General features: G+C 46.3%; 1 protein-coding gene across 1 annotated transcript; it reads left to right on the top strand.

Moving 5' to 3' along the window:
* Positions 1–18,847: 18,847 nt before the first annotated feature.
* On the top strand, positions 18,848–55,268 carry LOC311150201 (3-hydroxyacyl-CoA dehydrogenase type-2-like). The gene is made up of 7 exons (XM_084187543.1): positions 18,848–18,912; positions 26,481–26,645; positions 43,907–44,071; positions 47,560–47,688; positions 48,626–48,734; positions 54,445–54,485; positions 54,768–55,268. The coding sequence occupies exons 1-7, from the start codon at positions 18,889–18,891 to the stop codon at positions 54,915–54,917; spliced, it is 783 nt and encodes a 260-aa protein (XP_084043669.1). The 5' UTR covers positions 18,848–18,888; the 3' UTR covers positions 54,918–55,268.
* The last annotated feature ends 16,821 nt before the right edge of the window (positions 55,269–72,089 follow it).

Here is a 72,089-nt window from a genome sequence, read left to right as displayed (position 1 = left end):
CCTTGTTTCATTCCGCCCTGTTGTGTCTGTGTCTCCCCCCCCCAGGACTTCTGGACCACCCACCACCGGCTTCATAGGACGCATCGCTGCCACTGGGGGGGGCACAGACCCAGCACATTGGACGGGATCCCTGTTACCCCTGGAGCCTTCATTCACTCCCTACTTCCCTTTTCCCTTAAGTTTTAATAAACTTTCTGGTGTGACGCAATTGTGGTCCTCTGGTCGTCTGTCTGAACCGTGACAGGAAGACATACAAGACCACTGATAATCTCCCTCGATCTGGGGCTCCACGCAAGATCTCACCCCGTGGGGTCAAAATGATCACAAGAACAGTGAGCAAAATTCCCAGAACCACACGGGGGGACCTAGTGAATGACCTGCAGAGAGCTGGGACCAAAGTAACAAAGCCTACCATCAGTAACACACTACGCCGCCAGGGACTCAAATCCTGCAGTGCCAGACGTGTCCCCCTGCTTAAGCCAGTACATGTCCAGGCCCGTCTGAAGTTTGCTAGAGTGCATTTCGATGATCCAGAAGAGGATTGGGAGAATGTCATATGGTCAGATGAAACCAAAATATAACTTTTTGGTAAAAACTCAACTCGTCGTGTTTGGAGGACAAAGAATGCTGAGTTGCATCCAAAGAACACCATACCTACTGTGAAGCATGGGGGTGGAAACATCATGCTTTGGGGCTGTTTTTTTGCAAAGGGACCAGGACGACTGATCCGTGTAAAGGAAAGAATGAATGGGGCCATGTATCGTGAGATTTTGAGTGAAAACCTCCTTCCATCAGCAAGGGCATTGAAGATGAAACGTGGCTGGGTCTTTCAGCATGACAATGATCCCAAACACACCGCCCGGGCAACGAAGGAGTGGCTTCGTAAGAAGCATTTCAAGGTCCTGGAGTGGCCTAGCCAGTCTCCAGATCTCAACCCCATAGAAAATCTTTGGAGGGAGTTGAAAGTCCGTGTTGCCCAGCGACAGCCCCAAAACATCACTGCTCTAGAGGAGATCTGCATGGAGGAATGGGCCAAAATACCAGCAACAGTGTGTGAAAACCTTGTGAAGACTTACAGAAAATGTTTGACCTGTGTCATTGCCAACAAAGGGTATATAACAAAGTATTGAGAAACTTTTGTTATTGACCAAATACTTATTTTCCACCATAATTTGCAAATAAATTCATAAAAAATCCTACAATGTGATTTTCTGGATTTTTTTTTTCTCATTTTGTCTGTCATAGTTGACGTGTACCTATGATGAAAATTACAGGCCTCTCTCATCTTTTTAAGTGGGAGAACTTGCACAATTGGTGGCTGACTAAATACTTTTTATCCCCACTGTAAGTATTTGATACATCAGAAAAGCAGAACTTAATATTTGGTAGAGAAACTTTTGTTTGCAATTACAGAGATCATACGTTTCCTGTAGGTCTTGACCAGGTTTGCACACACTGCAGCAGGGATTTTGTTCCACTCCTCCATACAGACCTTCTCCAGATCCTTCAGGTTTCGGGGCTGTCGCTGGGCAATACGGACTTTCAGCTCCCTCCAAAGATTTTCTGTTGGGTTCAGGTCTGGAGACTGGCTTGGCCACTCCAGGACCATGAGATGCTTCTTACGGAGCCACTCCTTAGTTGCCCTGGCTGTGTGTTTCGGGTCGTTGTCATGCTGGAAGACCCAGCCATGACCCATCTTCAATGCTCTTACTGAGAGAAGGAGGTTGTTTGCCAAGATCTCGCGATACATGGCCCCATCCATCCTCCCCTCAATACGGTGCAGTCGTCCTGTCCCCTTTGCAGAAAAGCATCCCCAAAGAATGATGTTTCCACCTCCATGCTTCACGGTTGGGATGGTGTTCTTGGGGTTGTACTCATCCTTCTTCTTCCTCCAAACATGGCGAGTGGAGTTTAGACCAAAAAGCTCTATTTTTGTCTCATCAGACCACATGACCATCTCCCATTCCTCCTCTGGATCATCCAGATGGTCATTGGCAAACTTCAGACGGGCCTGGACATGCGCTGGCTAATTCCGTCTCTCACAGTTGAAGTGTACCTATGATAAAAATTACAGACCTCTACATGCTTTGTAAGTAGGAAAACCTGCAAAATCGGCAGTGTATCAAATACTTGTTCTCCCCACTGTAGTAAGCCGGTGATGTCGAACGCCGACACCTGAGGGGAGGCAGCCTCGGTGGAAGTCGTGACAGTCTCCAATAACACCAGAAAAAGTCGCTAGATTTGTTGCTAATCGCTTTTTTGAAAATGTGTTGCTAGAGGGGTCTGAAAACTCGCTAAATATAACGACAAAGTCGCTAAATTGGCAACACTGACAGTCAGCAGCAGGTCACAGTGAAATATATAAATGATATTTTTAACAGAAATGCCATGGCGTCCGCGGTGCAACTTAGAAATAGCCCAAAAACCCGCAAACAATACATTTTCACCCGCGACATCGTTTTCAAAGTAGCCCAATTTGGCGAGAAAATCGTGAACATGGCAACGCTGTATGACACTTACGTTGACAGACGAGGATTTTCCTTCTTTGCCTATAACCCCAATCAAACCTCCAGCTTCCAAGAAAGGCATGTTTGAACTGGGCCCTGATGCCAATAACGACGTTATTGCCACTCTTTCCAGGCTGATCAATATAAGGTCTGTTGCCATAGAGAAAATGGTCGGCGACAACGCAATGAAAATCGAGGGCTTAAAAAAAAAACGGTTGACTTTGCGTGCATGGAAATCAAGGATGTCAAGTGTTGATAACGGGATATGAGAAGGGAGTGTCGGTCAAGGATCGACTCAGACTAGGTGGTAAATTGTATGACAAACGGCAGTTTATTCAGAGTAAAAATATCTGGTACAAAACGTGCACGGTCTCGTTCTTTCAGCTCATAGGGAACCTCCAGAAAAAGCGCCAAAAAACAGTACACGCATGTTTTATACTATTTGTAAAGTGGGTTGAGTCTGGCAGATCTGGTCTTCTGGTTGGTCCATGCTGCTCGGGCGTCGTCCTCTGTGATTGGGTCTAGGAGATTTACACACTGTAGCTCAGGGCCTTTGTTCCGAATGTTTCAGCAAAGTAGGAGATTTGGTGTGTGCGTTTAGTCATCTCTTATCTTGTCTTGAGTGTGTCTGTGTGTGTGAGTGCATTTTGTGGCAAGAGTGTGTGTGTGGTCAAAACTTGTCTTGGAAAAAGGAATTAGTTATAGCAATTTAATAGCAATAAGCTGTTTATAAAAATAGCATTTATTACACAAGAAGGTCGCCCACTTCGAAAAGCGTGTCGAAAAAGAGGAGGGAAAGATGAACTTGTTGCCGAAGAAGAATGGCGGAACTCGAAAGCTACTCCAGACGGTGGAATCAGTGACTGTATGGAGTTCCCGAGGCAGATGGGGAGGATGTGTGGCAGTCTGCTGTCCTACCTGAGGAGAAGGCTAAGCTAGCAAATGGGGAGGACGTGTGGCAGTCTGCTGTCCTACCTGAGGAGAAGGCTAAGCTAGCAGATGTTGTCGACACCATACATCACCTAGGCACGAGAAGGCAGAATGTTTCCATCGGGGCGGAAGGATACCATATTGGAGTGATCCAATAGAGTGCTACATAACTTTTTCGAGGGGGTAGGACCAAAGAAGAAGAAGAAGTATAGACCGGAAGTGGGGTTACAGGTACAGGTCTGAGGGTGGATGTAGGGGTTACAGGTCTGAGGGTGGATGTAGGGGTTACAGGTCTGAGGGTGGATGTGGGGGTTACAGGTCTGAGGGTGGATGTGGGGGTTACAGGTCTAAGGGTGGATATGGGGGTTACAGGTCTAAGGGTGGATGTGGGGGTTACAGGTCTGAGGGTGGATGTGGGGTTACAGGTCTAAGGGTGGATATGGGGGTTACAGGTCTAAGGGTGGATGTGGGGGTTACAGGTCTAAGGGTGGATGTGGGGGTTACAGGTCTAAGGGTGGATATGGGGGTTACAGGTCTAAGGGTGGATATGGGGTTACAGGTCTAAGGGTGGATGTGGTTGGATGAGTGAGCTTGTTTGAAATGGAAAAGGGTGGAGGTAGCTATTGATAAAAAAGAACATCAAGACGAAGCAGCTTGCATTGTTGAGCGCTACATCCCCAGGGGTTTGTGCTGATTGTACGGAAATTGTGACAGCCAGATAAATGGCGTCCCTTGAGAGGGCAAGAACAAGATGTATGTCAGGAGAAGTGCAGTATTATCTTAAGGATACGTATAATTGGAATACGGAGGAGGAATGGAGGGAAAAAGAGAGGCAGAGGAGGTCTAAGAGAGAGAGGGAGGAAGAGGGTGAGCTTGAGTCGGTTAAAAATGGCGGGAAAAAGGGAGAGGGTTTGTTAGAGAAGAATGGTAGGAAATGTAAGCAGAGTGAGCTGAAGACAGGAGGAGAAATGGAAGAGAATGAGGGCGAAGTATCGGAGGTGGTAGGTGTGGTGAAGTACTCGGAGCCCGAGGCTTGCACCGAGGTTCAAGATAAAGATGAGTCTGTGACAGTAGGAGTGAAGTTTTTGGAAAGAGTGGACCCTTGCCTTTTGGCTGATCCCTTTGTGGTTTCAGGATGGGTGAAAACAGAGTTGGGTGCTGTGGAATTGGTGAGGGTAACCAGAAGGGGTCTGGTGATAATTGTTTGTGTTTCTGCTGGTCAGAGGGACCAGGCGCTCTGTGTTAAACGAATGGAGACAAGAGAGGTGAATTGTTTTGCTCTCAAGAAAAGGGTGCCATTGAAAGGCGTGATTACTGGGGTAGCGGTAAATGTCAAAGTTGACCAACTGAAGGGGAAGATTCCCGGTGTTTGGTGCGACTCAGACAGGGTGGTGTGAATGGTGAAACAGAAGAGTCGTTGTCTGTTCTTTTGAGTTTTGATGTTGAGTCTTTGCCCGACAAAGTGATGTTAGGATATATACATTTGTCCCGTACAAGCTTTTGTGCCGGTGTCATGCTTATGGGCATGTGGCAGCAGTGTGTAGGAGGGAGGTTCCTAGGTGTGAGAAGTGTGCAGAAGGGCATGAGACAAAGGAATGTGTAGCATTGGAGAAAGTAGTGGAATGTGTTAATTGTATGGGGTGCCCATGGGGCTGGGGATGTCCAGCAGGTTGAGGTTTCCAGGGTTGGAGTAGTGCAGAAATTGTCATATGCTGAGCCAGTGAAGAAAGTAGAGGACGATGGGTCAAGGGGGGGGATCCTGAGAGGAGTGGTGTGAGTTGCATGATGGGTGGCTCCTGGAGTGAGTAGTCATGCTGTACTAGCTAGCCAACACTACCAGCTAGCAGTACTGTAGCAACTAAATACAATATCATTTTAGCCAGCTACATTCGTTCACAGCGACGCCGTTTTTCAAACAAAGTCAACACCGCAGCCATTGCTAGCTAGCCAACACTACCAGCTAGCTGTCAGATGGTGATGTGTACGCGGCGAGTGAAGTCAGACACAGGACACAGAGATTCAGGTAGACTACTTTACTAAATGTAAAGTGCAAAACAAATGCCTCCAACACTGGAGGGGAAAACACCATATACGTAATATGGAAAAATAGAAATGCCGAACATCGACTTAGACATACAACAATAACACACAAATAGCAAACGTGAGACAAGGGAAATTATAGGCTAAACAATCAAACATAATAGACAACAGGTGTACTACTCCAGACAAAACAAGACAAACACCGGAACATCGATCGGCGGTAGCTAGTACTCCGGGGACGACGAACGCCGAAGCCTGCCCGAGCAAGGAGGAGGAGCAGCCTCGGCAGAATCCGTGACAGTACCCCCTCTTGACGCGCGGCTCCAGCCGTGCGCCGACCCTGGCCTCGGGGACGGCCAGGAGGACGCGGAGCAGGGCGAGTTGGATGACTCCGGTGGAACTCCGTCAAGAGGGAGGGTTCTAAGATGTCCCTCCTAGGCACCCAGCACCGTTCCTCCGGACCGTACCCCTCCCACTCCACGAGATACTGCAGACCCCCCATCCGACGTCTCGAATCCACGATGGACCGGACTGAGTACGCCGGAGCCCCCTCGATGTCCAGTGGGGGCGGAGGAGCCTCTCGTATCTCATTCTCCTGGAGTGGACCAGCTACCACCGGCCTGAGGAGAGACACATGGAACGAGGGGTTAATGCGGTAATCATTGGGCAGTTGTAACCTGTAACATACCTCGTTCAATCTCCTCAGGACTTTAAATGGCCCCACAAACCGCCGACCCAGCTTCCGGCAGGGCAGGCGAAGGGGCAGGTTTCGAGTCGAGAGCCAGACTCGATCTCCAGGTGCATAAACTGGACCCTCACTGCGGTGGCGATCGGCGCTCGCCTTATGCCTACGGATAGCCCGCTGCAGATGGACATGCGCAGCGTTCCATGTTTCCTCCAAGCACCGAAACCATTCATCCACCGCAGGAGCCTCGATCTGGCTCTGATGCCAGGGTGCCAGAACCGGCTGATACCCCAACACACACTGAAAAGGAGTCAGATTAGTGGAGGAGTGGCGAAGTGAGTTCTGGGCAATCTCTGCCCAGGGGATATACCCCGACCACTCCTCCTGCCGGTCCTGGCAATAGGACCTCAGAAACCTACCCACATCCTGGTTTACTCTCTCCACCTGCCCATTACTCTCAGGGTGGAAACCCGAGGTAAGGCTAATCGAGACCCCCAAGCGTTCCATAAACGCCCTCCAGACTCTAGAGGTGAACTGGGGACCCCGATCAGACACAATATCCTCAGGTACCCCGTAGTGCCGGAAGACGTCTGTAAACAGGGCCTCAGCAGTTTGTAGGGCAGTAGGGAGACCTGGCATGGGAATGAGACGGCAGGCCTTAGAAAACCGATCCACAACGACCAAAATTGTGGTATTCCCCTGGGAGGGGGGAAGGTCCGTGACAAAGTCCACCGATAGATGAGACCACGCTGTTGTGGAACGGGCAGGGGTTGTAACTTCCCCCTGGGCAGGTGTCTAGGCGCCTTACACTGGGCGCACACCGAGCAGGAGGAGACATAAACCCTCACGTCCTTAGCCAAGGTTGGCCACCAGTACTTCTCACTAAGGCAGTGCACTGTCCGGCCAATACCAGGATGACCAGAGGAGGGTGACGTGTGAGCCCAATAAATCAGTCAATCACGGATCTCGAGCGGCACGTACTTCCGCCCCTCCGGACACTCTGGAGGAGTAGGGTCGGTACGTAACGCCCGCTCGATCTCCGCATCGACCTCCCACACCACCGGTGCCACCAGACAAGACTCCGGAAGTATGGGAGTGGGCTCAATGGGCCTCTCCTCTGTGTCATATCGCCGGGACAGGGCATCTGCCTTAACGTTCTGGGACCCTGGTATGTACGTGAGCTTAAAGACAAACCGAGCCAGAAACATGGCCCACCTAGCCTGACGAGGGTTCAGTCTCCTAGCTGCCCAGATGTACTCCAGGTTACGATGGTCAGTCAGAATGAGAAAAGGGTGTTTAGCCCCCTCAAGCCAATGCCTCCACACCTTTAGGGCCTGAACCACCGCTAGCAGCTCCCTGTCCCCCACGTCATAATTACGTTCCGCCGGGCTGAGCTTCTTAGAATAAAAGGCACAGGGACGGAGTTTAGGAGGCGTGCCCCGAGTGTTGAGACAGTACAGCCCCAATCCCCGCCTCTGACGCGTCCACCTCCACTTGGAACGCCAAAGAGGAGTCCGGATGTGTCAGCACCGGAACCGAGGTGAACAGGTCCTTCAGATGTCTAAACGCCCTGTCCGCCTCAGCCGACCACTGCAAACGCACCGGTTCCCCCTTTAGCAGGGAGGTGATGGGAGCTGCTACCTGTCCAAAACCCTGGATAAACCTCCGGTAGTAATTGGCAAAACCCCAAAACCGCTGCACCTCCTTAACCGTGGTAGGAGTCTGCCAATTACGCACGGCTGAAACGCGGTCAATCTCCATCTCCACCCCTGACGCGGACAACCGATGTCCCAGGAAGGAAATGGACTCCTGGAAAAACAGGCATTTCTCCGCCTTCACATACAAGTCATGCTCCAACAGCCTACCCAACACCCGACGTACCAGGGCCACATGCTCGGCTCGTGTAGCAGAGTATATTAGAATGTCGTCAATATACACCACTACACCCTGTCCATGCAAATCCCGGAAAATCTCGTCCACAAATGATTGGAAGACTGAAGGAGCATTTATTAACCCGTATGGCATGACGAGATACTCATAGTGACCCGAGGTGGTACTAAATGCTGTTTTCCATTCATCTCCTTCCCTAATGCGCACCAGGTTGTAAGCGCTCCTGAGATCCAATTTTGTGAAGAAGCGCGCTCCGTGTAATGACTCCGTCATACTCGCAATCAGAGGGAGATGGTAACTGTATTTAATGGTAATCTGATTGAGACTACGGTAATCAATACACGGGCGCAGACCTCCATCTTTCTTCTTCACAAAAAAGAAACTCGAGGACGCAGGAGAAGTGGAGGGCCGTATGTATCCCTGTCCCAGAGATTCGGCGATGTATGTCTCCATAGCTGCCGTCTCCTCTTGAGACAGAGGATACACATGACTACGCGGAAGTGCAGCGCCTGCCTGGAGGTCTATCGCACAATCCCCCTGTCTATGAGGTGGTAATTGAGTTGCCCTCTTCTTACTGAAGACGAGTGCCAAATCATTATACTCAGGAGGAATGTGCAGTGCGGGCATTTGGTTCGGACTTTTCTACCGTTGTCGCCCCTACGGAAACACCTATACACCGCCCTACACACTGATCAGTCCCTGTTGCCACGAAATGTTGGGGTCATGAGAAGTTAACCAAGGAAGCCCCAACACCACGGGAAACGCAGGAGAGTCGATCAAATACAATTGTATAATTTCCTCATGACCCCCCTGCGTCTTCATCTTAAGTGGCGCCGTGACCTCCCTAATCAATCCCGACCCCAAAGGGCGGCTATCTAGGGCATGGATAGGGAAGGGCACATCAACTGGTATGAGGGGAATCCCTAATCTATAACAGAAACTATGATCAATAAAATTCCCAGCTGCGCCTGAATCGACTAGCGCCTTATGCTGGGAGTGAGAAGACACCTGGGGAAACACAACTTGGATACACAAGTGGACAACAGAGAGCTCTGGGTGAGTTGGGCGCGTACTCACCTGGAATGACTCATCAGTGCGTGACCTGCTGCCTCGATTCTCAGGAGACCCTCCCCAGCACCGAACCGCAGTGTGTCCTCTACGGCCACAGTTGGTGCAGGGGACGGCCTCTCTCCGGGTCTCTCTCCTCCTCTCTCTAGCACCAGCACCTCCGAGCTCCATAGGGCTTGGCTCGGAGGTGCTGGGGGATGGAATGGACGGCCCCAGCTCCGGACGTCCGCGGGTAGCCAGCAGGGTATCCAGATGGATCGACATGTCCACCAACTGGTCGAAGCTTAAGTTGGTGTCCCTGCAGGCCAACTCTTGGCGAACGTCCTCCCGTAGGCTGCACCTATAGTGGTCGATGAGGGCCCTCTCATTCCATCCCGCATTGGCCGCCAGAGTCCGGAAATCCAGTGCGAATTCCTGCGCGCTCCTCTTCCCCTGTCTGAGGTGGAACAGACGCTCCCCCGCCGCTTTCCCCTCTGGGGGATGATCAAAAACCGCCCTGAAGCGGCGGGAGAACTCCGCATAACTGACGGTGGCGGCGTCTATTCCCCTCCATTCGGCATTGGCCCACTCCAAGGCCTTGCCGGACAGACAGGAGATGAGGGCGGAAACGCTCTCGTATCCCGAGGGCGCCGGGTGAATGGTTGCCAGGTAGAGCTCTACTTGGAGCAGGAACCCCTGACACCCGGCCGCGGTGCCATCATAAGCCCTCGGGAGCGAGAGCCGAATCCCACTGGACTCCGGAGATGGAACGATGGGTCTGGCCGATGGTGGTGGTATTGTTGGAGGAGGTGTGGGCAAACCTCCTCTTTCCCATCGGCTCAAAGTGTCCATTACATCCTGCATGGCGGTGCCGAGTCTCTGGATCATGGCGTCTTGGCTGCTTACGCGCTCCTCCAATGACCCCGTCGGTACCGCTGATCCTGCTGACTCCATGGTGGTGTGTTATTCTGTCAGATGGTGATGTGTACCCGGCGAGTGAAGTCAGACGCAGGACACTGAGATTCAGGTAGACTACTTTACTAAATGTACAAGGGAAATTATAGGCTAAACAATCAAACATAATAGACAACAGGTGTACTACTCCAGACAAAACAAGACAAACACCGAAACATCGATCGGCGGTAGCTAGTACTCCGGGGACGACGAACGCCGAAGCCTGCCCGAGCAAGGAGGAGGAGCAGCCTCGGCAGAATCCGTGACACTAGCAGTACTGTAGCAACTAAATACAATATCATTTTAGCCAGCTACATTCGTTCGCAGCGACGCCGTTTTTTCAAACAAAGTCAACACCGCAGTCATTGCTATTTAGCCAACACTACCAGCTAGCAGTACTGTGGCAACTAAATACAATATCATTTTAGTCAATGAGAATTTTGCAACGCAAAGCTTCACTTTCTGAACATTCGAGATGGGTAGTCCACTTGTGTAGCTAGCATGACTGATTTGGTGCTAGCTAGCCAACGTTTAATTATTTCTGCATTATGAAAGGAACTAGACACGGACACGAATGATCTGTTTAGTGTGTTAACACACTATTGGTAGTTTGTTGTAACCGAGTATTGGTGCTAAACCGTGTGTTATTGGATGCTAGCATGCTAGTTAGCTATGGCGTCATAGGATACGGTTCCCTGGGCGGTTTTCATGGAAGAATACTGTACCAAGTTAGCTAGCTGAATAAAGTAAGTTAGAGTCTATTCCTAGAAACATTGAACCGCTGTAGTTTACAACAATTATAATTTCTAAAGTAGAAGTTGGGAGAGTTATATTTGAGTGTTTCAGTGAAAGGTAAGTGAGGGAGGCCCCGCTCTCTCACTTCCCCAGATGTTTAGTTAATTTTATTGTAGCCTTTTCTGTAGCCTGTCAACTATGTGTCTGTCTATCCCTGTTCTCTCCTCTCCGCACAGAACATTCAAACGCTTCACACCGCGTGGCTGCTGCCTCTCTAACCTGGTGGTCCCTGCATGCACGACCCACGTGTAGTTCCAGGTCTCCGGCAGCCTCTGGAACTGCCGTTCTGTGGCCAACAAGGCAGAGTTCATCTCAGCCTATGCTACCCTCCAGTCCCCCGACTTCTTGGCGTTGACGGAAACATGGATTACCACAGAAAACACTGCTACTCCTACTGCTCTTTCCTCGTCTGATCATGTGTTCTCGCATACCCCGAGAGCATCTGGTCAGTGCGGCGGTGGCACAGGAATCCTCATCTCTCCCAAGTGGACATTCTCTCTTTTCCCCCTGACCCATCTGTCTATCTCCTCATTTGAATTCCATGCTGTCACAGTCACTAGCCCATTCAAGCTTAACATTCTTATCATTTATCGTGCTCCAGGTTCCCTTGGAGAGTTCATCAATGAGCTTGACGCCTTGATAAGTTCATTTCCTGAGGATGGCTCACCCCTCACAGTTCTGGGTGACTTTAACCTCCCTACATCTGCCTTTGACTAATTTCTCTCTGCCTCCTTCTTTCCACTCCTTTCCTCTTTTGACCTCACCCTCTCACCGTCCCCCCCTACTCACAAGGCAGGCAATACGCTTGACCTCATCTTTACTAGATGCTGCTCTTCTACTAATCTCACTGCAACTCCCCTCCAAGTCTCCGACCACTACTTTGTATCCTTTTCTCTCTCGCTCTCCTCCAACACTACTCACTCTGCCCCTACTCAGATGGTAATGTGCCATTGCAACCTTCGCTCTCTCTCCCGCTACTCTCTCCTCTTCCATCCTATCATCTCTTCCCTCTGCTAAATCCTTCTCCCTCCGATCTTCTGATTCTGCCTCCTCAACCCTCCTCTCCTCCCTTTCTGCATCTTTTGACTCTCTATGTCCCCTATCCTCCCGGCCGGCTCGGTCCTCCCCTCCTGCTCCGTGGCTTACATTTACATTTTACATTTTAGTCATTTAGCAGACGCTCTTATCCAGAGCGACTTACAGTTAGTGAATACATATTTTTTTATATCGAACCCACAACCCTGGCGTTGCAAACGCCATGCTCTATCAACTGAGCTACATCCCTGCCGGCCATTCCCTCCCCTACCCTGGACGACGCTGGGCCAATTGTGCGCCGCCCATGAGTCTCCCGGTCGCGGCCGGCTGCGACAGAGCCTGGATTCAAACCAGGATCTCTAGTGGCACAGTTAGCACTGTGATGCAGTGCCTTAGACCACTGCGCCACTCAGGAGTACTTGACGACTCATTGCGAGCTCACAGAATAGGGCTCTGGGCAGCCAAGCGGAAATGGAGGAAAACTAGACTCTTCCTCTGTTTCTGCTGCTAAGGCCACTTTCTACCACTCTAAATTTCAAGCCTCTGCCTCTAACCCTAGGAAGCTCTTTGCCACCTTCTCCTCCCTGCTGAATCCTCCTCCCCCTCCCTCCTCCCTCTCTGTGGATGTCTTCGTTAACCATTTTGAAAAGAAGGTTAACGACATCCGATCCTCACTTATTAAGTCAAATGACACCGCTGGTCCTGCTCACACTGCCCTACCCTAAGCTTTGACTTCTTTCTCCCCTCTCTTTCCAGATGAAATCTTGCAACTTGTGACGGCCAGCCACCCAACAACCTGCCCGCTTGACCCTAACCCCTCCTCTCTTATCCAGACCATTTACGGAGACCTTCTCCCTTACCTCACCTCGCTCATCAACTCATCCTTGACCGCTGGCTATGTCCCTTCTGTCTTCAAGAGAGCGAGAGTTGCACCCCTCCTCAAAAAACCTACACTCGATCCCTCCGATGTCAACAACTACAGACCAGTATCCCTTCTTTCTTTTCTCTCCAAAACTCTTGAGCGTGCCGTCTCTAGCCAACTCCTTCTTGATCCAAACCAGTCAGGTTTCAAGACTGGTCATTCAACTGAGACTGCTCTTCTCTGTGTCACGGAGGCTCTCCGCACTGCTAAAGCTAACTCTCTCTCCTCTGCTCTTATCCTTCTAGACCTATCTTCTGCCTTTGATACTGTGAACCATCACATCCTCCTCTCCACCCTCTCCGAGTTGGGCATCTCCGGCGCTGCTCACTCTTGGATTGCATCCTACCTGACAGGTCGCTCCTACCAGGTGGCGTGGCGAGAATCTGTCTCCGCACCACGTGCTCTCACCACTGGTGTCCCCCAGGGCTCAGTTCTAGGCCCTCTCCTATTCTCCCTCTACACCAAGTCACTTGGCTCTGTCATATCCTCACATGGTCTCTCCTATCATTGCTATGCAGACGACACACAATTCATTTTCTCCTTTCCCCCTTCTGATAACCAGGTGGCGAATCGCATCTCTGCTTGTCTGGCAGACATATCAGTGTGGATGTCAGATCACCACCTCAAGCTGAACCTCGGCAAGACGGAGCTGCTCTTCCTCCCGGGGAAGGACTGCCCGCTCCATGATCTCGCCATCACGGTTGACAACTCCATTGTGTCCTCCTCCCAGAGTGCAAAGAACCTTGGCGTGACCCTGGACAACACCCTGTCGTTCTCCACTAACATCAAAGTGATGACCCGATCCTGCAAGTTCATGCTCTACAACATTCCCAGAGTACGACCCTACTTTACACAGAAAGCAGCACAGGTCCTAATCCAGGCACTTGTCATCTCCCGTATGGATTACTGCAATTCGCTGTTGGCTGATCTCCCTGCCTGTGCCATTAAACCCCTACAACTTATCCAGAATGCTGCAGCCCGTCTGGTGTTCAACCTTCCCAAGTTCTCTCACGTCACCCCGCTCCTCCGCACACTCCACTGGCTTCCAGTTGAAGCTTGCATCTACTACAAGACCATGGTGCTTGCCTACGGAGCTGTGAGGGAAACGGCACCTCCGTACCTTCAGGCTCTGATCAGACCCTACACCCAAACGAGGGCACAACGTTCATCCACCTCTGGCCTGCTAGCTCCCCTACCTCTACGGAAGCACAGTTCCCGCTCAGCCCAGTCAAAGCTATTCGCTGCTCTGGCACCCCAATCGTGGAACAAGCTCCCCCATGACGCCAGGACAGCGGAGTCACTGACCACCTTCCGGAGACACTTGAAACCCCACCTCTTTAAGGAATACCTGGAATAGTATAACAGTAATCCTTCTACACCCCCCCCCCCCCCCCCCCCCCCCCCCTCCCCCAGTGGTGGTTGTCCCACTGGCTATCCTAAGTTGAATGCACCAATTTGTAAGTCGCTCTGGATAAGAGCGTCTGCTAAATGACTTAAATGTGTATGTAAATGTAGTAGATCTGTACCAGTACAAAGGGATAAGCCAACAAGTGACACCAGTCAAACGTTTGGACACGCCTACTCATTCAAGGGTTTTTCTTTATTTGAACTATTTTCTACATTGTAGAATAATAGTGAAGACATCAAAACTATGAAATAACACATATGGAATCATGTAGTAACCAAAAAAGTGTTAAACAAATCAAAATATATTTTTACATTTGAGATTCATCAAAGTAGCCACCCTTTGCATTGATGACAGCTTTGCACACTGTTGGCATTCTGTCAACCAGCATCACCTGGAATGCTTTTCCAACGGTCTTGAAGAAGTTCCCACATATGCTGAGCACTTGTTGGCTTCTTTTCCTTCACTCTGCGGTCCAACTCATCCCAAACCATCTCAATTGGGTTGAGGTCGGGGGATTGTGGAGGCCAGGTCATCTGATGCAGCACTCCATCACTCTCCTTCTTGGTCAAATAGCCCTTACACAGTCTGGAGGTGTGTTGGGTCATTGTCCTGTTGAAAAACAAATGATAGTCCCACTAATCCAGGCCCTGTCGTAGCCGGCCGCGACCGGGAGACCCATGGGGCAGCGCACAATTGGCCCAGCGTCGTCCAGGGTAGGGGAGGGAATGGCCGGCAGGGATGTAGCTCAGTTGGTAGAGCATGGCGTTTGCAACGCCAGGGTTGTGGGTTCGATTCCCACAGGGGGCCAGTATGAAAAAGAAAAATGTATGCACTCACTAACTGTAAGTCGCTATGGATAAGAGCGTCTGCTAAATGACAAAAATGTAAAATGTAAACGCAAACCAGATGGGATGGCGTATCGCTGCAGAATGCTGTGGTAGCCATGCAGGTTTAGTGTGCCTTGAATTCTAAATAAATCACTGACAGTGATATAAAATATATTTTGATTTGTTTAACACTTTTTTGGTTACTACATGATTTCCATATGTGTTATTTCATAGTTTTGATGTCTTCAAGATTATTCTACAATGTGGAAAATAGATAAAATATAGAAAAATCCTGGAATGAATAGGTGTGTTCAAACTGTATATCATTAATAAACAGGCTATTGAAATGTTTGTACTATTACTTTTTATTTAGAAAATAGCCGATATTCCGTGTAATTTTTTAGTGTTGCTGACGAGACATTGATAAAAGTCGAAGCTCTAGAAAGATGCCCTTGTTTCCGACCTGGAATTCCGAGTTGGATGACCTTTCAAGACGATTTTTCCCAGTCGGAGCGCCATTTTTTCCCTTGAGTTGTCATGAACGCTCGAGATTTTTCGAGTTACCAGTTGTTTTGAACGCGGCAAAAGAACATAATGGCGGCACGTCAGTGGACGTGTGTGTCGTGAACAACATTAGCGTGAGCAGCAATAGGAATCGGCGGTTCGCCTTCAAAATAAAAGTTACCTATTGAAACTGATGCAAACGGATACAAATGTTAAAAACATGCCACAGTTGGAGTTGATAATGAATAGAACTACAGTATGTAGAGTTTACACAAATATGAGCGTCTTAGCTCTCATTGCAGGACTGACTGTGGGAAATCACCTTTCCAGTCAGTCTATTGTATGTACAGTTTCAAAGGGTGACTTTTATTTTGAAGGTGAACCACCGATCACACTATCTTTGCTCACGCTTATGTTGTTCACGACACAGTGATTACGGCGGTCTGTTCTCAATCATGATCAATGATGTTTAACTCACAGGTACAGCCAGATATAGGGAGGTCGTTATTTGCAGATGATGGTGCCTTATGGAAGAGGGGAAGAAATGTGCCATACATAGTCAGGAAGGTACAGGAAGCAATTGATGAGGTAGAGCGGTGGGCATTAATGTGGGGATTCAGGTTCTCTGTAGAGAAAACGCAAACAGTGTTCTTTACCAGGAGGAAGGTGGGAGATGAGGTATGCTTGAGGTTATATGGGAGAAACTTGGAGAGGGTGGGGACCTTCAGGTTCCTTGGGGTATACTTTGACACTAGACTGACCTGGGCAGAACACATTGAGAGAGTGGTGGGAAAGTGGAAGAAGGTGCTAAATGTGATGCGCTGTCTGTCTGGCGGGGAAGGAGTGGGGGGCTGGGCGTTCCTCATTGAAGACCATGTATGTTGCATTGATCCGATCTGTAATAGACTATGGCAGTATAGCATATGGTTCGGCAGACCGGGCCTCACTGGAAAGGCTAGATGTCATACAGGGGCGGGTAGGTAATACCCAGGCGAAGGAGATGGGACTGTATGGAAGGGAGTTTAGTCCAACGGTAGTTATTCCTGTAAATCCACCATGGCTACTCCTGCCTCCAGTAGTTTATCTAGAAGTGTTGGAGAGACTACAGAAAGATAGGGAGGGGGTTGATCCATCTGATTTCTTTAAGAGACGTCTGGAAACTGTGTATCAGGATTTTGTGGCCATTTACACAGATGGTTCAAAAGATCCAAGGACAGGACGTACTGGGTCATCATTTGTAGTGCAGGAGTGTGGGGTGGAAGTCAGGAAACGTATTACAGATCATCTGGCTGTATATACGGCAGAGCTGATGGCCATACTGTTGGCCTTGCAGTGGGTGGAGCTGATGGCCATACTGTTGGCCTTGCAGTGGGTGGAGCTGATGGCCATACTGTTGGCCTTGCAGTGGGTGGAGCTGATGGCCATACTGTTGGCCTTGCAGTGGGTGGAGCTGATGGCCATACTGTTGGCCTTGCAGTGGGCGGAGCTGATGGCCATACTGTTGGCCTTGCAGTGGGCGGAGCTGGTGGCCATACTGTTGGCCTTGCAGTGGGCGGAGCTGATGGCCATACTGTTGGCCTTGCAGTGGGTGGAGCTGATGGCCATACTGTTGGCCTTGCAGTGGGTGGAGCTGATGGCCATACTGTTGGCCTTGCAGTGGGCGGAGCTGATGGCCATACTGTTGGCCTTGCAGTGGGTGGAGCTGATGGCCATACTGTTGGCCTTGCAGTGGGCGGAGCTGATGGCCATACTGTTGGCCTTGCAGTGGGTGGAGCTGATGGCCATACTGTTGGCCTTGCAGTGGGCGGAGCTGATGGCCATACTGTTGGCCTTGCAGTGGGTGGAGCTGATGGCCATACTGTTGGCCTTGCAGTGGGTGGAGCTGATGGCCATACTGTTGGCCTTGCAGTGGCTGGAGCTGATGGCCATACTGTTGGCCTTGCAGTGGGTGGAGCTGATGGCCATACTGTTGGCCTTGCAGTGGGTGGAGCTGATGGCCATACTGTTGGCCTTGCAGTGGGTGGAGCTGATGGCCATACTGTTGGCCTTGCAGTGGGTGGAGCTGATGGCCATACTGTTGGCCTTGCAGTGGGTGGAGCTGATGGCCGTACTGTTGGCCTTGCAGTGGGTGGAGCTGATGGCCGTACTGTTGGCCTTGCAGTGGGTGGAGCTGATGGCCATACTGTTGGCCTTGCAGTGGGTGGAGCTGATGGCCATACTGTTGGCCTTGCAGTGGGCGGAGCTGATGGCCATACTGTTGGCCTTGCAGTGGGTGGAGCTGGTGGCCATACTGTTGGCCTTGCAGTGGGTGGAGCTGGTGGCCATACTGTTGGCCTTGCAGTGGGTGGAGCTGGTGGCCATACTGTTGGCCTTGCAGTGGGTGGAGCTGGTGGCCATACTGTTGGCCTTGCAGTGGGTGGAGCTGATGGCCATACTGTTGGCCTTGCAGTGGGTGGAGCTGATGGACATACTGTTGGCCTTGCAGTGGGTGGAGGAAGTCAAGCCAGACAGAGTAGTTATTTGCTGTGATTCATGTGCAGTGTTAATGAGTCTCCAGTCCTTTAGCTCACGTAGCAGACAAGACCTGCTTTATGAGGTGCTACAAACCCATGGCAGGATTAGACAGATGGGTATTCAGATAAGATTTACTTGGGTCCCAGCCCATGTGGGGGGGAGGAGAACGAGGCGGTAGATTAACAGGCTAAACAAGCACTTAGTAGTGGGGATGTTGATGTTGAAGTGTCAATGAGCAAGGCAGAGGCAAAAAGATTGATATATACAGTGATGGTGCAGAGATGGCAGGAGCAGTGGAATAGAGATAATAAGGGAAGGCATTTATTTCAGGTACAGAGGAAAGTCGGGGAGGGGAGGACGGCAGGAAGGGACAGAAGAGAGGAGGCTATTTTTACAAGATTAAGGGTGGGACACAGCCAGTTGAATAAGACATTAAACGTGATAGGAAAGCATCCATCAGGAAAGTGTGATTATTGTCAGGAAACAGAGACCGTGGAGCATGTATTGCTACAGTGTGGGCAGTATCAGAGGGAAAGAGAGAGGATGAGATGTAGTATGAGGTAGAAGGGGATACAGGAAATTAGTTTAAAGAGTATATTGAGCAGAACGTCATTAGATATAGTCTCAAATATTTTGTTATCTTTTTTAAGAGAAACGGGGTTGGCAGGTCGAATTTAGTTTATCCCCGTCTCTAGCCCACATTCCAGTACGGTAGGTGGCGGTAATGCACCATAATGTTGGATGCCAACCGCCGATAAACCCCACTGAAGAAGAAGAAGAAGAAGGTAACGGCGGCCGGGTTGCCCAGTTTCAGTGCAGAGCTCGCAGACATGGCGAACATTCGAAGTATCAAGGTTAGTAGCTAGCGATGGCAGAAAGCTTGTTAACTACGATGATTTGGTGTTTTCAACTTCTGTCACATCAGGCGGTACATGTTAGCGGGGGTTTAGTTCTAGAATTGAGGAGGATACTGTAAGTTTGTCAGTTGGACTAATTGTCCTTCCATTGACAAGTTTATTTTGTGTTGCTAGTTAACGCCAGCGTGCACAACACCTTCCCTCAGTCGCTGCCCTTGCCGCCTTGGCTGACACATTGACGTACAGTCCTACTCTGTATAAAGGTTATTTATTGCAAGTTAGGTTTGCATGTTGTGAGCTAGTGAGCTGCAAAGCAAGTTACCCAGTTATGGAAGGCTATAGTTAGGTTTCCATCCAATTGGCTACAGATTTTTATGCGAATATTCTAGAATCCGTATAAAGAAAATGTGGGCATTTTAACACCAGTGGAATGTTTTCACTAAATGGACTTCAGTGCGTGATGACGTAGTGCGCACAAAGTACATTTTCGCTTAAGTTTTTATGTACGGAATGGTCTTGGCACTTGCGCTCTAGACAACAGTTCGCAGATAGGCTACAGGCTAGTCTACATGAGATTATTATGGATAAAGATGTCTACAGGCTAGTCTACATGAGATTATTATGGATAAAGATGTCTACAGGCTACAGGCTAGTCTACATGAGATTATTATGGATAAAGATGTCTACAGGCTAGTCTACATGAGATTATTATGGATAAAGATGTCCACAGGCTACAGGCTAGTCTACATGAGATTATTATGGATAAAGATGTCTACAGGCTAGTCTACATGAGATTATTATGGATAAAGATGTCCACAGGCTACAGGCTAGTCTACATGAGATTATTATGGATAAAGATGTCCACATGCTTCCCAGCCGAAACAGTTTGGAAGAGTTCCTGCATATATTATGATGATGTTTGTTCGTTTTGGACTTTGGTTAGGGGTTTTTCGGCTGTTCGGTGCACTTTTTTTGTTTTGTGTGACTGCATATTTTAAAGCGGCCTTTTATTGTCCCCAGCACAAGGTGCACCTGTGTAGTGATCATTCTGTTTAATCCGATTATTGATATGCCACACCTGTCCGGTGGATGGATGATCTTGGCAAAGGAGAAATGCTCGCTAACAGGGATGAAAACACATTTGTGCACAACATTGAGAGAAATAAGCATTTTGTGCGTATGGAAAATGTATGGGATTTTTATTTTTATTTCAGCTCATGAAACATGGGACCAACACTTTACATGTTGCATTTTTATATTTTTGTTCAGTGTAGTTACCTGTCCAAAATTGTAATCAGTAACATAACTTTTGGATGACCCAAACTCAGTAACATATTCTGATTACTTTCAGTTACTTTTAGATGACTTTCCCCTTAAGAGGAATTAGAAGAAGACACAAATGAATATTTCCAATTGAACAACACCTATTGCAGGATAAATCAATGTTAGAGTTTACATAGCTGGCCATAAATGGATGTTGCATTTTACTTCATGGGTTGGTTATGTAGGCTTCTTCTAACCAACCCATTGCTTGCTACTACAGATAATAATCACATTTTATTGATAACATGCGCCGAATACAACAGGTGTAGACTATACAGTGAAATGCTGACTTACGAGCCCATTCCCAACAGTGCAGAGTTAAAAAGTAAGACAAATATTTGCTAAATAAAAAAGAAAATAGTAACACAATAAAAACGATGAGGCTATATACAAGGAATACCTGTACTGAGTCAATGTGCAGGGGTATGAGGTAGAGGTAATATAGTATGTACATGTGTGTAGGGGTAAAAGTGACTAGGCAATCAGGATAGATAATAAAGAGTAGCAGCAACGTGTGTGTTGGAGTGTCAGTGTAGTGTGTGTGTGGGTAGAGTCTAGTGGGTGTGCATAGAGTCAGTGCAAAACAATTAAGATAAATAAATACAGTCGTGGTCAAAAGTTGAGAATGACACAAATATTAATTTTCACAAAGTCTGCTGCCTCATTTTTTATGATGGCAATTTGCATATACTCCAGAATGTTATGAAGAGTGATCAGATGAATTGCAATTAATTGCAAAGTCCCTCTTTGCCATGAATATGAACTTAATCCCCCCCAAAACATTTCCACTGCATTTCAGCCCTGCCACAAAAGGACCAGCTGCCATCATGTCAGTGATTCTCTCATTAACACAGGTGAGAGTGTTGACGAGGACAAGGCTGGAGATCACTCTGTCATGCTGATTGAGTTAGAATAACAGACTGGAAGCTTTAAAAGGAGGGTGGTGCTTGAAATCATTGTTCTTCCTCTGTTAACCATGGTTACCTGCAAGGAAACACGTGCCGTCATCATTGCTTTGCACAAAAAGGGCTTCACAAGCAAGGATATTGCTGCTAGTAAGATTGCACCTAAATCAACCATTTATCGGATCATCAAGAACTTCAAGGAGAGAGGTTCAATTGTTGTGAAGAAGGCTTCAGGGCACCCAAGAAAGTCCAGCAATCGCCAGGACCGTCTCCTAAAGTTGATTCAGCTGCGGGATCGGGGCACCACCAGTGCAGAGCTTGCTCAGGAATGGCAGCAGGCAGGTGTGAGTGCATCTGCACACACAGTGAAGCGAAGACTTTTGGATGATGGCCTGGTGTCAAGAAGGGCAGCAAAGAAGCCACTTCTCTCCAGGAAAAACATCAGGGACAGACTGATATTCTGCAAAAGGTACAGGGATTGGACTGCTGAGGACTGGGGTAAAGTCATTTTCTCTGATGAATCCCCTTTCCGATTGTTTGGGGCATCCAGAAAAAAGCTTGTCAGGAGAAGACAAGGTGAGCGCTACCATCAGTCCTGTGTCATGCCAACAGTAAAGCATCCTGAGACCATTCCTGTGTGGGGTTGCTTCTCAGCCAAGGGAGTGGGCTCACTCACAATTTTGCCTAAGAACACAGCCATGAATAAAGAATGGTACCAACACATCCTCAGAGAGCAACTTCTCCCAACCATCCAAGAACAGTTTGGTGATGAACAATGCCTCTTCCAGCATGATGGAGCACCTTGCCATAAGACAAAAGTGATAACTAAGTGGCTCGGGGAACAAAACATCGAAATTATGGGTCCATTGCCAGGAAACTCCCCATACCTTAATCTCATTGAGAACTTGTGGTCAATCCTCAAGAGGCGGGTGGACAAACACAACCCCACAAATTCTGACAAACTCCAAGCATTGGTTATGCAAGAATGGGCTGCCATCAGTCAGGATGTGGGCCAGAAGTTAATTGACAGCATGCCAGGGCGGATTGCAGAGGTCTTGAAAAAGAAGGGTCAACACTGCTAATATTGACTCTTTGCATAAACTTAATGTAATTGTCAATAAAAGCCTTTGACACTTATGGAATGCTTGTAATTATACTTCAGTATACCATAGTAACATCTGACAAAAAATATCTAAAAACACTGAGGCAGCAAACTTTGTGAAGACCAATACTTGTGTCATTCTCTAAACTTTTGACCATGACCGTACATTATAAAGGGTTAGGGTTAGGGTAACTGATTAGGGTTAGGGTAACTGATTAACTGTTCAGCACTCTTATGGCTTTGGGGTAGAAGCTGTTCATGTGCATTCTGGTCACAGACTTGGCGCTCCGGTACCGCTTGCCGTGCGGTAGCAGAGAGTCTGTGACTTGGGTGGCAGGAGTCTTTTGACTATTTTTAGGGCCTTCCACTCACACCGCCTGGTATAGAGGTCGAGGATAGCAGGTAGTTTGATCCCAGTGATGTATTGGGCCGTACACACTACCCTCTGTAGTGCCTTGCGATCGGATGCCGAGCAGTTGCCATACCAAGCGGTGATCCAGTCAAGAAGCGCTCTATGGTGCAGCTGTAGAACCTTTTGAGGATCTGAGGGCCCATGCCAAATCTTTTCAGTCTCCTGAGGGGGAATAGGCTTTGTCGTGCCCTCTTCACGACTGTGTTGGTGTGTTTGGACCATGATAAGTCCTTAGTGATGTGGACACCAAGGAACTTGAAGCTCTCAACCCGCTCTACTACGGCCCCGTCGATGTGAATGGGGGCGTGTTCGGCCCTCCATTTCCTGTAGTCTACGATCAGCTCCTTTGTCTTGTCCACTTTGAGTGAGAGGTTGTTGTCCTGGCACCCCCACGCAGTCATGGGTGAACAGGGAGGACAGGAGGGGACTGAGTACGCAGTCATGGGTGAACAGGGAGGACAGGAGGGGACTGAGCACGCAGTCATGGGTGAACAGGGAGGACAGGAGGGGACTGAGCACGCAGTCATGGGTGAACAGGGAGGACAGGAGGGGACTGAGCACGCAGTCATGGGTGAACAGGGAGGACAGGAGGGGACTGAGTACGCAGTCATGGGTGAACAGGGAGGACAGGAGGGGACTGAGTACGCAGTCATGGGTGAACAGGAGGGGACTGTGTACGCAGTCATGGGTGGACAGGGAGGACAGGAGGGGACTGAGCACGCAGTCATGGGTGAACAGGGAGGACAGGAGGGGACTGAGTACGCAGTCATGGGTGAACAGGAGGGGACTGAGTACGCAGTCATGGGTGAACAGGGAGGACAGGAGGGGACTGAGTACGCAGTCATGGGTGAACAGGAGGGGACTGAGTACGCAGTCATGGGTGAACAGGGAGGACAGGAGGGGACTGAGTACGCAGTCATGGGTGAACAGGGAGGACAGGAGGGGACTGAGCACGCAGTCATGGGTGAACAGGGAGGACAGGAGGGGACTGAGCACGCACCCCTGAGGGGCCCAGGGGGTGGGGGTAGGCAACAACGCATCAAATCAAGCTTTATTTATACAGCACACTTCAGACATGGAATGCAACACAATGTGCTACACAGGAAACAAACAAATAAAAATAAATAAAAACTACAATATTAATTTCACAACAAACACAAAAGAAAAAGAATAAAAACTGAAGGACTAAAAAGCCTCCTGAGGAGAAGCAAAACTAAGAAGGTGTTTTAAGATCTCTTTTAAATATGTCCCCAGTTTCAGCCCCCCTCAGGTTCTCTGGCAGGCTATTCCAGAGTCTGGGGGCATAGAAATTAATGGAGATATCAATAATAACATCTAAATGATAGACCAGCGGTGGGATTCACATCAATGTGCTATGTCAATAGTAAGTGATATCCGTATCGCCTGTAAGCTATGTCCTTAACCTCCTAGCGTTTATTGAAGTTGGATAATCTTTGTATCCCGACAGCAGCCGCACCATTGGAAGACAGGTTGGACTGTAGGCTGCAAAAGCCTATTACTGCTCTTTTCCCACGATCCATCAAACGCATTTGGTGTGTCATCATAGTGGTCTCTGACTGGTGGCCATCATTTGGTGTGTCATCATAGTGGTCTCTGACTGGTGGCCATCATTTGGTGTGTCATCATAGTGGTCTCTGATTGGTGGTCATCATTTGGTGCGTCATCATAGTGGTCTCTGACTGGTGGCCATCATTTGGTGCGTCATCATAGTGGTCTCTGACTGGTGGCCATCATTTGGTGAGTCATCATAGTGGTCTCTGATTGGTGGTCATCATTTGGTGTGTCATCATAGTGGTCTCTGACTGGTGGCCATCATTTGGTGAGTCATCATAGTGGTCTCTGACTGGTGGTCATCATTTGGTGAGTCATCATAGTGGTCTCTGACTGGTGGTCATCATTTGGTGAGTCATCATAGTGGTCTCTGATTGGTGGTCATCATTTGGTGAGTCATCATAGTGGTCTCTGACTGGTGGTCATCATTTGGTGTGTCATCATAGTGGTCTCTGACTGGTGGTCATCATTTGGTGTGTCATCATAGTGGTCTCTGATTGGTGGCCATCATTTGGTGCGTCATCATAGTGGTCTCTGATTGGTGGCCATCATTTGGTGTGTCATCATAGTGGTCTCTGGCTGGTGGCCATCATTTGGTGTGTCATCATAGTGGTCTCTGGCTGGTGGCCATCATTTGGTGAGTCATCATAGTGGTCTCTGACTGGTGGCCATCATTTGGTGTGTCATCATAGTGGTCTCTGATTGGTGGCCATCATTTGTTGAGTCATCATAGTGGTCTCTGACTGGTGGCCATCATTTGGTGAGTCATCATATTGGTCTCTGATTGGTGGTCATCATTTGGTGAGTCATCATAGCGGTCTCTGACTGGTGGTCATCATTTGGTGTGTCATCATAGTGGTCTCTGATTGGTGGTCATCATTTGGTGAGTCATCATAGTGGTCTCTGATTGGTGGTCATTTGGTGAGTCATCATAGCGGTCTCTGACTGGTGGTCATCATTTGGTGAGTCATCATAGTGGTCTCTGATTGGTGGTCATCATTTGGTGAGTCATCATAGTGGTCTCTGATTGGTGGTCATCATTTGGTGAGTCATCATAGTGGTCTCTGATTGGTGGTCATCATTTGGTGAGTCATCATAGTGGTCTCTGATTGGTGGTCATCATTTGGTGAGTCATCATAGTGGTCTCTGATTGGTGGTCAGACTCCCTCAGGTGGAACAAATGTAAATAGCCCATTTTTTCAGCTCTGATTTGAATGTCATTAAGAACAAAGGAACATCTGAATCTAAAGTCTTCCTGGATTGGATCATATCGTTTTTCTAAAGTATCTGTAATCTGATTACAATATTTTAGCTGGTAACGAATGAGTTCGTTTTTTTTGTAATCTGTTATTCCCGATCTCAGTCATAAACTAGGTTTCCATCCAATTGGCTACAGATTTTCATGTGACTATTCTAAAATCTTCATAAAATAATTTTCCCGCCAGAGATGTTTCCATCAAATTGACTTGTGGATAAAAGGCTGTGTCTGATGACTTGGTGCACATAAAAATAACTTTTACGGTTATAAAAAAATACAAGTGAACTGGGTTTCCATCACATTTTCCTGTGGATTGGAGAAGAAAGATGACTAGTTCATCGGGAAAGTGAGCCGGTCCGTTAGCCAGTAGCCCAGCCCAGCTGACGTGGTGCTATTTTCCAGATTTCTTACCACTTTCTTTCCCTCTGGCCTCCATTGATCTAGTCACTATAATGCTTGCCATCCTACAAGGGTAGAACCTCCAATCCCTTTTGAACAGATGATGAAAGAGACATGAGGTTTTAACCATTGGTTTTCCTAGAGGATTATCTACACAACATAACATTTTACCCATTGGTCAAAATATGTGTTTTTGATTGGACGCCCTACCCTGTGTGTTTTGATTGGACGCCCTACCCTGTGTGTTTTGATTGGACGCCCTACCCTGTGTGTTTTGATTGGACGCCCTACCCTGTGTGTTTTGATTGGACGCCCTACCCTGTGTGTTTTGATTGGACGCCCTACCCTGTGTGTTTTGATTGGACGCCCTACCCTGTGTGTTTTGATTGGACGCCCTACCCTGTGTGTTTTGATTGGACGCCCTACCCTGTGTGTTTTGATTGGACGCCCTACCCTGTGTGTTTTGATTGGACGCCCTACCCTGTGTGTTTTGATTGGACGCCCTACCCTGTGTGTTTTGATTGGACGCCCTACCCTGTGTGTTTGTGTCTGTCTACGTCTCTGTCCCCCTGACCTAAACCATGTCACCCCCAGGGTATGGTCGGCCTGGTGACAGGCGGTGCGTCAGGGCTGGGCCGGGCCACCGTGGAGCGGTTGGTGCAGCAGGGGGCGTGTGCTGTGATTCTGGATCTTCCCTCTTCAGACGGACACAACCTTGCAGCCAGCCTCGGAGAACGCTGCGCCTTCGCCCCCGCTGACGTGAGTCTGACCTTTCACCCCTAACCAATGTTCACTCTTAAGTTGCGCACCTCCTCCAGGAATCAACATTATATCAGCCCCTTTTCAATGCAACAAACCAAAACAAATCTAACTTTACAAGATTGAGTCTGGTATTGTGTTGTAGGCAGAGCCAGAGCGCAACAGAGTAGAATTCTATTGACGGGGGGGGGTAGTAGTCCACGAGCGGTCTTTCAATCACTCATGAGTGAATGCGCTTTTCAGATCAGTTCGGAGCCGCGCGTGTGCACATTCGTTGATAGTCTTTACTAGTTAGTGAGTTATTAGCCCAATTATACTGTAGATAAGTATAGGTCAGCAATGGGGAGTTACTGTTTCCTACAAGAGAACAAAACGTGGAGGCTACATTTCAAGCTGTCTTTGAAAAGCCAGTCAGGTAAAATGCTTATGTCTTAATTAAAGGGGCAGTGTTGTGTTTTGATTAAGGCTTGAATATGCAAATAAGACAATAGGCAGAGGGTTAGCCTACATGGTCTAATTCTCTGTATGGTAATAATTAACTTTATTTTGTAAAGTTGTTTCTTGCATCATACAGTCAGCTATTTGGCCCCTGCTGTTACAGACCAAGTAAAAAGCGTTAATTAATGTCAAGCCCTTCATCATTTTAAGAAGTCTCATGCAATATAGGCCTGCACTGAACACCACATATAGGCTACTGTCGGCTAGATCATAGAAATCAAAAGCTATTTCCATGTGAAAATGTAATGGGATTTGCTCCATTGGTTTGGTTGGTAGGTGTACATTATGCTCAGATAGCCACAATAACCTGTTGGCTACTGTCTAAAACTGTCAGGATACAGCCTGTTGGCTACTGTCTAAAACTGTCAGGGTACAGCCTGTTGGCTACTGTCTAAAACTGTCAGGATACAGCCTGTTGGCTACTGTCTAAAACTGTCAGGATACAGCCTGTTGGCTACTGTCTAAAACTGTCAGGATACAGCCTGTTGGCTACTGTCTAAAACTGTCAGGAAACAGCCTGTTGGCTACTGTCTAAAACTGTCAGGATACAGCCTGTTGGCTACTGTCTAAAACTGTCAGGATACAGCCTGTTGGCTACTGTCTAAAACTGTCAGGATACAGCCTGTTGGCTACTGTCTAAAACTGTCAGGATACAGCCTGTTGGCTACTGTCTAAAACTGTCAGGATACAGCCTGTTGGCTACTGTCAGGATACAGCCTGTTGGCTACTGTCTAAAACTGTCAGGATACAGCCTGTTGGCTACTGTCAGGATACAGCCTGTTGGCTACTGTCAGGATACAGCCTGTTGGCTACTGTCAGGATACAGCCTGTTGGCTACTGTCTAAAACTGTCAGGGTACAGCCTGTTGGCTACTGTCTAAAACTGTCAGGATACAGCCTGTTGGCTACTGTCAGGATACAGCCTGTTGGCTACTGTCTAAAACTGTCAGGGTACAGCCTGTTGGCTACTGTCTAAAACTGTCAGGATACAGCCTGTTGGCTACTGTCTAAAACTGTCAGGATACAGCCTGTTGGCTACTGTCTAAAACTGTCAGGATACAGCCTGTTGGCTACTGTCTAAAACTGTCAGGATACAGCCTGTTGGCTACTGTCTAAAACTGTCAGGATACAGCCTGTTGGCTACTGTCTAAAACTGTCAGGATACAGCCTGTTGGCTACTGTCAGGATACAGCCTGTTGGCTACTGTCTAAAACTGTCAGGATACAGCCTGTTGGCTACTGTCTAAAACTGTCAGGGTACAGCCTGTTGGCTACTGTCTAAAACTGTCAGGATACAGTCTGTTGGCTACTGTCAGGATACAGCCTGTTGGCTACTGTCTAAAACTGTCAGGATACAGCCTGTTGGCTACTGTCTAAAACTGTCAGGGTACAGCCTGTTGGCTACTGTCAGGATACAGCCTGTTGGCTACTGTCTAAAACTGTCAGGGTACAGCCTGTTGGCTACTGTCTAAAACTGTCAGGGTACAGCCTGTTGGCTACTGTCTAAAACTGTCTGGATACAGCCTGTTGGCTACTGTCTAAAACTGTCAGGGTACAGCCTGTTGGCTACTGTCTAAAACTGTCAGGGTACAGCCTGTTGGCTACTGTCTAAAACTGTCAGGATACAGCCTGTTGGCTACTGTCTAAAACTGTCAGGGTACAGCCTGTTGGCTACTGTCTAAAACTGTCAGGATACAGCCTGTTGGCTACTGTCTAAAACTGTCTGGATACAGCCTGTTGGCTACTGTCTAAAACTGTCAGGATACAGCCTGTTGGCTACTGTCTAAAACTGTCAGGGTACAGCCTGTTGGCTACTGTCTAAAACTGTCAGGGTACAGCCTGTTGACTACTGTCTAAAACTGTCAGGGTACAGCCTGTTGGCTACTGTCTAAAACTGTCAGGATACAGCCTGTTGGCTACTGTCTAAAACTGTCAGGATACAGCCTGTTGGCTACTGTCTAAAACTGTCAGGGTACAGCCTGTTGGCTACTGTCTAAAACTGTCAGGATACAGCCTGTTGGCTACTGTCTAAAACTGTCAGGGTACAGCCTGTTGGCTACTGTCTAAAACTGGCAGGATACAGCCTGTTGGCTACTGTCTAAAACTGTCAGGATACAGCCTGTTGGCTACTGTCTAAAACTGTCAGGATACAGCCTGTTGGCTACTGTCTAAAACTGTCAGGATACAGCCTGTTGGCTACTGTCTAAAACTGTCAGGGTACAGCCTGTTGGCTACTGTCTAAAACTGTCAGGATACAGCCTGTTGGCTACTGTCTAAAACTGTCAGGATACAGCCTGTTGGCTACTGTCTAAAACTGTCAGGGTACAGCCTGTTGGCTACTGTCTAAAACTGTCAGGATACAGCCTGTTGGCTACTGTCTAAAACTGTCAGGATACAGCCTGTTGGCTACTGTCTAAAACTGTCAGGATACAGCCTGTTGGCTACTGTCTAAAACTGTCAGGATACAGCCTGTTGGCTACTGTCTAAAACTGTCAGGATACAGCCTGTTGGCTACTGTCTAAAACTGTCAGGATACAGCCTGTTGGCTACTGTCTAAAACTGTCAGGATACAGCCTGTTGGCTACTGTCTAAAACTGTCAGGATACAGCCTGTTGGCTACTGTCTAAAACTGTCAGGATACAGCCTGTTGGCTACTGTCTAAAACTGTCAGGATACAGCCTGTTGGCTACTGTCTAAAACTGTCAGGGTACAGCCTGTTGGCTACTGTCTAAAACTGTCAGGATACAGCCTGTTGGCTACTGTCTAAAACTGTCAGGATACAGCCTGTTGGCTACTGTCTAAAACTGTCAGGATACAGCCTGTTGGCTACTGTCTAAAACTGTCAGGGTACAGCCTGTTGGCTACTGTCTAAAACTGTCAGGATACAGCCTGTTGGCTACTGTCTAAAACTGTCAGGGTACAGCCTGTTGGCTACTGTCTAAAACTGTCAGGATACAGCCTGTTGGCTACTGTCTAAAACTGTCAGGATGTTGGCTACTGTCTAAAACTGTCAGGATACAGCCTGTTGGCTACTGTCTAAAACTGTCAGGGTACAGCCTGTTGGCTACTGTCTAAAACTGTCAGGGTACAGCCTGTTGGCTACTGTCTAAAACTGTCAGGATACAGCCTGTTGGCTACTGTCTAAAACTGTCAGGATACAGCCTGTTGGCTACTGTCTAAAACTGTCAGGATACAGCCTGTTGGCTACTGTCTAAAACTGTCAGGGTACAGCCTGTTGGCTACTGTCTAAAACTGTCAGGGTACAGCCTGTTGGCTACTGTCTAAAACTGTCAGGATACAGCCTGTTGGCTACTGTCTAAAACTGTCAGGATACAGCCTGTTGGATACTGTCTAAAACTGTCAGGATACAGCCTGTTGGCTACTGTCTAAAACTGTCAGGATACAGCCTGTTGGCTACTGTCTAAAACTGTCAGGGTACAGCCTGTTGGCTACTGTCTAAAACTGTCAGGGTACAGCCTGTTGGCTACTGTCTAAAACTGTCAGGATACAGCCTGTTGGCTACTGTCTAAAACTGTCAGGATACAGCCTGTTGGCTACTGTCTAAAACTGTCAGGGTACAGCCTGTTGGCTACTGTCTAAAACTGTCAGGGTACAGCCTGTTGGCTACTGTCTAAAACTGTCAGGGTACAGCCTGTTGGCTACTGTCTAAAACTGTCAGGATACAGCCTGTTGGCTACTGTCTAAAACTGTCAGGGTACAGCCTGTTGGCTACTGTCTAAAACTGTCAGGGTACAGCCTGTTGGCTACTGTCTAAAACTGTCAGGGTACAGCCTGTTGGCTACTGTCTAAAACTGTCAGGATACAGCCTGTTGGCTACTGTCTAAAACTGTCAGGGTACAGCCTGTTGGCTACTGTCTAAAACTGTCAGGATACAGCCTGTTGGCTACTGTCTAAAACTGTCAGGGTACAGCCTGTTGGCTACTGTCTAAAACTGTCAGGATACAGCCTGTTGGCTACTGTCTAAAACTGTCAGGGTACAGCCTGTTGGCTACTGTCTAAAACTGTCAGGGTACAGCCTGTTGGCTACTGTCTAAAACTGTCAGGATACAGCCTGTTGGCTACTGTCTAAAACTGTCAGGGTACAGCCTGTTGGCTACTGTCTAAAACTGTCAGGATACAGCCTGTTGGCTACTGTCTAAAACTGTCAGGATGTTGGCTACTGTCTAAAACTGTCAGGATACAGCCTGTTGGCTACTGTCTAAAACTGTCAGGATACAGCCTGTTGGCTACTGTCTAAAACTGTCAGGATACAGCCTGTTGGCTACTGTCTAAAACTGTCAGGATACAGCCTGTTGGCTACTGTCTAAAACTGTCAGGGTACAGCCTGTTGGCTACTGTCTAAAACTGTCAGGGTACAGCCTGTTGGCTACTGTCTAAAACTGTCAGGATACAGCCTGTTGGCTACTGTCTAAAACTGTCAGGATACAGCCTGTTGGCTACTGTCTAAAACTGTCAGGATACAGCCTGTTGGCTACTGTCTAAAACTGTCAGGGTACAGCCTGTTGGCTACTGTCTAACACTGTCAGGATACAGCCTGTTGGCTACTGTCTAAAACTGTCAGGATACAGCCTGTTGGCTACTGTCTAAAACTGTCAGGATACAGCCTGTTGGCTACTGTCTAAAACTGTCAGGATACAGCCTGTTGGCTACTGTCTAAAACTGTCAGGATACAGCCTGTTGGCTACTGTCTAAAACTGTCAGGGTACAGCCTGTTGGCTACTGTCTAAAACTGTCAGGGTACAGCCTGTTGGCTACTGTCTAAAACTGTCAGGGTACAGCCTGTTGGCTACTGTCTAAAACTGTCAGGATACAGCCTGTTGGCTACTGTCTAAAACTGTCAGGATACAGCCTGTTGGCTACTGTCTAAAACTGTCAGGATACAGCCTGTTGGCTACTGTCTAAAACTGTCAGGATACAGCCTGTTGGCTACTGTCTAAAACTGTCAGGATACAGCCTGTTGGCTACTGTCTAAAACTGTCAGGATACAGCCTGTTGGCTACTGTCTAAAACTGTCAGGGTACAGCCTGTTGGCTACTGTCTAACACTGTCAGGATACAGCCTGTTGGCTACTGTCTAAAACTGTCAGGGTACAGCCTGTTGGCTACTGTCTAAAACTGTCAGGGTACAGCCTGTTGGCTACTGTCTAAAACTGTCAGGATACAGCCTGTTGGCTACTGTCTAAAACTGTCAAATCAAATCAAATTTTATTGGTCACATGCGCCGAATACAACAGGTGCAGACATTACAGTGAAATGCTTACTTACAGCCCTTAACCAACAGTGCATTTATTTTAAACAAAAAAAAGTAAGAATAAAACAACAACAAAAAAAGAGCAGAAGTAAAATAAAGTGACAGTAGGGAGGCTATATATACAGTAAAATAAAGTGACAGTAGGGAGGCTATATATACAGGGGGGTACCGTTGCAGAGTCAATGTGCGGGGGCACCGGCTAGTTGAGGTAGTTGAGGTAATATGTACATGTGGGTAGAGTTAAAGTGACTATGCATAAATACTTAACAGAGTAGCAGCAACGTAAAAAGGATGGGGTGGGGGGGCAGTGCAAATAGTCCGGGTAGCCATGATTAGCTGTTCAGGAGTCTTATGGCTTGGGGGTAGAAGCTGTTGAGAAGTCTTTTGGACCTAGACTTGGCACTCCGGTACCGCTTGCCGTGCGGTAGCAGAGAGAACAGTCTATGACTAGGGTGGCTGGAGTCTTTGACAATTTTGAGGGCCTTCCTCTGACACCGCCTGGTATAGAGGTCCTGAATGGCAGGGAGCTTTGCCCCAGTGATGTACTGTGCCGTACGCACTACCCTCTGTAGTGCCTTGCGGTCAGAGGCCAAGCAGTTGCCATACCAGGCGGTGATGCAACCAGTCAGGATGCTCTCGATGGTGCAGCTGTAGAATTTTTTGAGGATCTGAGGACCCATGCCAAATCTTTTTAGTCTCCTGAGGGGGAATAGGCTTTGTCGTGCCCTCTTCACGACTGTCTTGGTGTGTTTGGACCATGATAGTTCGTTGGTGATGTGGACACCAAGGAACTTGAAGCTCTCAACCTGTTCCACTACAGCCCCGTCGATGAGAATGGGGGCGTGCTCAGTCCTCTTTTTTTTCCTGTAGTCCACAATCATCTCCTTTGTCTTGGTCACGTTGAGGGAGAGGTTGTTGTCCTGGCACCACACGGCCAGATCTCTGACCTCCTCCCTATAGGCTGTCTCATCGTTGTCGGTGATCAGGCCTACCACTGTTGTGTCGTCGGCAAACTTAATGATGGTGTTGGAGTCGTGCCTGGCCATGCAGTCATGGGTGAACAGAGAGTACAGGAGGGGACTGAGCACGCACCCCTGAGGGGCCCCCGTGTTGAGGATCAGTGTGGCAGATGTGTTGTTACCTACCCTTACCACCTGGGGGCGGCCCATCAGGAAGTCCAGGATCCAGTTGCAGAGGGAGGTGTTTAGTCCCAGGATCCTTAGCTTAGTGATGAGCTTAGAGGGCACTATGGTGTTGAATGCTGAGCTGTAGTCAATGAATAGCATTCTCACGTAGGTGTTCCTCTTGTCCAGGTGGGAAAGGGCAGTGTGGAGTGCGATAGAGATTGCATCATCTGTAGATCTGTTGGGGCGGTATGCAAATTGGAGTGGGTCTAGGGTTTCTGGGATTATGCTGTTGATGTGAGCCATGACCAGTCTTTCAAAGCACTTCATGGCTACAGACGTCAGTGCTACGGGTCGGTAGTCATTTAGGCAGGTTATCTTAGAGTTCTTGGGCACGGGGACTATGGTGGTCTGCTTGAAACATGTTGGTATTACAGACTCAGTCAGGGACATGTTGAAAATGTCAGTGAAGACACTTGCCAGTTGGTCAGCACATGCTCGGAGTACACGTCCTGGTAATCCGTCTGGCCCTGCGGCCTTGTGAATGTTGACCTGCTTAAAAGTCTTACTCACATCGGCTACGGAGAGCGTGATCACATAGTCATCCGGAACAGCTGGTGCTCTCATGCATGCTTCAGTGTTGCTTGCCTCGAAGCGAGCATAGAAGTGGTTTAGCTCGTCTGGTAGGCTTGTGTCACTGGGCAGCTCGCGGCTGTGCTTCCCTCTGTAGTCTGTAATAGTTTTCAAGCCCTGCCACATCCGACGAGCGTCAGAGCCAGTGTAGTATGATTCAATCTTAGTCCTGTATTGACTCTTTGCCTGTTTGATGGTTCGTCGGAGGTCATAGCGGGATTTCTTATAAGCGTCCGGGTTAGAGTCCCGTTCCTTGAAAGCGGCAGCTCTACCCTTTAGCTCAGTGCGGATGTTTCCTGTAATCCATGGCTTCTGGTTGGGGTATGTATGTACGGTCACTGTGGGGACGACATCATCGATGCACTTATTGATGAAGCCAGTGACTGATGTGGTGTACTCCTCAATGCTGTCTGAAGAATCCCGGAACATGTTCCAGTCTGTGCTAGCAAAACAGTCCTGTAGCTTAGCATCTGCGTCATCTGACCACTTTTTTATTAACCGAATCACTGGTGCTTCCTGCTTCAGTTTTTGCTTATAAGCAGGAATCAGGAGGATAGAGTTATGGTCAGATTTTCCAAATGGAGGGCGAGGGAGAGCTTTGTATGCGTCTCTGTGTGTGAAGTAAAGGTGGTCTAGAGTTTTTTTCCCTCTGGTTGCACATTTAACATGCTGGTAGAAATTAGGTAGAACGGATTTAAGTTTCCCTGCATTAAAGTCCCCGGCCACTAGGAGCGCTGCATCTGGATGAGCGTTTTCCTGTTTATTAATGGCCTTGTACAACTCATTCAGTGCAATCTTAATGCCAGCATTGGTTTGTGGTGGTAAATAGACAGCTATGAAAAATATAGATGAAAACTCTCTTGGTAAATAGTGTGGTCTACAGCTTATCATAAGATACTCTACCTCAGGCGAGCAAAACCTCGAGACTTCCTTAGTATTTGATTTTGTGCACCAGCTGTTGTTTACAAATATACACAGACCGCCGCCCCTTGTCTTACCAGAGTCAGACGTTCTGTCCTGCCGATGTAGCGTATAGCCTGCTAGCTGAATGTTATCATTGTTGTCGTTCAGCCACGACTCTGTGAAACATATTACAGTTTTTAATGTCCCGTTGGTAGGATAACCGTAATCTTAACTCGTCCATTTTATTCTCAAAAGATTGAACGTTGGCTAGTAGGATTGATGGGAGAGGCAGTTTACTCGCTCGCCGTCGGATCCTTACAAGGCACCCGGATCTGCGTCCGCGATATCTCCGTCTCTTCCTCACGCGAATGACGGGGATCTGGGCCTTGTCGGGTGTCTGTAGGATATCCTTCGCGACCGCCTCGTTGAAGAAAAAATCTTCGTCCAATGCGAGGTGAGTAATCGCTGTCCTGATATCCAGAAGCTCTTTTTGGTTATAAGAGACGATGGCAGAAACATTATGTACAAAATAAATTACAAATAACGCGGAAAAACACACATAATAGTACAATTGGTTAGAGGGCTGTAAAACGGCAGCCATCTTCCCGGCGCTGTTCTGTGGAGTATACAGCCTGTTGGATACTGTCTAAAACTGTCAGGGTTCAGCCTGTTGGCTACTGTCTAAAACTGTCAGGGTACAGCCTGTTGGCTACTGTCTAAAACTGTCAGGGTACAGCCTGTTGGCTACTGTCTAAAACTGTCAGGATACAGCCTGTTGGCTACTGTCTAAAACTGTCAGGATACAGCCTGTTGGCTACTGTCTAAAACTGTCAGGGTACAGCCTGTTGGCTACTGTCTAAAACTGTCAGGATACAGCCTGTTGGCTACTGTCTAAAACTGTCAGGGTACAGCCTGTTGGCTACTGTCTAAAACTGTCAGGATACAGCCTGTTGGCTACTGTCTAAAACTGTCAGGGTACAGCCTGTTGGCTACTGTCTAAAACTGTCAGGATACAGCCTGTTGGCTACTGTCTAAAACTGTCAGGGTACAGCCTGTTGGCTACTGTCTAAAACTGTCAGGGTACAGCCTGTTGGCTACTGTCTAAAACTGTCAGGATACAGCCTGTTGGCTACTGTCTAAAACTGTCAGGATACAGCCTGTTGGCTACTGTCTAAAACTGTCAGGATACAGCCTGTTGGCTACTGTCTAAAACTGTCAAGGTTCAGACTCAGTGTTCACTGGAAAAACGTGCGCTGGAAGTTGCACAAAATTCTCACAATGTTCAAGTTTCCGCTCACAAGACTTAAAATTTGCTCAGTCTCCCAAGAAATTAGAGGGAACATTGCTCCTAACCCAAATCTCTGTCATAACCCTAGCCCTGTCATAACCCTGGCCCTGCCATAACCCTAGCTCTGTCATAACCCTAGCCCTGTCATAACCCTAGCCCTGTCATAACCCTAGCATAACCCTAGCCCTGTCATAACCCTGGCTCTGTCATAACCCTAGCTCTGTCATAACCCTAGCTCTGTCATAACCCTAGCCCTGTCATAACCCTAGCCCTGTCATAACCCTAGCATAACCCTGGCCCTGTCATAACCCTGGCCCTGTCATAACCCTGGCCCTGTCATAACCCTGGCCCTGTCATAACCCTGGCCCTGTCATAACCCTGTCATAACCCTAGCCCTGTCATAACCCTAGCCCTGCCATAACACTAGCCCTGTCATAACCCTAGCCCTGTCATAACCCTAGCCCTGTCATAACCCTAGCCCTGTCATAACCCTAGCCCTGTCATAACCCTAGCCCTGTCATAACCCTAGCTCTGTCATAACCCTAGCCCTGTCATAACCCTAGCCCTGTCATAACCCTAGCTCTGTCATAACCCTGTCATAACCCTAGCTCTGTCATAACCCTGGCTCTGTCATAACCCTAGCCCTGTCATAACCCTAGCCCTGTCATAACCCTAGCCCTGTCATAACCCTAGCCCTGTCATAACCCTGTCATAACCCTAGCCCTGTCATAACCCTAGCCCTGTCATAACCCTAGCTCTGTCATAACCCTAGCCCTGCCATAACCCTAGCCCTGTCATAACCCTAGCCCTGTCATAACCCTAGCTCTGTCATAACCCTGGCCCTGTCATAACCCTGGCCCTGTCATAACCCTAGCATAACCCTAGCCCTGTCATAACCCTAGCATAACCCTGGCCCTGTCATAACCCTAGCCCTGTCATAACACTAGCCCTGTCATAACCCTAGCATAACCCTGGCCCTGTCATAACCCTAGCCCTGTCATAACCCTGTCATAACCCTGGCTCTGTCATAACCCTAGCCCTGTCATAACCCTAGCCCTGCCATAACCCTAGCTCTAACCCAAATCTCTTTCTCTCCCCTACTCTTTACCCCCTACTCTGTACTCTTTACCCCCTACTCTTGACCTTTTACCCCCTACTCTTTACATTTTACCCCCTACTCTTTACCTTTTACCCCCTGCTCTTTACCCCCTACTCTTTACCTTTTACCCCCTGCTCTTTACCCCCTACTCTTTACCTTTTACCCCCTACTCTTGACCTTTTACCCCCTACTCTTGACCTTTTACCCCCTACTCTTTACATTTTACCCCCTACTCTTTACCTTTTACCCCCTGCTCTTTACCCCCTACTCTTTACCTTTTACCCCCTGCTCTTTAACCCCTGCTCTTTACCCCCTACTCTTTACCCCCTGCTCTTTACCCCCTACTCTTTACCCCCTGCTCTTTACCCCCTACTCTTTACCCCCTGCTCTTTACCCCCTACTCTTTACCTTTTACCCCCTACTCTTTACCCCCTACTCTTTACCCCCTGCTCTTTAATCCCTGCTCTTTCCCCCCTGCTCTTTACCCCCTGCTCTTTACCCCCTGCTCTTTACCCCCTGCTCTTTACCCCCTACTCTTTACCCCCTGCTCTTTACCCCCTACTCTTTACCTTTTACCCCCTACTCTTTACCCCCTACTCTTTACCTTTTACCCCCTGCTCTTTAACCCCTGCTCTTTACCCCCTACTCTTTACCCCCTGCTCTTTACCCCCTGCTCTTTACCCCATACTCTTTACCCCCTGCTCTTTACCTTTTACCCCCTACTCTTGACCTTTTACCCCCTACTCTTGACCTTTTACCCCCTACTCTTTACATTTTACCCCCTACTCTTTACCTTTTACCCCCTGCTCTTTACCCCCTACTCTTTACCTTTTACCCCCTGCTCTTTAACCCCTGCTCTTTACCCCCTACTCTTTACCCCCTGCTCTTTACCCCCTACTCTTTACCCCCTGCTCTTTACCCCCTACTCTTTACCCCCTGCTCTTTACCCCCTACTCTTTACCTTTTACCCCCTACTCTTTACCCCCTGCTCTTTAATCCCTGCTCTTTCCCCCCTGCTCTTTCCCCCCTGCTCTTTACCCCCTGCTCTTTACCCCCTGCTCTTTACCCCCTGCTCTTTACCCCCTGCTCTTTACCCCCTACTCTTTACCTTTTACCCCCTACTCTTTACCTTTTACCCCCTGCTCTTTAACCCCTGCTCTTTACCCCCTACTCTTTACCCCTTGCTCTTTACCCCCTGCTCTTTACCCCATACTCTTTACCCCCTGCTCTTTACCTTTTACCCCCTGCTCTTTAACCCCTACTCTTTACCCCCTGCTCTTTACCCCCTACTCTTTACCTTTTAACCCCTGCTCTTTACCACCTACTCTTTACCCCCTGCTCTTTACCCCCTGCTCTTTACCCCCTGCTCTTTACCCCCTGCTCTTTACCCCCTACTCTTTACCCCCTGCTCTTTACCCCCTGCTCTTTACCTTTTACCCCCTACTCTTTACCCCCTGCTCTTTACCCCCTGCTCTTTAACCCCTGCTCTTTACCCCCTGCTCTTTAACCCCTACTCTTTACCCCCTGCTCTTTACCTTTTAACCCCTGCTCTTTACCCCCTACTCTTTACCCCCTGCTCTTTACCTTTTACCCCCTGCTCTTTACCCCCTACTCTTTACCCCCTACTCTTTACCCCCTACTCTTTACCCCCTGCTCTTTACCTTTTACCCCCTGCTCTTTAACCCCTACTCTTTACCCCCTGCTCTTTACCCCCTGCTCTTTACCTTTTACCCCCTGCTCTTTACCCCCTACTCTTTACCCCCTGCTCTTTACCCCCTGCTCTTTACCCCCTACTCTTTACCTTTTACCCCCTGCTCTTTACCCCCTACTCTTTACCCCCTACTCTTTACCTTTTACCCCCTGCTCTTTACCTTTTACCCCCTACTCTTTACCCCCTACTCTTTAACCCCTGCTCTTTAACCCCTGCTCTTTAACCCCTGCTCTTTAACCCCTGCTCTTTAACCCCTGCTCTTTACCCCCTACTCCTTACCCCCTACTCTTTACCTTTTACCCCCTGCTCTTTAACCCCTACTCTTTACCCCCTACTCTTTACCCCCTACTCTTTACCCCCTACTCTTTACCTTTTACCCCCTGCTCTTTAACCCCTGCTCTTTACCCCCTACTCTTTACCTTTTACCCCCTGCTCTTTACCCCCTACTCTTTACCTTTTACCCCCTACTCTTTACCCCCTGCTATTTACCTTTTACCCCCTGCTCTTTACCCCCTACTCTTTACCCCCTGCTCTTTACCCCCCGCTCTTTACCCCCTGCTCTTTACCCTTTACCCCCTGCTCTTTACCCCCTGCTCTTTACCCCCTGCTCTTTACCCCCTACTCTTTACCCCCTGCTATTTACCTTTTACCCCCTGCTCTTTACCCCCTGCTCTTTACCCCCTGCTCTTTACCCCCTGCTCTTTACCTTTTACCCCCTACTCTGTACCCCCTGCTCTTTACCTTTTACCCCCTACTCTTTACCCCCTACTCTTTACCTTTTACCCCCTACTCTGTACCCACTACTCTTTACCCCCTGCTCTGTACTCTGTACCCCCTACTCTTTACCTTTTACCCCCTACTCTGTACCCCCTACTCTTTACCCCCTGCTCTGTACTCTGTACCCCCTACTCTTTACCCCCTGCTCTGTACTCTTTACCCCCTACTCTTTACCTTTTACCCCCTACTCGGTACGCTTTACCCCCTACTCTGTACTCTTTACCCCCTACTCTGTACTCTTTACCCCCTACTCTGTACTCTTTACCCCCTACTCTGTACTCTTTACCCCCTACTCTGTACTCTTTACCCCCTACTCGGTACTCTTTACCCCCTACTCGGTACTCTTTACCCCCTACTCGGTACTCTTTACCCCCTACTCTGTACTCTTTACCCCCTACTCGGTACTCTTTACCCCCTGCTCTGTACTCTTTACCCCCTGCTCTGTACTCTTTACCCCCTACTCGGTACTCTTTACCCCCTACTCTGTACTCTTTACCCCCTACTCTGTACTCTTTACCCCCTACTCTGTACTCTTTACCCCCTACTCTGTACTCTTTACCCCCTACTCTGTACTCTTTACCCCCTACTCGGTACTCTTTACCCCCTACTCTGTACTCTGTACCCCCTGCTCTTTACCCCCTGCTCTTTACCCCCTACTCTTTACCCCCTGTTCTTCACCCCTTATTCTCCCCCCCCCACTCTGTACTCCCTGCCCCCTACTCTACTGTTTATCCCTACTCTGTACCCCCTACTCTTTACCCCCTACTCGGTACTCTTTACCCCCTACTCGGTACTCTTTACCCCCTACTCGGTACTCTTTACCCCCTACTCGGTACTCTTTACCCCCTACTCGGTACTCTTTACCCCCTACTCGGTACTCTTTACCCCCTACTCGGTACTCTTTACCCCCTACTCGGTACTCTTTACCCCCTGCTCTGTACTCTTTACCCCCTACTCGGTACTCTTTACCCCCTACTCGGTACTCTTTACCCCCTACTCGGTACTCTTTACCCCCTACTCGGTACTCTTTACCCCCTACTCGGTACTCTTTACCCCCTACTCGGTACTCTTTACCCCCTACTCGGTACTCTTTACCCCCTACTCTGTACTCTTTACCCCCTACTCTTTACCCCCTACTCTGTACCCCCTACTCTTTACCCCCTACTCTGTACTCTTTACCCCCTACTCTGTACTCTTTACCCCCTACTCTGTACTCTTTACCCCCTACTCTGTACTCTTTACCCCCTACTCTGTACTCTTTACCCCCTACTCTGTACTCTTTACCCCCTACTCTGTACTCTTTACCCCCTACTCTGTACTCTTTACCCCCTACTCGGTACTCTTTACTCGGTACTCTTTACCCCCTACTCTTTACACCCTACTCTTTACCCCCTACTCTGTACTCGTTACCCCCTGCTCTGTACTCTTTACCCCCTGCTCTGTACTCTTTACCCCCTACTCGGTACTCTTTACCCCCTACTCTGTACTCTTTACCCCCTACTCTGTACTCTTTACCCCCTACTCTGTACTCTTTACCCCCTACTCTTTACCCCCTACTCTGTACTCTTTACCCCCTACTCTTTACCCCCTACTCTGTACTCTTTACCCCCTACTCTTTACCCCCTACTCTGTACTCTTTACCCCCTACTCTTTACCCCCTACTCTGTACTCTGTACCCCCTACTCTTTACCCCCTACTCTGTACTCTTTACCCCCTACTCTGTACTCTTTACCCCCTACTCTGTACTCTTTACCCCCTACTCTGTACTCTTTACCCCCTACTCGGTACTCTTTACCCCCTACTCTGTACTCTTTACCCCCTACTCTGTACTCTTTACCCCCTACTCTGTACTCTTTACCCCCTACTCTGTACTCTTTACCCCCTACTCTGTACTCTTTACCCCCTACTCTGTACTCTTTACCCCCTACTCTGTACTCTTTACCCCCTACTCTGTACTCTTTACCCCCTACTCTGTACTCTTTACCCCCTGCTCTTTACCCCCTACTCTTTACCCCCTGTTCTTCACCCCTTATTCTCCCCCCCCCACTCTGTACTCCCTGCCCCCTACTCTACTGTTTATCCCTACTCTGTACCCCCTACTCTTTACCCCCTACTCGGTACTCTTTACCCCCTACTCGGTACTCTTTACCCCCTACTCGGTACTCTTTACCCCCTACTCGGTACTCTTTACCCCCTACTCTGTACTCTTTACCCCCTACTCTGTACTCTTTACCCCCTACTCTTTACCCCCTACTCTGTACCCCCTACTCTTTACCCCCTACTCTGTACTATTTACCCCCTACTCTGTACTCTTTACCCCCTACTCGGTACTCTTTACCCCCTACTCTGTACTCTTTACCCCCTACTCTGTACTCTGTACCCCCTACTCTTTACCCCCTACTCTGTACTCTTTACCCCCTACTCTGTACTCTGTACCCCCTACTCTTTACCCCCTACTCTGTACTCTTTACCCCCTACTCTTTACCCCCTACTCTGTACTCTTTACCCCCTACTCTTTACCCCCTACTCTGTACTCTGTACCCCCTACTCTTTACCCCCTACTCTTTACCCCCTACTCGGTACTCTTTACCCCCTACTCTGTACTCTTTACCCCCTACTCTTTACCCCCTACTCTGTACTCTTTACCCCCTACTCTTTACCCCCTACTCTGTACTCTTTACCCCCTACTCTTTACCCCCTACTCTGTACTCTTTACCCCCTACTCTTTACCCCCTACTCTGTACTCTGTACCCCCTACTCTTTACCCCCTACTCTGTACTCTTTACCCCCTACTCTGTACTCTTTACCCCCTACTCTGTACTCTTTACCCCCTACTCTGTACTCTTTACCCCCTACTCTGTACTCTTTACCCCCTACTCGGTACTCTTTACCCCCTACTCGGTACTCTTTACCCCCTACTCGGTACTCTTTACCCCCTACTCGGTACTCTTTACCCCCTACTCGGTACTCTTTACCCCCTACTCGGTACTCTTTACCCCCTACTCGGTACTCTTTACCCCCTACTCGGTACTCTTTACCCCCTACTCGGTACTCTTTACCCCCTACTCGGTACTCTTTACCCCCTACTCTGTACTCTTTACCCCCTACTCGGTACTCTTTACCCCCTACTCGGTACTCTTTACCCCCTACTCGGTACTCTTTACCCCCTACTCTGTACTCTTTACCCCCTACTCGGTACTCTTTACCCCCTACTCGGTACTCTTTACCCCCTACTCGGTACTCTTTACCCCCTACTCTGTACTCTTTACCCCCTACTCTGTACTCTTTACCCCCTACTCTGTACTCTTTACCCCCTACTCTGTACTCTTTACCCCCTACTCTGTACTCTTTACCCCCTACTCTGTACTCTTTACCCCCTACTCTGTACTCTTTACCCCCTACTCTGTACTCTTTACCCCCTACTCTGTACTCTTTACCCCCTACTCTGTACTCTTTACCCCCTACTCTGTACTCTTTACCCCCTACTCGGTACTCTTTACCCCCTACTCTGTACTCTTTACCCCCTACTCTGTACTCTTTACCCCCTACTCTGTACTCTTTACCCCCTACTCTGTACTCTTTACCCCCTACTCTGTACTCTTTACCCCCTACTCTTTACACCCTACTCTTTACCCCCTACTCTGTACTCTTTACCCCCTACTCTGTACTCTTTACCCCCTACTCTGTACTCTTTACCCCCTACTCTGTACTCTTTACCCCCTACTCTGTACTCTTTACCCCCTACTCTGTACTCTTTACCCCCTACTCTGCACTCTTTACCCCCTACTCTGCACTCTTTACCCCCTACTCTGTACTCTTTACCCCCTACTCTTTACCCCCTACTCTGTACTCTTTACCCCCTACTCGGTACTCTTTACCCCCTACTCGTCTTTCAGGAGTACTTTGCTCAGTTTGGGAAACTTCTAAACCCCGCCCCTCTGTGTGTCCTGGTTGCCTAGGTAACGTCAGAGGCAGATGTGCGTTCTGCGGTGGAGCTGGCCCGGCAGCGGTTTGGGAAGCTGGACCTGGCGGTGAACTGTGCTGGCATCGCCGTTGCCGTCAAGACTTATAACTTCAAAAAGGATGTTCCCCACAGTCTAGAAGACTTCACTAGAGTCATCACTGTAAGACACTGCCTACTGCACCTACTAGTTAGACTGGTTATTAAAACATGATGTAGTATACACTGCATGGCCAAAAGGATGTGGACACCTGCTCGTCCAACATCTCATTCCAAAATCATGGCCATTAATATGGAGTTGGTCCCCCCTTTGCTGCTATAACAACCTCCACTCTTCTGGGAAGGCTTTCCACTAGATGTTGGAACATTGCTGGGGGGACTTGCTTCCATTCAGCCACAGGAGCATTAGGGAGGTCGGGCGCTGATGTTGGGCGATTAGGCCTGGCTCGCAGTCGGCGTTCCAATTCATCCCAAAGGTGTTTTATGGGGTTGAAGTCAGGGCTCTGTGCAGGCCAGTCAAGTTCTACCACACCGATCTCGACAATCCGTTTCTGTATGGATCTCACTTTGTGCACGGGGGCATTGTCATGCTGAAACAGGAAAAGGCCTTCCCCAGACTGTTGCCACAAAGTTGGAAGCATAGAATCATCTAGAATGTCATTGTATGCTGTAGCGTTAAGACTTCCCTTCAGTGGAACTAAGGGGCCTAGCCCGAACCATGAAAAACAGCCCCAGACCATTATTCCTCCTCCACCAAACGTTACAGTTGGCACTATGCATTGGGACAGGTAGTGTTCTCCTGGCATCTGCCAAACCCAGATTCGTCCCTCCGACTGCCAGATGGTGAAGTGGGATTAATCACTCCAGAGAACGCCTTTCCACTGCTCCAGAGACCAATGGCGGCGAGCTTTACACCACTCCAGCCGACGCTTGGCAATGCGCATGGTGATCTTAGGCTTGTGTGCGGCTGCTCGGCCATGGAAACCCATTTCATGAAGCTCCCGACGAACAGTTCTTGTGCTGACGTTGCTACCAGAGGCAGTTTGGAACTCGGTAGTGAGTGTTGCAACCAATGACAGACAATTTTTACACGCTTCAGCACTCAGCGGGCCCGTTCTGTGAGCTTTTGTGGCCTACCACGTCGAGGCTGAGCCGTTGTTGCTTCTAGACGTTTCCACTTCACAATAACAGCACTTACAGTTGACCGGGGCAGCTCTAGCAGGGCAGAAATTTGACGAACTGACTTGTTGGAAAGGTGGCATCCTATGACGGTGCCATGTTGAAAATCACTGAGCTTTTCAGTAAGGCCATTCTACTGCCAATGTTTGTCTATGGAGATTGCATAGCTGTATGCTTGATTTTATACACTTGTCAGCAACTGTGTGTCTGAAATAGACGAATCCACTAATTTGAAGGTGTGTCCACATACTTTTGTATATATAGTGTACATGAAATGTCAACATGACACATTCTCAGTATGAATGAGCACATCTAATTAGGGTTTGAAATGACTGAAATGGTTTCCAAATACAGCAACGATCAAATTATAAACGACTTACTATAAGATTTCACCTTTCTTATAGCTGTAAAATAAATATGATCATACTTAGTGACTGTATAATATTGGCACTATTTCATATAACTGACAATAGATAATCTTCTCCTAAACGTCCACTGAGCGGCGCAGAGACACCGTGCAAATGTGTGCAGTGATTTCATCAGCCTGTGTCGAAGAGAAAGTGGTCTTAGTACAATTCTATTAAATTATTTAGTATTTTTTCATGTTGAGAGCTCTAAATCCTCTGAATATCACAGCAAGATGAAACTATACTGAACAAAAATATAAACGCAACATGTAAACTGTATGTCCCATGTTTCATGAGCTGAAATAAAAGAACCCAGAAATGTTCCATACGCACAAAAAGCGTATTTCTCTCAAATTTTGTGCGCAAATTTGTTTACATCCCTGTTAGTGAGCATTTCTCCTTTGCCAAGATAATCCATCCACCTGGCAGGTGTGGCATATCAAGAAGCTGATTAAACAGCATGATCATTACACAGGTGCACCTTGTGCTGGGGGACAATAAAAGGCCACTAAAATGTGCAGTTTTGTCACAACACAATGCCACAGATGTCTCTAGTTTTGAGGGAGCGTGCAATTGGCATGTTGACTGCAGGAAAGTTGTTGCCAGAGAATTTAATGTGCATTTCTCTACCATAAGCCGCCTCCAACGTCGTTTTAGAGAATTTTGCAGTACGTTCAACCGGCCTCACAACCGCAGACTAGGTATAACCACGCCAGTCCAGAACATCCACATCCGGCTTCTTCACCTGTGGTATCGTCTGAGACCAGCCACCCAGACAGCTGATGGAACTGAGGAGTATTTCTGTCTGTAATAAAGCCTTTTGTGGGGAAAAACTCATTCTGATTGGCTGGGCCTGGCTCCCCATTGGCTGGGCCTGGCTCCCAAGTGGGTGGGCCGATGCCCTCCCAGACCCACCCATGGCTGCATCCCTGCCCAGTCATGTGAAATCCATAGATTAGGGCCTAATGAATTGATTTCAAATGACTGATTTCCTCATATGAACTAACTTAGTAAAATCGTTAATTGTTGCATTTTATATTTTTGTTCAGTATAGTATTGTTGCATCCACTGGACTCTCCCGTTTTCATATGCGCTATTTGAGGCGCAGCTGAGTTTCACAGACACAGAAAATTGTTCCTTTTGTCTGGATTGGCCAGAAAATGTGACATGTCACTCCCTATGCAAATGTGGCGTGTGAAACCAGACACTCCTCTCCAGGGGAGAGCAGACAGGTTGGCCTTTCTGACACTATAAGACACGGGACCCTACGACGTTCACAGTCGGAACCGGTCCAGAACCGTTCAAAGCCCTCCAAATAGGGGACTTAACATCTAAAGCCTTGTTCACATAGGCAGTTTGAAGAGACTCCCAAAAAAAAAAAAGCACATGGAATTAGATATTTCAAAGGACCTTCGTAGGTGGTTTGAAAGCCGATACAAATCTGAATCCTTTCCATGTGACTTGTCTGAACGGTCAAATCTGATTGATTTGCCCTCAAGTGGTTTTTATTGTCATATCTTGTTGCTTGCTAGCGACTCTGACAGTCTGACAAGAGGATGTGGTAGCCAACTAGCTTGTTGATTAGTGAATGTGCTAGTAAGCTAAACCGCTAGCTAGTTGACTGCTGTGGCTAGACAAAAAGAACTGAAAGTTGGATCATCTTATCCTTTGAGGCTTTAAAAGAGTTCTAACACTATGATTTAGAACATTCAAAGTAACTGGGGAACGTCCATGGCAGGCATTGTCACCTTAGCTGGCTGCATAACTTCTGAGTGACGGGAAGCAGGAGCACCACCACCAATCACCCTACCACTGCGCACACATCCGTCGTTACCATGAGAACTAGCTTAGCCATGCCAGCAAATGACTGCTGTCTGAACACACACATCTGATTTTGTTCACTTCTAACTTGTTTGGGCATTCTGTATTCCACAACGGATTTGAGAAACCAAACTGATTTGAGCATTAAGGCCTGCAGTGTGAACAAAGCTTTAGAGATATATTTTAAAAGCATACCCATTTTTTAAATTTCACATACAAACTTTCTGTGTGTGTGTGTGTGTAGGTGAACATTGCGGGGACCTTTAATGTGATCCGATTGGCTGTTGGTGAGATGGGGAAGAACGAACCGGACGCAGACGGACACAGAGGCTGCATCATCAACACCGCTAGTGTAGCAGCCTATGATGGACAGGTAGACACACCTGTACCTGTACTAACAACATGAGCATGCTAACAGCCTATGATGGACAGGTAGACACACCTGTACTAACAACATGAGCATGCTAACAGCCTATGATGGACAGGTAGACACACCTGTACTAACAACATGAGCATGCTAACAGCCTATGATGGACAGGTAGACACACCTGTACTAACAACATGAGCATGCTAACAGCCTATGATGGACAGGTAGACACACCTGTACTAGCAACATGAGCATGCTAACAGCCTATGATGGACAGGTAGACACACCTGTACTAACAACATGAGCATGCTAACAGCCTATGATGGACAGGTAGACACACCTGTACTAACAACATGAGCATGCTAACAGCCTATGATGGACAGGTAGACACACCTGTACTAGCAACATGAGCATGCTAACAGCCTATGATGGACAGGTAGACACACCTGTACTAACAACATGAGCATGCTAACAGCCTATGATGGACAGGTAGACACACCTGTACTAACAACATGAGCATGCTAACAGCCTATGATGGACAGGTAGACACACCTGTACTAACAACATGAGCATGCTAACAGCCTATGATGGACAGGTAGACACACCTGTACTAGCAACATGAGCATGCTAACAGCCTATGATGGACAGGTAGACACACCTGTACTAGCAACATGAGCATGCTAACAGCCTATGATGGACAGGTAGACACACCTGTACTAACAACATGAGCATGCTAACAGCCTATGATGGACAGGTAGACACACCTGTACTAGCAACATGAGCATGCTAACAGCCTATGATGGACAGGTAGACACACCTGTACTAACAACATGAGCATGCTAGCAGCCTATGATGGACAGGTAGATACACCTGTACTAGCAACATGAGCATGCTAACAATCACTGACATGGAAGCTAGACAGCACTGACCATTCTCCCCCCAGGTGGGCCAGGCAGCGTACTCTGCATCTAAAGGAGGCATCGTAGGAATGACTCTACCCATCGCTAGAGACCTGGCACCCATGGGCATCAGAGTGGTTACTATAGCACCCGGTCGGTACACACACTGTTTACACACACACACACTGTATACAGACATACACACACACACACTGTTTACAGACATACAGTACACTATATACATACATACATTATACTATATACAGACACACAGTACACTATATACAGACACACAGTACACTATATACAGACATACAGTACACTATATACAGACACACAGTACACTATATACAGACACACAGTACACTATATACAGACACACAGTACACTATATACAGACACACAGTACACTATATACAGACACACAGTACACTATATACAGACACACAGTACACTATATACAGACACACAGTACACTATATACAGACACACAGTACACTATATACAGACACACAGTACACTATATACAGTACACTATATACAGACACACAGTACACTATATACAGTACACTATATACAGACACACAGTACACTATATACAGACACACAGTACACTATATACAGACACACAGTACACTATATACAGACACACAGTACACTATATACAGACACACAGTACACTATATACAGACACACAGTACACTATATACAGACATACAGTACACTATATACAGACATACAGTACACTATATACAGTACACTATATACAGACACACAGTACACTATATACAGACACACAGTACACTATATACAGACATACAGTACACTATATACAGACACACAGTACACTATATACAGACACACAGTACACTATATACAGACACACAGTACACTATATACAGTACACTATATACAGACACACAGTACACTATATACAGACACACAGTACACTATATACAGACACACAGTACACTATATACAGACACACAGTACACTATATACAGACACACAGTACACTATATACAGACACACAGTACACTATATACAGACATACAGTACACTATATACAGACATACAGTACACTATATACAGACACACAGTACACTATATACAGTACACTATATACAGACACACAGTACACTATATACAGACACACAGTACACTATATACAGTACACTATATACAGACACACAGTACACTATATACAGACACACAGTACACTATATACAGACACACAGTACACTATATACAGACACACAGTACACTATATACAGTACACTATATACAGACACACAGTACACTATACACAGTACACTATATACAGACACACAGTACACTATATACAGACACACAGTACACTATATACAGACACACAGTACACTATATACAGTACACTATATACAGACACACAGTACACTATATACAGACACACAGTACACTATATACAGACACACAGTACACTATATACAGACATACAGTACACTATATACAGACATACAGTACACTATATACAGACACACAGTACACTATATACAGACACACAGTACACTATATACAGACACACAGTACACTATATACAGACACACAGTACACTATATACAGTACACTATATACAGTACACTATATACAGACACACAGTACACTATATACAGACACACAGTACACTATATACAGTACACTATATACAGACACACAGTACACTATATACAGACACACAGTACACTATATACAGACACACAGTACACTATATACAGACACACAGTACACTATATACAGACACACAGTACACTATATACAGTACACTATATACAGACACACAGTACACTATATACAGTACACTATATACAGACACACAGTACACTATATACAGACACACAGTACACTATATACAGTACACTATATACAGACACACAGTACACTATATACAGTACACTATATACAGACACACAGTACACTATATACAGACACACAGTACACTATATACAGTACACTATATACAGACACACAGTACACTATATACAGTACACTATATACAGACACACAGTACACTATATACAGACACACAGTACACTATATACAGACACACAGTACACTATATACAGTACACTATATACAGACACACAGTACACTATATACAGACACACAGTACACTATATACAGACACACAGTACACTATATACAGACACACAGTACACTATATACAGTACACTATATACAGACACACAGTACACTATATACAGTACACTATATACAGTACACTATATACAGACACACAGTACACTATATACAGTACACTATATACAGACACACAGTACACTATATACAGACACACAGTACACTATATACAGACACACAGTACACTATATACAGACACACAGTACACTATATACAGACACACAGTACACTATATACAGTACACTATATACAGACACACAGTACACTATATACAGACACACAGTACACTATATACAGTACACTATATACAGACACACAGTACACTATATACAGACACACAGTACACTATATACAGACACACAGTACACTATATACAGTACACTATATACAGACACACAGTACACTATATACAGACATACAGTACACTATATACAGACACACAGTACACTATATACAGACACACAGTACACTAAATACAGACACACAGTACACTATATACAGACACACAGTACACTATATACAGACACACAGTACACTATATACAGTACACTATATACAGACACACAGTACACTATATACAGACACACAGTACACTATATACAGACACACAGTACACTATATACAGACATACAGTACACTATATACAGACACACAGTACACTATATACAGACACACAGTACACTATATACAGTACACTATATACAGACACACAGTACACTATATACAGACACACAGTACACTATATACAGACACACAGTACACTATATACAGACACACAGTACACTATATACAGACACACAGTACACTATATACAGACACACAGTACACTATATACAGACACACAGTACACTATATACAGACATACAGTACACTATATACAGACACACAGTACACTATATACAGACACACAGTACACTATATACAGACACACAGTACACTATATACAGACACACAGTACACTATATACAGACACACAGTACACTATATACAGACACACAGTACACTATATACAGACACACAGTACACTATATACAGACACACAGTACACTATATACAGTACACTATATACAGACACACAGTACACTAAATACAGACACACAGTACACTATATACAGACACACAGTACACTATATACAGACACACAGTACACTATATACAGTACACTATATACAGACACACAGTACACTATATACAGACACACAGTACACTATATACAGACACACAGTACACTATATACAGACATACAGTACACTATATACAGACACACAGTACACTATATACAGACACACAGTACACTATATACAGTACACTATATACAGACACACAGTACACTATATACAGACACACAGTACACTATATACAGACACACAGTACACTATATACAGACACACAGTACACTATATACAGACACACAGTACACTATATACAGACACACAGTACACTATATACAGACACACAGTACACTATATACAGACATACAGTACACTATATACAGACATACAGTACACTATATACAGACACACAGTACACTATATACAGTACACTATATACAGACACACAGTACACTATATACAGACACAGTACTATATACAGACATACAGTACACTATATACAGTACACTATATACAGACACAGTACTATATATAGACACAGTACACTATATACAGACACACAGTACACTATATACAGACACACAGTACACTATATACAGACACACAGTACACTATATACAGACACACAGTACACTATATACAGACACACAGTACACTATATACAGACATACAGTACACTATATACAGACACACAGTACACTATATACAGACACACAGTACACTATATACAGACACACAGTACACTATATACAGACACACAGTACACTATATACAGACACACAGTACACTATATACAGACACACAGTACACTATATACAGACACACAGTACACTATATACAGTACACTATATACAGACACACAGTACACTATATACAGTACACTATATACAGACACACAGTACACTATATACAGACACACAGTACACTATATACAGACACACAGTACACTATATACAGACACACAGTACACTATATACAGACACACAGTACACTATATACAGTACACTATATACAGACACACAGCACACTATATACAGTACACTATATACAGTACACTATATACAGACACACAGTACACTATATACAGACACACAGTACACTATATACAGACACACAGTACACTATATACAGACACACAGTACACTATATACAGACACACAGTACACTATATACAGACACACAGTACACTATATACAGACACACAGTACACTATATACAGACACACAGTACACTATATACAGACACACAGTACACTATATACAGACACACAGTACACTATATACAGACACACAGTACACTATATACAGTACACTATATACAGACACACAGTACACTATATACAGTACACTATATACAGACACACAGTACACTATATACAGACACACAGTACACTATATACAGACACACAGTACACTATATACAGACACACAGTACACTATATACAGTACACTATATACAGACACACATCACACTATATACAGACACACAGTACACTATATACAGACACACAGTACACTATATACAGACACACAGCACACTATATACAGTACACTATATACAGTACACTATATACAGACACACAGTACACTATATACAGACACACAGTACACTATATACAGACACACAGTACACTATATACAGACACACAGTACACTATATACAGACACACAGTACACTATATACAGACACACAGTACACTATATACAGACACACAGTACACTATATACAGACACACAGTACACTATATACAGACACACAGTACACTATATACAGTACACTATATACAGACACACAGTACACTATATACAGACACACAGTACACTATATACAGACACACAGTACACTATATACAGACACACAGTACACTATATACAGACACACAGTACACTATATACAGACACACAGTACACTATATACAGACACACAGTACACTATATACAGACACACAGTACACTATATACAGTACACTATATACAGACACACAGTACACTATATACAGACACACAGTACACTATATACAGTACACTATATACAGACACACAGTACACTATATACAGTACACTATATACAGACACACAGTACACTATATACAGACACACAGTACACTATATACAGACACACAGTACACTATATACAGACACACAGTACACTATATACAGTACACTATATACAGACACACATCACACTATATACAGACACACAGTACACTATATACAGACACACAGTACACTATATACAGACACACAGTACACTATATACAGACACACAGTACACTATATACAGTACACTATATACAGACACACAGTACACTATATACAGACACACAGTACACTATATACAGTACACTATATACAGACACAGTACTATATACAGACATACAGTACACTATATACAGTACACTATATACAGACACAGTACTATATATAGACACAGTACACTATATACAGTACACTATATACAGACACAGTACTTTATACAGTACACTTTATACCAACTCTTTCCTTCTGTGTCTCTAATTGAAATTGAAACAAGCTTTATTAGTATTTAACGAGTAAGACGTTAACTCTATCCCCCAGGTCTGTTTGCTACTCCTCTCCTGGCTGGTCTGCCTGAGAAGGTACGTTCACTCACACAGACACAGGACACATGGTGTCCAGGGGTCAGACCGTACTAACACCCCCCCCCCACCCCTCTCTCCGTACTAACCCCCCCACCCCTCTCTCCGTACTAACCCCCCCCACCCCTCTCTCCGTACTAACCCCCCCACCCCTCTCTCCGTACTAACCCCCCACACCTCTCTGTACTAACCCCCCCCCCCCACACCGTACTAACCCCCCCACACCTCTCTCTATCCAGTCTAACCCCCACTCTCACCTCTCTCTTTCTCTCTCCCTCCCAGGTGCAGTCGTTCCTGGCCCGTCAGGTGCCTTTCCCGTCCCGCCTGGGAGACCCTGCGGAGTTTGCCCACCTGGTGACATCACTGGCTGAGAACCCCATGATCAACGGAGAGGTCATCAGGCTGGACGGAGGCATCCGCATGCAACCCTGAGGACGGACGGGCTACCCTGAGGACGTGAGGGAGTGGGGGAGTGTGTAGTTGGAGTGGGGAGTACATTTAGCAGACGCTCTTATCCAGAGCCACTTAGTGAGTGCATACATTTTCATTGGTACTGGTCCCCTGTGGGAATTGAACCCACAACCCTGGCGTTGCAAGTGCCATGCTCTACCAACTGAGCCACACGGGACATTTGACACCAACTGGAATGTAAAACTGTAACCCGTATATCCCTACTATAGCTCAAATGAATGCATGTATGTTTCTGTTCTTCATACCCAAAGCACTGAAGTACTACGCTACGCTCCCTGTGGTTTTGTAACTAATAAAAATCCTCATCCTGTTTTTCAGACTTTCTCTCCAACAATACAAACATGTTACGTTTTTCCCACAGCTTTAGCTGAAATGATGCCACTGCAACAATAGAACATTTTACATTTTACATTTTCGTCATTAGCAGACGCTCTTATCCAGAGCGAATTACAAATTAGTGCATTCACCTTATAGCCAGTGGGATAACCACTTTAATATATATATATATATATTTTTTTGGGGGGGGGTAGAAGGATTACTTTATCCTATCCCAGGTATTCCTTAAAGAGGTGGGGTTTCAAATGTCTCCGGAAGGTGGTGAGTGACTCCGCTGTCCTGGCGTCGTGAGGGAGCTTGTTCCACCATTGGGGTGCCAGAGCAGCGAACAGTTTTGACTGGGCTGAGCGGGAACTGTGCTTCCGCAGAGGAAGGGGAGCCAGCAGGCCAGAGGTGGATGAACGCAATGCCCTCGTTTGGGTGTAGGGTCTGATCAGAACCTGAAGGTACGGAGGTGCCGTTCCCCTCACAGCTCCATAGGCAAGCACCATGGTCTTGTAACAGATGCGAGCTTCAACTGGAAGCCAGTGGAGTGTGCGGAGGAGCGGGGTGACGTGAGAGAACTTGGGAAGGTTGAACACCAGACGGGCTGCGGCATTCTGGATGAGTTGTAGGGGTTTAATGGCACAGGCAGGGAGCCCAGCCAACAGCGAGTTGCAGTAATCCAGACGGGAGATGACAAGTGCCTGGATTAGGACCTGTGCCGCTTCCTGTGTAAGGCAGGGTCGTACTCTGCGAATGTTGTAGAGCATGAACCTACAGGATCGGGTCACCGCTTTGATGTTGGCGGAGAATGACAGGGTGTTGTCCAGGGTCACGCCAAGGCTCTTCGCACTCTGGGAGGAGGACACAACGGAGTTGTCAACCGTGATGGCGAGATCATGGAACGGGCAGTCCTTCCCCGGGAGGAAGAGCAGCTCCGTCTTGCCGAGGTTCAGCTTGAGGTGGTGATCCGTCATCCATACTGATATGTCTGCTAGACATGCAGAGATGCGAGAGAAGATTAATTGTGTGTCGTCTGCGTAGCAATGATAGGAGAGGCCATGTGAGTCTCTCTGTGTGCGTGTTGTCTGTGTGCGTGTTGTCTCTGTGTGTGTGTTGTCTCTGTGTGCGTGTTGTCTCTGTGTGCGCGTTGTCTGTGTGCGTGTTGTCTCTGTGTGCGCGCGTGTGTTGTCTTTCTTGTGTGTGTGTGCGCGTTGTCTCTGTGTGTGCGTGTTGTCTCTGTGCGCGCGTGTTGTCTCTGTGCGCGCGTGTGTGTTGTCTTTCTTGTGTGTGTGTTGTCTTTCTTGTGTGTGTGTTGTCTCTGTGTGCGCGCGTGTGTGTTGTCTTGTGTGTGTGTGTGTGTGTGTTGTCTTTCTTGTGTGTGTTGTCTCTGTGTGTGTGTGTGTTGTCTCTGTGTGTGTTGTCTCTGTGTGTGTGTGTGTGTGTTGTCTCTGTGTGTGTGTGTGTTGTCTTTCTTGTGTGTGTGTTGTCTCTGTGTGCGCGCGTGTGTGTTGTCTTGTGTGTGTGTGTGTGTGTGTGTGTGTGTGTGTGTGTGTTGTCTTTCTTGTGTGTGTGTTGTCTCTGTGTGTGTGTGTGTTGTCTCTGTGTGTGTTGTCTCTGTGTGTGTGTGTGTGTTGTCTCTGTGTGTGTTGTCTCTGTGTGTGTGTGTGTGTGTGTGTTGTCTTTCTTGTGTGTGTGTTGTCTCTGTGTGTGTGTGTGTTGTCTCTGTGTGTGTTGTCTCTGTGTGTGTGTGTGTTGTCTCTGTGTGTGTTGTCTTTCTTGTGTGTGTGTGCGCGTTGTCTCTGTGTGTGCGTGTTGTCTCTGTGCACGCGTGTTGTCTCTGTGCGCGCGTGTGTGTTGTCTTTCTTGTGTGTGTGTGTGTGTTGTCTTTCTTGTGTGTGTTGTCTCTGTGTGCGCGCGTGTGTGTGTTGTCTTGTGTGTGTGTGTGTGTGTTGTCTCTGTGTGTGTGTGTGTGTTGTCTCTCTGTGTGTGTGTGTTGTCTCTGTGTGTGTGTGTTGTCTTTCTTGTGTGTGTGTTGTCTCTGTGTGCGCGCGTATGTGTTGTCTTGTGTGTGTGTTGTCTTTCTTGTGTGTGTGTTGTCTCTGTGTGTGTGTGTGTTGTCTCTGTGTGTGTTGTCTCTGTGTGTGTGTGTGTGTTGTCTTTCTTGTGTGTGTGTTGTCTCTGTGTGTGTGTGTGTGTTGTCTTTCTTGTGTGTGTGTTGTCTCTGTGTGTGTGTGTGTGTGTTGTCTCTGTGTGTGTTGTCTCTGTGTGTGTGTGTGTGTTGTCTCTGTGTGTGTTGTCTCTGTGTGTGTGTTGTCTCTGTGTGTGTGTGTGTGTGTGTTGTCTCTGTGTGTGTGTGTGTGTGTGTGTTGTCTCTCTGTGTGTGTGTGTGTGTGTGTTGTCTTGTGTGTGTGTGTGTGTGTGTTGTCTCTGTGTGTGTGTGTGTTGTCTCTGTGTGTGTGTGTGTGTGTGTTGTCTCTGTGTGTGTGTGTGTGTTGTCTCTGTGTGTGTGTGTTGTCTTGTGTGTGTGTGTCATACCTGAAGGAGGGGTGCTGTAAGTCTGAGGGTTCCGAGTGTTCGCTCCTCCCGAGGTCGTTGACCCCGCTGACCCGGAAGTGGTAGGTGGAGTATGGGAGGAGGGGCAACTCCAGATTATTGACATCTCCAGACACATACAGGTACCTCTCCCACCTCCCCTCCCCCTCAGAATGAAGCTCCTCCCTCACCTCCACCACAAACTCTATCAAGAAATAAACATTCTAACGTTCATAACAGGGTTGGGATAAATTCAGAATTTTGGAATTGACTCCCATTCATCTCCTGAGTTGAAAATCAAATTGAATTGGCCACACCCCACAGGATGTAGAATTTGAGTTGGAATGACAGGAAGTAGAATTTAATTTAGTGCAATTCAAAGAAATTCCACTCGGTCAGAACATGAGTTTCATTGAATCTGACAGGTCACACTTCCAGATACCAAATAATATATAACTTTTCTCTGGAAACAATGTTCATATTATCTTTTAACATTAGTGCTTAGAATAGCCAATCATATTTCCACCAACCATTTCATTTCTTTGGCGTCTTTTTGAAGGCCTGAGGGTCGACTTTAGGGTTAAACTAATGCATTCTGGGAAATGTAGTATTTCCCCGTATTGAAATATAATAACTTAGAATATTCACATACAGATTTTGTTTTCCTTGATAATTCATTTTAAGTGTTTGTCCTGATATTTAAGTGTTTGTCCTGATACAGCCTATAGGGAGGAGGTCAGAGACATGGCCGTGTGGTGCCAGGATAACAACCTCTCCCTCAACGTGACCAAGACAAAGGAGATGATTGTGGACTACAGGAAAAAAAAAAGAGGACTGAGCACGCCCCCATTCTCATCGACTGGGCTGTAGTGGAACAGGTTGAGAGCTTCAAGTTCCTTGGTGTCCACATCACCAACGAACTATCATGGTCCAAACACACCAAGACAGTCGTGAAGAGGGCACGACAAAGCCTATTCCCCCTCAGGAGACTGAAAAGATTTGGCATGGGTCCTCAGATCCTCAAATTCTACACCTGCACCATCGAGAGCATCCTGACTGGTTGCATCACCGCCTGGTATGGCAACTGCTTGGCCTCCGACCGCAAGGCACTACAGAGGGTACTGCGTACGGCCCAGTACATCACTGGGGCCAAGCTTCCTGCCATCCAGGACCTCTATACCAGGCGGTGTCAGAGGAAGGCTCTAAAAATTGTCAAAGACTCCAGCCACCCTAGTCAAAGACTGTTCTCTCTGCTACCGCACGGCAAGCGGTACCGGAGTGCCAAGTCTAGGTCCAAAAGACTTCTCAACAGCTTCTACCCCCAAGCCATAAGACTCCTGAACAGCTAATCATGGCTACCCGGACTATTTGCACTGCCCCCCCACCCCATCCTTTTACGCTGCTGCTACTCTGTTAATTATTTATGCATAGTCACTTTAACTCTACCCACATGTACATATTACTTCAACTACCTCAACTAGCCGGTGCCCCCGCACATTGACTCTGCACCGGTACCCCCCTGTATATAGCCTCCCTACTGTTTTTTATTTTACTTCTGCTCTTTTTTTTTTTGGTGAAGGGCTGTAAGTAAGCATTTCACTGTAATGTCTGCACCTGTTGTATTCGGCGCATGTGGCCAATAAAATTTGATTTGATATTTTATATGCATTTATAAAATGACGTTTGATGTTTTATTACAAGATGTACTTTATATCTGTATAGACTACACCTAATATAGAATAGAAGAGGCATTTGAATTAAATTCGATTTTCTTGAATTCAAATTTGAATCCTGTTTACTACTTCAATTCAAATTCTAGAATTTAATTGCAATTCAAATTCTAGAATTTAATTGGAATTCAAAAAGGCATTCTGAATTGAGCCCAACCCTGGTTAATAAACATTCTAACACTAATAAACATCTCCACCACAAACTGTGTGTGTGTGTGGTGGGGGAGTTGTGTGTGTGGTGGGGGAGTTGTGTGTGTGTGTGTGTGGTGGGGGAGTTGTGTGTGTGTGTCCAGCTGAGTGTCCGGCTGCGGTCCTGTTGTCCAGACAGAGACAGACGGGCTGCAGGAGAGAAGAGGTTAGAACGCACACACACACCAACCCACAACATGGGTATCACCTGACACACCAACCCACAACATGGGTATCACCTGACACACCAACCCACAACATGGGTATCACCTGACACACCAACCCACAACATGGGTATCACCTGACACACCAACCCACAACATGGGAATCACCTGACACACCAACCCACAACATGGGTATCACCTGACACACCAACCCACAACATGGGTATCACCTGACACACCAACCCACAACATGGGTATCACCTGACACACCAACCCACAACATGGGTATCACCTGACACACCAACCCACAACATGGGTATCACCTGACACACCAACCCACAACATGGGTATCACCTGACACACCAACCCACAACATGGGAATCACCTGACACACCAACCCACAACATGGGTATCACCTGAAGTACTAGCAGAGTAAATAGTTCAGAAATGGAAGAGGAAGGTGAAGACCTCTGAGTCCGATGGATAAAGAACAATCTGGTCCAGTAGGAGTGACATTCTTGGAGAAAGTGGATCCTTGCCTTTTGGCGGAACCATTTGTGGTTTCAGGATGGTGGGAAAGGAGTTAGCTGCAGTTGAATCAGTGAAGGTTAGGGTTAGGGGTTAGGGGTTAGGGTTAGGGTTAGGGTTAGGGGTTAGGGTTAGGGTTAACCCTGTAGTGGACTTGTGATATTTGTTTGTGTTTCTTCCACCCAGAGGGTTAGGGGTTAGGGTTAGGGTTAGGGGTTAGGGTTAGGGTTAGGGTTAACCCTGTAGTGGACTTGTGATATTTGTATGTGTTTCTTCCACCCAGAGGGTTAGGGTTAGGGGTTAGGGTTAGGGTTAGGGGTTAGGGGTTAGGGTTAGGGGTTAGGGTTAGGGTTAACCCTGTAGTGGACTTGTGATATTTGTATGTGTTTCTTCCACCCAGAGGGTTAGGGTTAGGGGTTAGGGTTAGGGGTTAGGGGTTAGGGTTAGGGGTTAGGGTTAGGGTTAACCCTGTAGTGGACTTGTGATATTTGTTTGTGTTTCTTCCACCCAGAGGGTTAGGGTTAGGGTTAGGGGTTAGGGTTAACCCTGTAGTGGACTTGTGATATTTGTTTGTGTTTCTTCCACCCAGAGGGTTGCTCGTAGGAACAGGGCGCCAGTGAAAGGAGTGATCTCTGGGGTAGCTTTAAGTGTGGAGGTGGAGCAGTTGAAGATTCCCGGTGTATGACGCAGACCTGGTGGTGAGACAGAGGAGTCATGAAGTTGAAGATTCCCGGTGTATGACGCAGACCTGGTGGTGAGACAGAGGAGTCATGAAGTTGAAGATTCCCGGTGTATGACGCAGACCTGGTGGTGAGACAGAGGAGTCATGAAGTTGAAGATTCCCGGTGTATGACGCAGACCTGGTGGTGAGACAGAGGAGTCATGAAGTTGAAGATTCCCGGTGTATGACGCAGACCTGGTGGTGAGACAGAGGAGTCATGAAGTTGAAGATTCCCGGTGTATGACGCAGACCTGGTGGTGAGACAGAGGAGTCATGAAGTTGAAGATTCCCGGTGTATGACGCAGACCTGGTGGTGAGACAGAGGAGTCATGAAGTTGAAGATTCCCGGTGTATGACGCAGACCTGGTGGTGAGACAGAGGAGTCATGAAGTTGAAGATTCCCGGTGTATGACGCAGACCTGGTGGTGAGACAGAGGAGTCATGAAGTTGAAGATTCCCGGTGTATGACGCAGACCTGGTGGTGAGACAGAGGAGTCATGAAGTTGAAGATTCCCGGTGTATGACGCAGACCTGGTGGTGAGACAGAGGAGTCATGAAGTTGAAGATTCCCGGTGTATGACGCAGACCTGGTGGTGAGACAGAGGAGTCATGAAGTTGAAGATTCCCGGTGTATGACGCAGACCTGGTGGTGAGACAGAGGAGTCATGAAGTTGAAGATTCCCGGTGTATGACGCAGACCTGGTGGTGAGACAGAGGAGTCATGAAGTTGAAGATTCCCGGTGTATGACGCAGACCTGGTGGTGAGACAGAGGAGTCATGAAGTTGAAGATTCCCGGTGTATGACGCAGACCTGGTGGTGAGACAGAGGAGTCATGAAGTTGAAGATTCCCGGTGTATGACGCAGACCTGGTGGTGAGACAGAGGAGTCATGAAGTTGAAGATTCCCGGTGTATGACGCAGACCTGGTGGTGAGACAGAGGAGTCATGAAGTTGAAGATTCCCGGTGTATGACGCAGACCTGGTGGTGAGACAGAGGAGTCATGAAGTTGAAGATTCCCGGTGTATGACGCAGACCTGGTGGTGAGACAGAGGAGTCATGAAGTTGAAGTTTCCGGTGTATGACGCAGACCTGGTGGTGAGACAGAGGAGTCATGAAGTTGAAGATTCCCGGTGTATGACACAGACCTGGTGGTGAAACAGGGGAGTCACTGTCAGTCCTTTTGAGTCAGTCTTTACCCGACAAAGTCATGTTAGGATATTTCAGTAATCCTGTTAGAGCTTTTGTGTCAAACCAACTGCTGTGTTTCAGGTGAAATGTTTATGGTCATGTTGCAGCAGTGTGTAGGACGGAGATTCCAAGATGTGGGAAGTGTGCAGGAGGGCATGGGACAGATGAGTGTGTAGTTTCAGAAGAAAAAGTTGTGCCAACTGTAGTGGTGCCCATGTTGCTGGGGATCGGAAGCGTCCGGTGCGATAGAGGCAGGTTGAGATGGCCAGGGTCAGAGTAGTACAGAAGGTGTTGTGTGCTGAGGCAGTGAAGAAAGTAGAGGAGGATGGGTCAAGGGTGATGGATCCTGAGAGGAGCCCAGTGAGTAATAGATCTGTGCCAGAACAGAGGCCAACGACTGATATATGCTTAATTAAGGGTGGATTCTTAGCGTTCATAGCTATTGTTATCAATTGTACTGCAGGGATGGAACGTAAGTCACAATAGACGAGGGCATTGCGTTCATCCACCTCTGGCCTGCTGGCCCCCCTACCTCTACGGAAGCACAGTTCCCGCTCAGCCCAGTCAAAACTGTTCGCTGCTCTGGCACCCCAATGGTGGAACAAGCTCCCCCACGATGCCAGAACAGCGGAGTCACTCACCACCTTCCGGAAACCCTACCTCGTTAAGGAATACCTGGAATAGTATAAAGTAATCATTCTTCCCCCACCCCCCATTAAAAAAAAGAAGAAGAAAAGTGGTTGTCCCACTGGCTATCATAAGTTGAATGCACCAATTTGTAAGTCGCTCTGGATAAGAGCGTCTGCTAAATGACTTAAATGTAAATGTAGACGTTGTGGTGGCAGCAGCAGAAAGGTACTTGGGGGAGATTTGACTTCAGAAGAGTTACAGGGAGTGTCCTGTAGGATTAGATAAGGTTAAATAGTGGAATAGGGTGGTTTCTAATGAGTGTAGGGTTAGTTGGCAGGGCAGTTTTTTTTATAATGGATAATATTGTGGTTAAACTCTAATATACTAATTGACAAAAAACCTATTTTTTACAAAATGTTTAAAAAAGGTATAATCTTCGTAAATGATATAATCGGTAGGACTGGTGGAGTTATGTCTCACATGCAGCTAACAAAAACATATGGAAATGTCTGCTCTACCCAAAATTACAACCAAATAATTGCAGCCTTACCGCAAAAATGGAAGAGGAAAGTGGAAGGGGGAGAAAGTAAGGAACTTGTCTGTCGGCCTTGCATTAAAGAACATAATTGGTTAAAGAAAACTGTGATAAACAAAAAAGTATACTAGTTTCATTTAAGGACCAAAGGATTGACAGCCGTCCCATATAGATTGCAAAATAGTTGGGAAGAGATTTTTGACGTACCGATCCCATGGCATAGTGTTTATGAACTGATACGCAAAACGATACCGGATTCAAAACTTAGAATCTTTCAATGTAAATTATTATATAAAATTATTGCTACCAATAGAATGTTATTTATATGGGGGATACAATCTTCCCAGCTCTGCAGATTTTGCTGCGAAGAGACAGAATCATTAGATCATTTGTTTTGGTTCTGTCCATTTGTAGCTTGTTTTTGGACACAGGTCCAGAAATGGCTAAAGGATTGCAATATTTACCTGGAGCGTGTGTGTTTCGGGTCGTTGTCATGCTGGAAGACCCAGCCACGACCCATCTTCAATGCTCTTACTGAGGGAAGGAGGTTGTTGGCCAAGATCTTGCGATACATGGCCCATCCTCCCCTCAATACGGTGCAGTCGTCCTGTCCCCTTTGCAGAAAAGCATCCCCAAAGAATGATGTTTCAACTCCATGCTTCACGGTTGGGATGGTGTTTTTGGGGTTGTACTCATCCTTCTTCTTCCTCCAAACACGGCGAGTGGAGTTTAGACCAAAAAGCTATATTTTTGTCTCATCAGACCACATGACCTTCTCCCATTCCTCCTCTGGATCATCCAGATGGTCATTGGCAAACTTCAGACGGGCCTGGACATGCGCTGGCTTGAGCAGGGGGACCTTGCGTGCGCTGCAGGATTTTAATCCATGACGGCGTAGTGTGTTACTAATGGTTTTCTTTAAGACTGTGGTCCCAGCTCTCTTCAGGTCATTGACCAGGTCCTGCCGTGTAGTTCTGGGCTGATCCCTCACCTTCCTCATGATCATTGATGCCCCACGAGGTGAGATCTTGCATGGAGCCCCAGACTGAGGGTGATTGACCGTCATCTTGAACTTCTTCCATTTTCTAATAATTGCGCCAACAGTTGTTGCCTTCTCACCAAGCTGCTTGCCTATTGTCCTGTAGCCCATCCCAGCCTTGTGCAGGTCTACAATTTTATCCCTGATGTCCTTACACAGCTCTCTGGTCTTGGCCATTGTGGAGAGGTTGGAGTCTGTTTGATTGAGTGTGTGGACAGGTGTCTTTTATACAGGTAATGAGTTCAAACAGGTGCAGTTAATACAGGTAATGAGTGGAGAACAGGAGGGCTTCTTAAAGAAAAACTAACAGGTCTGTGAGAGCCGGAATTCTTACTGGTTGGTAGGTGATCAAATACTTATGTCATGCAATAAAATGCAAATTAATTACTTAAAAATCATACAATGTGATTTTCTGGATTTTTGTTTTAGATTCAGTCTCTCACAGTTGAAGTGTACCTATGATAAAAATTACAGACCTCTACATGCTTTGTAAGTAGGAAAACCTGCAAAATCGACAGTGTATCAAATACTTGTTCTCCCCACTGTATGTATGTGTATGTGTGTGTGTGTGTGTGTGTGTGTGTGTGTATGTGTGTGTGTGTGTGTGTATGTGTGTGTGTATATGGGGAGAAATAAACTAAACATCACAAACTACAGTTGAAGTCGGAAGTTTACATAAACCTTAGCCAAATACATTTAAACTCAGTTTTTCACCATTCCTGACATTTAATCCTAGTAAACATTTCCTGTTTTAGGTCAGTTAGGATCACCACTTTATTTTAAGAATGTGAAATGTCAGAATAATAGTAGAGAGAATGATTTATTTCAGCTTTTATTTATTTCATCACATTCCCTGTGGGTCAGAAGTGTACATACACTCAATTAGTATGTGGTGGCATTGCCTTTAAATAGTTTAACTTGGGTCAAACGTTTCGGGTAGCCTTCCACACGCTTCCCACAATAAGTTGGGTGAATTTTGGCCCATTCCTCCTGACAGAGCTGGTGTAACTGAGTCAGGTTTGTAGGCCTCCTTGCTCACACACGCTTTTTCAGTTCTGCCCTCACATTTTCTATAGGATTGAGGTCAGGGCTTTGTGATGGCCACTCCAATACCTTGACTTTGTTGTTCTTAAGCCATTTTGCCACAACTTTGGAAGTACTTAGTGTATGTAAACTTCTGACCCACTGGAATTGTGATACAGTGAATTATAAGTTAAATAATCTGTCTGTAAACAGTTTTTGGAAAAATTACTTGTGTCATGCACAAAGTAGATGTCCTAACCGACTTGCCAAAACTATAGTTTGTTAACAAGACATTTGTGGAGTGGTTGAAAAACAAGTTTTAATGACTCCAACCTAAGTGTATGTACATTTCCGACTTCAACTGTAGTTCAGGGAATGGCAAACAAATAACATTATACATTACTTTGTGGTGACTAGCTACAGGTGTTAGCAACTTAGCTAGCTAGCAACATACCTTGAATGGTTGGATCTTTCCCGTCCATGGTGGAAAAAGAACCGGGTTTCAACCGGTCCCCATTGTAGTCAGTGGCCACAAAGTGATCACTGCACATGGTCAACCGCAGCTGGTGAATGACTTCAGCTGTCGTATTGAGGCCATAAGCAGGATGTCGGACGGTCTGCAGCCATGCCTGACACAAAGCTCCATCGTGGACAGGAAAAGAGTGGAAATGTTCAGTGTATTTGTATATCTGACCGGAACATAATATTACCCGGGTCCATTGCACTTCATGTTTGCCAACGTTACTCAGCTACTAACGTTATTGGCCTTACTGTGTTAAGAAGCGTGTTTCGGCGTGTCATGTTTCAGAAGACGCATGACTCAACCTTTCCTCCCGAGCCCATTGGGGAGTTGCAGCGATGAGACAAGATCAAAAAAGGGGGTAAAAAAATGTAAATAAAGAAAAATTAAAATCAATAATAAAAGGAATAACTGCTAGTCCGCTAGCCCAGCTACCGTTATCTAATAAAAGGAATAACCACTAGCCTAGCTAACGTTATCTAATAAAAGGAATAACCGCTAGCTAACGTTATCTAATAAAAGGAATAACCGCTAGCTAACGTTTTCTAATAAAAGGAATAACCGCTAGCTAACGTTATCTAATAAAAGGAATAACCACTAGCCCAGCTAACGTTATCTAATAAAAGGAATAACCGCTAGCCTAGCTAACGTTATCTAATAAAAGGAATAACCGCTAGCCCAGCTAACGTTATCTAATAAAAGGAATAACCGCTAGCCTAGCTAACGTTTTCTAATAAAACCCTAACCCTAACCCTAACCCAGAATTACAACCAAATAATTGCAGCCTTACCGCAAAAATGGAAGAGGAAAGTGGAAGGAGGAGAAAGTAAGGAACTTGTCTGTCAGCCGCATTAAAGAACATAATTGGTTAAGGAAAACTGTGATAAATAAAAAAGTATATCAGTTTCCTTTAAGGACCAAAGGATTGACAGCCGTCCCATATAGATTGCAAAATAGTTGGGAAGAGATTTTTGACGTACCGATCCCATGGCATAGTGTTTATGAACTGATAAGCAAAACGATACCGGATTCAAAACATAGAATCTTTCAATTTAAATTATTATATAAAATTATTGCTACCAATAGAATGTTATTTATATGCGAAGAGACAGAATCATTAGATCATTTGTTTTGGTACTGTCCATTTGTAGCTTGTTTTTGGACACAGGTCCAGAAATGGCTAAAGGATTGCAATATTTACCCGGAGCGTGTGTGTTTCGGGTCGTTGTCATGCTGGAAGACCCAGCCACGACCCATCTTCAATGCTCTTACTGAGGGAAGGAGGTTGTTGGCCAAGATCTTGCGATACATGGCCCCATCCATCCTCCCCTCAATACGGTGCAGTCGTCCTGTCCCCTTTGCAGAAAAGCATCCCCAAAGAATGATGTTTCCACCTCCATGCTTCACGGTTGGGATGGTGTTCTTGGGGTTGTACTCATCCTTCTTCTTCCTCCAAACACGGCGAGTGGAGTTTAGACCAAAAAGCTATATTTTTGTCTCATCAGACCACATGACCTTCTCCCATTCCTCCTCTGGATCATCCAGATGGTCATTGGCAAACTTCAGACGGGCCTGGACATGCGCTGGCTTGAGCAGGGGGACCTTGCGTGCGCTGCAGGATTTTAATCCATGACGGCGTAGTGTGTTACTAATGGTTTTCTTTAAGACTGTGGTCCCAGCTCTCTTCAGGTCATTGACCAGGTCCTGCCGTGTAGTTCTGGGCTGATCCCTCACCTTCCTCATGATCATTGATGCCCCACGAGGTGAGATCTTGCATGGAGCCCCAGACTGAGGGTGATTGACCGTCATCTTGAACTTCTTCCATTTTCTAATAATTGCGCCAACAGTTGTTGCCTTCTCACCAAGCTGCTTGCCTATTGTCCTGTAGCCCATCCCAGCCTTGTGCAGGTCTACAATTTTATCCCTGATGTCCTTACACAGCTCTCTGGTCTTGGCCATTGTGGAGAGGTTGGAGTCTGTTTGATTGAGTGTGTGGACAGGTGTCTTTTATACAGGTAACGAGTTCAAACAGGTGCAGTTAATACAGGTAATGAGTGGAGAACAGGAGGGCTTCTTAAAGAAAAACTAACAGGTCTGTGAGAGCCGGAATTCTTACTGGTTGGTAGGTGATCAAATACTTATGTCATGCAATAAAATGCAAATTAATTACTTAAAAATCATACAATGTGATTTTCTGGATTTTTGTTTTAGATTCAGTCTCTCACAGTTGAAGTGTACCTATGATAAAAATTACAGACCTCTACATGCTTTGTAAGTAGGAAAACCTGCAAAACCGACAGTGTATCAAATACTTGTTCTCCCCACTGTATGTATGTGTATATGGGGAGAAATAAACTAAACATCACAAACTACAGTTGAAGTCGGAAGTTTACATAAACCTTAGCCAAATACATTTAAACTCAGTTTTTCACCATTCCTGACATTTAATCCTAGTAAAGATTTCCTGTCTTAGGTCAGTTAGGATCACCACTTTATTTTAAGAATGTGAAATGTCAGAATAATAGTAGAGAGAATGATTTATTTCAGCTTTTATTTATTTCATCACATTCCCTGTGGGTCAGAAGTGTACATACACTCAATTAGTATGTGGTAGCATTGCCTTTAAATAGTTTAACTTGGGTCAAACGTTTCGGGTAGCCTTCCACAAGCTTCCCACAATAAGTTGGGTGAATTTTGGCCCATTCCTCCTGACAGAGCTGGTGTAGTTGAGTCAGGTTTGTAGGCCTCCTTGCTCACACACGCTTTTTCAGTTCTGCCCTCACATTTTCTATAGGATTGAGGTCAGGGCTTTGTGATGGCCACTCCAATACCTTGACTTTGTTGTCCTTAAGCCATTTTGCCACAACTTTGGAAGTACTTAGTGTATGTAAACTTCTGACCCACTGGAATTGTGATACAGTGAATTATAAGTTAAATAATCTGTCTGTAAACAGTTTTTGGAAAAATTACTTGTGTCATGCACAAAGTAGATGTCCTAACCGACTTGCCAAAACTATAGTTTGTTAACAAGACATTTGTGGAGTGGTTGAAAAACAAGTTTTAATGACTCCAACCTAAGTGTATGTACATTTCCGACTTCAACTGTAGTTCAGGGAATGGCAAACAAATAACATTATACATTACTTTGTGGTGACTAGCTACAGGTGTTAGCAACTTAGCAACATACCTTGAATGGTTGGATCTTTCCCGTCCATGGTGGAAAAAGAACCGGGTTTCAACCGGTCCCCATTGTAGTCAGTGGCCACAAAGTGATCACTGCACATGGTCAACCGCAGCTGGTGAATGACTTCAGCTGTCGTATTGAGGCCATAAGCAGGATGTCGGACGGTCTGCAGCCATGCCTGACACAAAGCTCCATCGTAGACAGGAAAAGAGTGGAAATGTTCAGTGTATTTGTATATCTGACCGGAACATTATATTACCCGGGTCCATTGCACTTCATGTTTGCCAACGTTACTCAGCTACTAACGTTATTGGCCTTACTGTGTTAAGAAGCGTGTTTCGGCGGGTCATGTTTCAGAAGACGCATGACTCAACCTTTCCTCCCGAGCCCATTGGGGAGTTGCAGCGATGAGACAAGATCAAAAAAGGGGGTAAAAAAATGTAAATAAAGAAAAATTAAAATCAATAATAAAAGGAATAACTGCTAGTCCGCTAGCCCAGCTACCGTTATCTAATAAAAGGAATAACCGCTAGCCTAGGTAACGTTATCCAATAAAAGGAATAACCGCTAGCTAACGTTATCTAATAAAAGGAATAACCGCTAGCCTAGGTAACGTTATCTAATAAAAGGAATAACCGCTAGCTAACGTTATCTAATAAAAGGAATAACCGCTAGCTAACGTTATCTAATAAAAGGAATAACCGCTAGCCTAGCTAACATTTTCTAATAAAAGGAATAACCGCTAGCCCAGCTAACGTTATCTAATAAAAGGAATAACCGCTAGCCTAGCTAACGTTTTCTAATAAAAGGAATAACCACTAGCCTAGCTAACGTTATCTAATAAAAGGAATAACCGCTAGCCTAGCTAACGTTATCTAATAAAAGGAATAACCGCTAGCCTAGCTAACGTTTTCTAATAAAAGGAATAACCGCTAGCCCAGCTAACGTTATCTAATAAAAGGAATAACCGCTAGCCTAGCTAACGTTTTCTAATAAAAGGAATAACCGCTAGCCCAGCTAACGTTATCTAATAAAAGGAATAACCGCTAGCCTAGCTAACGTTTTCTAATAAAAGGAATAACCGCTAGCCCAGCTAACGTTATCTAATAAAAGGAATAACCGCTAGCATAGCTACCGTTATCTAATAAAAGGAATAACCGCTAGCCCAGCTAACGTTATCTAATAAAAGGAATAACCGCTAGCATAGCTAACGTTTTCTAATAAAAGGAATAACCACTAGCCTGGCTAACGTTATCTAATAAAAGGAATAACCACTAGCCTGGCTAACGTTTTCTAATAAAAGGAATAACCGCTAGCCTGGCTAACGTTATCTAATAAAAAGAATAACCGCTAGCATAGCTAACGTTTTCTAATAAAAGGAATAACCGCTAGCTAACGTTATCTAATAAAAGGAATAACCACTAGCCTAGCTAACGTTATCTAATAAAAGGAATAACCGCTAGCCTAGCTAACGTTATCTAATAAAAGGAATAACCGCTAGCCTAGCTAACGTTATCTAATAAAAGGAATAACCGCTAGCCCAGCTAACGTTTTCTAATAAAAGGAATAACCGCTAGCATAGCTAACGTTATCTAATAAAAGGAATAACCACTAGCCTAGCTAACGTTTTCTAATAAAAGGAATAACCACTAGCCTAGCTAACGTTTTCTAATAAAAGGAATAACCACTAGCCTGGCTAACGTTATCTAATAAAAGGAATAACCGCTAGCCTAGCTAACGTTTTCTAATAAAAGGAATAACCACTAGCCTAGCTAACGTTATCTAATAAAAGGAATAACCGCTAGCATAGCTACCGTTATCTAATAAAAGGAATAACCGCTAGCATAGCTACCGTTATCTAATAAAAGGAATAACCGCTAGCATAGCTAACGTTTTCTAATAAAAGGAATAACCGCTAGCCTAGCTAACGTTATCTAATAAAAGGAATAACCGCTAGCCTAGCTAACGTTTTCTAATAAAAGGAATAACCACTAGCCCAGCTAACGTTATCTAATAAAATGAATTTTTATAGATTGGTGTGATCAATCCTTGGTTCCAAATATCGGGGAAAATACCTGCAGTTAGGATAATGTTGAAGAGTTTGAGTATAGCCAATTTGAATTTGTGGTCTGTATATTTGATCATTTCAATGAAAATACCATCAGCACCACAGGCCTTTTTGGGTTGGAGAGTGCAAAGTTTTTCCAATAATTATTGTTCTGTAATTGGGGTATCCACAGGATTCTGATAGTCTTTGACTGCTGATTCAAGGATTTGTAATTTTTCTTGTATATCTTGTTGTTCTGGGCTCTTTGTTATATTGCTGTAGAGGTTTGCAAAGTCATTTCTCCACATATCCCCATTTTGGATAGCCAATTCCTCATGATGAGGTTTGTTTAATTTATTCCAATTCTCCCAGAAGTGGTTTGATTCTATGGATTCCTAAATCACATCCAGCTGATTTCTAATGTGCTGTTCCTTTTTTGTTCTTAGGGTGTGTTTGTATTGCTTCAGTGTTTCCCCATATTGAAGGTGTATATTTTTGTTGTCTGGGTGTCTGTGTTTTTGATTAAATATATTTCTCAATGACTTTCTTAGATTTCTGCAATCATTATCAAACAATTTTTCATTATCTATTATTTTTGGTTTGCTCTTATGTTTCTTAAGATTAGCCAAGGAGGCTAATTTGTCAAATATAAAGTTTATGTTCCAAACGGCCAAATGTACACCTTCATTGGTGTAGGAGAATGTTAAGGCTAAAAAGTTGTCCAGGAGAGATTGTATTTTTTGGCTACTAATTGCTTTTTGGTAGATTTCTGTACTGTTTG

Source organism: Coregonus lavaretus (genome assembly GCF_964263955.1).
Source record: "Coregonus lavaretus genome assembly, chromosome: 22".
Classification (NCBI taxonomy): domain Eukaryota; kingdom Metazoa; phylum Chordata; class Actinopteri; order Salmoniformes; family Salmonidae; genus Coregonus; species Coregonus lavaretus.
Note: the sequence above shows the minus strand (reverse complement) of the source record. Positions and strands in the feature narration are given on the sequence as shown.

What these genes read in the sequence shown, in the direction of transcription:
- LOC311150201 (XM_084187543.1), top strand. Translation starts at nt 18,889, where the DNA reads ATGGCGAACATTCGAAGTATCAAG. An exon ending in ACTTCACTAGAGTCATCACT is followed by an intron (nt 44,072 to 47,559) that starts GTAAGACACTGC and finishes GTGTGTGTGTAG; the next exon opens with GTGAACATTGCGGGGACCTT. An exon ending in TGGCTGGTCTGCCTGAGAAG is followed by an intron (nt 54,486 to 54,767) that starts GTACGTTCACTC and finishes TCTCCCTCCCAG; the next exon opens with GTGCAGTCGTTCCTGGCCCG.